Genomic DNA, 72,089 nt, shown 5'->3' on the forward strand with positions numbered 1-72,089 from the left:
ATTATCTGTTAGTCTTCCACTATGAACTAAACGTTCATAGTGGTTACGTGGATGAAAACTACTTTGTCCGGGAATCAGATGAAGCCGCCGGCTTCACCAGTCCAAGCCGCCGGCTTGACTGGAACAAAGCCGTCGGCTTCGTGCTTAATTCTGTGCAGTTTCTGGTTTTTCCAGATCTGTATAGATCAGGTTTCTGTGATGATTGTTTAAACTATTTTGAATGTGCTATGTTTTAATGCTTAATGATTAAATGCTTGATTTTAGGATTAATTAACACTTAATCCAACGATCTATTATTTGATTCATGCTACTTGTTTAGATCTAGTCAATCAAACTTGTTAAATTGGATTGCATGCAACTAAGTAAAACAACATGGTTAGTGATAAATCTGTTGAATTTGAGTTACTCTTATATAATAGAGTTTAATATTGTTAGGCTTAGTTGAAGATCCTCTGTTTGGATTTGTTTGATTAATGATTGCATAAGAACCAAGTAATAATTGACTTTCAGCTAGTAACTTGAGTTGATCTACTTGATGTTTAATAGCTTATATAATTTGTCATTCTATTTGCATGTTAATCCTCATCATAAGATTGATATGTATCATGTAGTTGAATTGAATAATAAGAATTGAGGTGTTAGCCATGCACATCACTTGTCTATCATATGCTTTAAGTCCTGGTTATTGAATGATATGCAACATTTATCTTAACCTGTTTAGGGATAATAATTGGTCTATGATTATTATTTTGATTTGTGTTAATATAAGTTATGAAACTTGCCTAACATGATTCCCTTAGAAGTTATTTGTTCATGTAACTGTTATTATTTATAATTATTTATTTTAATCTTATTACTTGCTATATATTTTGTTATTCAATTCATTAATAACGTACCTTTATTTACCTCTTTCCTAAGAGATAATATTTCAAATCTAAACAGCAACTGAAAACCTAAAAACTATACTTCTAGTTCTTTAATAAGAGCTTGACTACATAATAAACCAACTTTAAAACGTATCTACGATCTTTTGGGACAATAACCTAAAATACTACATCTGATCGGGTTTTGTTGCTCGTTAGGGTGTTAAAAGGTAGAATAAAGGTGTTATAAATTTAAAAGTTGAAGAGCAAAATAAGCACTACTGTACACACTTTTGACACATCAGTAGGCGTGTTCAAACGGTTTTCGGGAGTCGTTCCGTTTGATGAGCAATCGCGGGGCGTAGGGTGTTGATCCTGACTGTCTCATGTAGGGACACCTGGATGTTGTTGGTTGTGAGAGAGGGTACTCTAGTGTTATGAGAACTTGTACGTGTAAAATTTGATCAGACCATCCTTGATAGACGGTCAAAGAAAGGATTCACCAGTAATGGCGGACGATTTATGAGTTGAGCTAGATTGCGTGTCGGTTAGATTTACGGAAGAGCTTACAGAAAATTACATCACCGTGTGCGTGGTGTGGATGACCCAAATGGGGTGTCGGTTGACGATGGTACTCTAAATCATAAATTCTAAGTCGTAAATTAGAGTGTGCCTAGGGATCCGTGTAGGTACTGTTGAGTGATTTAGTTGAACTTGGCTTGTTGCGAGTAGAAGCTTAAGGGAAACTTGTAGGGTTACATGGTGCTTTCCGTGTTCCCTCAGCAGATGATTCAGTCGTTAGAAGTATGTGTGTTAGCCGTGGTAGCTAAAGACCTTAGTAAGTTCAAGCTCGAGAATAGTTGACGGTCACTAAGGGGTGGCCAGCTTGATGGGTGCTGTCGACTTCAGAATTTTTAGGAGTCATTGGTAGGATCGTTGAACATGATTCCGAGCTGCGGATAGCGAGTGTGCTAGCGTTTAATTGCGTGTATTTTATTGCGTGGTGTGGATCGCGAGGATGTGATCCAATTTAAGTGGGGGAGAGTTGTAAGACCCTAAGTTCAGTTTCAGTGTATCGGCGCGCCGCGCAAACACCTGCGCGCCGCACATAATTAGTTGGCAGTTTGGGGTCGTGATTATGGTGTTTTAAAAGGGGTATATCGGTCTTTTTACTAGAGTGGCGGGTTTTGAGGCCACAAAATTGATCCAACCTTATCCCTTATCTCATTTCTATCTTCACTTCACCATCCACGCATTACCATTTAGAGAGAGAGAGAGAGAGAGAGAGAGAGAGAGAGAGTTCTTAAGAGAGAAAGCTTGAAAGCTTGAAGAAGGAGCTTGATTCTCAACAAAGTCCAAGCATTAAAGTTGTTTATCTCGTTCATAACTACATTTTGATAGTGGTTGTAAGTCCTAACTCCGAATTTCATATAATTTACTGTTACGGTTTAAACTTGCATGTTCTTGAGAAAACTCATCTAGCTCACAAATGGGTGTTTGAAGCTAGTTGCTGGTGTTGTTGACCCTTGTTGGTGGGTTTTGGGTTGAAAAACGTTTTGGCCATGTTAGGGTTTGTAAGTTGGGTATAATCACTAGGATTAGTGATTATGTTGGTGTTGGAACTCATGTGGGGTGTTTAGAAGCCTAATTTTGAAACAGGTCAAATTAGGGTTTGTGAGTGGATTTGGGGAAGACAAGTACTTGGTGCTTGAAATTTGGCCTAAAGGGTGTTTTAGAACCATTTTCACTAGTGTTAGTGATTATTGGTGAGTTTGGGCATGGGTTGTGTTTGGAAGTGCAATTGGGTCATAATTGCACTAAGTGACAATTTGGATTGGTGGCAATCTGCCCAAATTGTGTTGTTTGTTTTTGTGATAAATGGAGTAGGTATATTTCATTGACGGATTACGGTTTTGGTATTGAATTCATCAAGGAATTAAGGTGAGTGTAAATGTATTATATGCATATTTATGCGTAGGGTGGGTGCGGGTGTGGTAGAGTGAGCCTCGTGCATTCGGGTTCACTTTACGCGTGGATGGGAGAGTGGACCCCGTGTGTTTCGGGTTCACTTTGCACGTGTGTGCGTTTTGGGTGACCACCCTTGGGGTAGTGAATCGCGTGCGTATTCGGATTCACAATCGCGCGTGAGTGTTCGGCCAACCTTGTGTTGTTGTGTTGACTGGGGAGTAAATCGCGTGAGTTTTCAGATTTACAATGACACGTGTGTTTTCGGTCATCCCCGTGGTTGTGTAGATTGGGGTAATGATTCGTGTGAGTATTCGGATTCACTGTTAGTGTTTGGCCAATCTCGTTATCGTTGCGATGGAGGTAGTGAATCGCGTGTGTTTTCGGATTCACTAGGGCGCCTGAGTATCCGGCCATCCTTCGTATTTTTAAGGTTAAGGGTTAACCTTGGTGTAATTGTGTATATACGTATATATATTGTTATGTTTGTAGCTAATCTTGTGGACTTGACTTGGTTGTATGTTGCGTATAGCTTGCTTAGTTATGCATGGGCATGGTATGTGTTTATTATTGTTGTTAGTGATACGTATTCATTCTATACATTTGTATGGATATAGTATGTTTACATTCACTAAGCTTTATAGCTTACCCTCTCGCTGTTTACATTTTTATAGATTCGCAAGGTGGCGGTGGCAAGGGTAAGTACGGGGACTAGTGCACCACCACGTGTTGCTTTAGAAGACATTGTTTTTGGATGTCGACCTAAGTTGGGTAGTTTAACCCCAAACACCATGCTCGGTCTTTTGTTGTAATTAAACTACAATGGGTCGAAATTATTGCATTCTTGTACTTATGGGCCGTTGGAGTCCCGAGGGTTGTAATACCCGTTTGGCTACTTAAAACTTATTTATTTAATGTTTGGAAAGTGTTAAACTTGGTTTTGGTTATTACCGGTTAACTCGGGGTCGAATTTGTGATGTTGTTGTGGAAATGATGGTTTTAATTTAAAAGCTGCTGATACTAGTTTATGAGTTGGAGCGCGCCGCGCAATGTTATGCGCGACGCGCAAACGCGCCAAAACTGGTCATCAGGTCTGGTAAACGCACTGTTTTGAAACATTAAATATAAATCCTAAATCTAAACCCGATTGGTTACTTCCTCAATTGGTGAACGCACTGTTTTGCTTCATCCTGCTTTCCCCCGATTGGTTACTTCCCCATTGATCCTGCCCATATATATATATATATATATATATATATATATATATATATATATATATATATATATATATATATATATATATATATATATATATATATATATATATATATATAATTAGGGGCAGGATCAATGGGGGAGTAACTAATCGGGGGGAAGCGAGGGGAAGCAAAATTTTTTTTTTTTCGTTTTTTTTTAATTTTTTTTTCCGGCATCAAGATCACACGAAAATATGAACATTTAGAAGAAATATACTTCGTAATGAATGTTATTATTTAGGCGAGAAAACGATCGACAAAAATAACATTCAAGATAATATTGTTCGTGAAGAATATGAACGTTTTTTTTCCATGTTTTGTGAAGTAAAATTTAGCCCGATTTAGAGTTTAGGGTTTGGTGTTTTGGGTTTATTCTATAAATCCAAAACACCAAACCTTAAACCCTAAACCCTAAACTCTAAACCGTTCGTGTTAAAAACTCAATCTAAATCCTAAATCTAAACCCTAAATCTAAACCCTAAACCCTAAATTTCTAAAGCCTAATATCTAAACCCTATAAACCCTAATATCTAAACCCCAATAGCTAAAACCTCAAAATACGCTCGAAAAACACGATAATTGTTATATATTACTTCTTCGAGCGTTTTTCCGCCAAAATAAAAACATTTATCACAAAGTATCTCTACTAAATGTTCATATTTTCATCTCATTTATAATGTTCGTGAACAAAGTTTTTTCAAAAAACGAAAAAAAAGTTTTTGCTTCCTCCCGCTTCCCCCCGAATGGTTACTTCCCTCTTGATCCTACTACTATATATATATATATATATATATATATATATATATATATATATATATATATATATATATATATATATATATATATATATATATATATATATATATATATATATATATATATATATATATATATAATGTCGTGTTCTAGTGAGAACATTCTTATTTAATAAAATGATGAGATGTAACACCCCGTTTTTCGTAGCGCAAATGTTCCGAGAGGTGTCTAAACGATGAAGTATATTATTTTATTAATAATATAATGTTTGAGGTGTCGGGTGTTGGAAACATGGAGAATGGAGCGTGTAAGGAGAGGTTATGCGCACTTTCACCAATTTGGTCATAACTTTCTCATACGAACTCGGATTGAGGTGAATCAAAAGCCCGGACGACCGTAATTCGAGCCCGGACGTTTTTAACTTCTAATGTTGAGCTAAAAGCTCTAGGAGCGCTGCTATTGGTCTAAGAGCACTGCTTTTGGTCCTGATTTGGTGCTGTTTGTAATTTTAAAGAGTTAAATGAAGGGCATTTGGGTCTTTTCACTTGGGGTCGGTTTTGAGCCATTAAAACTAATTCATTGATCATTATTATCCTCATTTCACCCACACAAACACTCTCTTCAAACCCTAGTGAGAGAAATCCATTTTAGAGAGAGAGAGAGAGCTCCATTTAAGGAAGAAGAAGAAGGGTGAATCGGGTCAAGTCTCAAGTATTAAAGTTGTTCTACTCGTCAACAGTATCATTTTTGTGGTATTGATAAGTCTCAACTCTGAATATCATCTTTATAGTTTGATATTCAAGTTAGGGTTTGGGTTCTAGTTGTTGAGAAAACACATCTAGACCTCAAATGGGTTATTTGTAGCAAGTTATTGTTGTTGTTGGTGGGTTTTATTTTGGTTGATGATTTAGCCATGATTAGGGCTTTAATTTGAGTGTAATCACTATGATTAGTGATTATGTTGTTGAAAGAACTCAAATGGGTGTTGTTGGAAACTTGATTTTGAATTGGGTCAAAATAAGAGTTGTAGGTTGATTTTGGTGAAGATAAGTGTTTAAAACTTGTGGTTTAGTTAAGTTGGCATTGTTGGAACCATTTTCACTAGTGTTAGTGGTTATGGAAGTGTTGAAATCATTTTTGGGTGTTTTGGTTGACTAATTTTGAAATGAGTCAAAATTAGGGTTTATGTGTCAATTTGGGCAAGACAGGTGTTTAACACTTATGATTGGTTTGAGTGTTGTATTAGGACCATTCTCACATGTGTTAGTGATATTTGGTTAGTTTGGGCGCGGTTTGTGCTTGGAAGTACATTTGGGTCGAAATTGCACTAAGTGTCAATATAGGTTGGTTTGTAATCCACCCTAATTGTGTTGTTTGTTATATGATAAATGGAATAGGTATGTTCCATTGGCTATTACGGATTTTGGTTTGTGCATCCATCAAGACTTCAAGGTGAGTGTAAATATATTATATGCGTAAGTATGCATAGGATGGGTGCGGGTTGGTAGAGTGATCCCTGCTCGGATTCACTCTACAAGTGTTGGGAGAATGGATTCTTGGAGTTTGAATCCATGTTGTATGCTTATGCATTTTGGGTTACCACCCTTGGGGTAGTGAATCTTTGGCGTATATGGATTCAAGTTGGCATGTCGGGCCAACCCCGTCGTTGTTGATGATGTTGAGGAGATGAATCTCGGGTAGTGCGGATTCATGATGACTCGGGTAGTTCAGTCATCTTAGTGATGAGGTGGTGAATCTCGGGTAGTGCAAATTCACTAACGCTCGGGTAGTTCGGCCAACCTCGGTTGTTGAAGCGGTGAAGGAAGTGAATCTCGGGTAGTGCGAATTCACTAAGGTCCGGGTAGTTCTGCCAACCTTCATATGTATGAGGTTAAGGGGTTAACCTTGGTGTCTTGGTTATCTATTGTATATGCATATATATACTTATTATATGTTGTAGCTAATCTTGCAGATTTGGCTCGGTGGTACGTTACGTATAGCTTTGCTTAGTTTTACTTGGATTGCGGTATGTGTTTACTAATTGTGTTGGTGTTACGTATTCATTTTATGCATATGTATGTATAAAGTATGTTTATCCCCACTAAGCGTTAGATTACCCTCTCGTTGTTTACATTTTTATAGATTCGCGTGGAAGTGGTGGCAAGGGTAAGTGCGGAGATTAGTGGACTATTGCGGGTTGCTCTAGAAGACTTTGCTTTTGGATTAGACTTAGTATTAGGTAGTGCAATCCCAATCGCCATGCTCGGTCTTTTGTTGTGTTTAAACGAAACGGGTCGTTTTGTTACAAACTAATGAATCGTTATGGTTATGGGGTACTTAAATTGTGAATGAGTGTATTTTGAGTCATATTAAACTTGTATTTAAGTCACTAAATTGTTAGACTTGGAATTGGGTTTAATGGGTTGGTTTAACACTTAGTAAAATTCGAGTTTGCATCAGTTCAGGTCCAAAAGCACCGCTCCTGAGGTCAAAAGTGCCGCTCTTGGACATCAGTTTGTAGTCTTTTTGATCAGACAGCAAAAGCGCCGCTTTTGCCTGTAGAAGCGCCGCTTTTGGGTAAAAATTTTTTTTATCGGTTTTTAATTAAACGGTTTGGAGTCGTTTCAAGTGGTATCAGAGCATGGTCTATGGGATTTAGGCGACTTGAGATAGGTGCCTAGACTTAAACTTTTGTGTGTGCTTATTTGTTGCGGGACTTGTAGGTGAACGGGTCGGACGGGGATTTTGGTTAGTGCCTTAGAGTGTAGGTGAACTAACTAGGATTGTGGCTTATATCGTGATATTATTTTGTGTGTGTCTATATCGCGTTGCGTTTGTGAATATCATTGAGCGAGATAGACGTTGTACTAATGAGTTGAGACGGCGTGTGCACGTAATAATGACTAGCTACCATTGTTACGAGTACAAATAGTGTCTAACAAGTGATGTACGACGAATATTGAGCAAGATGAGGCGGTGTTGTGCGTGTGGTTTTATACTTTCATGATCTAATCGCTTTGCATTCTTTAGAATGACGACGAGAAACGGGATCGAGACGAACAACGATGAGTTTAACAGTAGAGTTGCGGCCGCCGTGGCGGAGCAAATGGGTGCGTTACGAGAAGAAATGTATAGGAAGTATTCCGAATTTCGAAGTAGTAGTGAAATGGAGCGTTGTCTTAAGAGCTTCATGAGGACTAAACCCCTGATGTATGACGGGAAACCGGATCCTTTGATAAGCACAACATGGATCTCGGATGTCGAAGGGTGTTTTCGCACTATTGAATGCCCTCCCGAGAAGAGGACAAGACTCGCTACTAGCTTGTTGCGGGGTAGGGCGAAGGATTGGCTGGATGGTAAAATTGATATTGTTGGTGGTGAAGCATTTATGGGGTTATCATGGGACGATTTTAAGAAGGAATTCTTCGAGGAGTTCCGGACACAAGCCGATTTGTCGGATTTGCTTGATTAGTTGCGAAATTTGCGAAAAGGATCTATGGATTTGGATACTCTCAAGACGACCTTTATGGCGAAGGCTCGTTTTTGCCTGGAGTATATTGGGAATGATCATGCGTTGATGGGGGATTTCTATCGAACTTTGAATGATGACATGCCGAACAAAATTAGCAGGGGTCAAGTGAAGTCGTTTGTGGAATTATTCGCGATGGCTAGGAGTTTCGAATCGCATTCGCGATTGATGGTTAGTGAACCTTCAAGTAAGAGAAGGGTTTATTCGTATGGTGCCCCAAGTAAGAAAACTAAGGTGCAAGTGCGAGTACGGGTAATGTGGGGAAAGGCACGATGGATTCTCGTGCACCTAGATATTTTAATTGTGGTGTTAGGGGCAACAAGTTATGGGAGTGCACAATGCCGAGAAGTAATGACGGAATGTGCTACTATTGTCATAAAGAGGGACACCGCAAGCCGGATTATCCCGAGTTGGCGGCGGCGAATGCCGGGAGGAAACATTAAGGTACTTTTCGTTTTAATAAATATGTCCTTAATTATTTATTGTGTACCGAAGAGGGTTTGCTAAATGCCTTGTGTTGTGCATATTATTGTTGTGGGTGACATCTTTAATGGGATTACCCTACGGTGGCGTTTGGATTGACGGATGAAGGGCGTACGACTTGGTGCAACCAAGCATTCCTTAGTGTTTGGGAAATGTTTCTACCAAGCCATGGGTATGGGCTTTGGTGTTCGGTTGTTAAGCGCGCGTTCACTTTTGTGGTGAGGGTGGTGAACCATGAGGTTCATCGAATGGTTGGAGCCCGAGAGATCGACTATTTGATCTCGATGTATGTTGGTGAAGGATTCTACATGACGCGACGTTAGGTGCCTCTTTCATACCTACTAGCGTAGTATTCGACACCGATGGTGTTGCGGCTACCGGTGAGAAACCCTTAGGTGCTTCGGCAATGGTGTGAAAGTTACAAGTGGTAGCAACTCGGTGATTGTTGGAGTGATACTTGTACGGTTTGGTAAGTACTTCGGTTGAAGTAGCGAAAGGTAATCCGAAATCCTTCGTGTGCTCAAGGATAGAGCGAGGTATTGTGATGTGTATATTATGGAATACAAGACGGATGGATCTTGTCTTTCTTTAGCATGTTGGTTGTATGAGTCTCGGTGAGACGGAGACGGGCTCGACGGGTGACTAAGTCAACAATGAGTGGATAGTGGTTTCGCGGGATACTTTTATCTCAATGATGTTGCTACGAAACGGAGTTCTAAGTGGGGGAGTTTGTACTCTCGCACGAAGATGTTCTAGGGTGCTGATTGTAGTGACCTGACAAAATCGTCATTGACGGCGTCGTTAACTTAGGTCCTGTTGCGTGGTCATAGTACCTAAATGAGACGCGTTTGACCAAAATTATGTCGCATTCATTTGAAACGTACAAGACTTACAAAGTTTAGTTTACCAAACGAATCGATAACAAGTTTAAGTTTACAAAAGTTATAAAGTATAAATGAAATAACTTGCGACATAATTAGTTTAAAATCACGGTTTCTATAAATAGCGTAAGTATGTATGCTTAAGTTAAATCCAAAAGTGTTATCGCTAGCGTATGCATGTATGCTTGACTCCAAGCAAGTAATCAAAGTGTATGCATGTATGCTTGACCCCAAGCAAGTATAAGTGTACGCGGAAGCATGTATCAAATAGCCATTCATGAACCTGCGAAACATATAGAAAACTGTCAACGAAAAACGTTGGTGAAATCATAGGTGTATTTGTAAACGTTGTTTTTGAACCACAAGATTTAGTATTTCCATAACGTTGATTATCTAAATCGTTTGCATTCCAAAAGTATGTTCGCGAGCACCCAATTATCAAGACTTAACTGTTTTGTACCCTGTTACGTAGTGTTAGAACATACACTATACCCGAAAATATATTTCATCCGCTAACGGTAGCGAACCGTCCGTATGAGGCTCGTCAAGCCCATGTGATCACATAATATAAGTTCACGTTTACACCCTGCAAGTGTAACTAATGATAATTGAATTGAGGCTTTTTGTTCTAACTCGCTGTGGAATGTTTGTTTTCGTACTTGTGTTCAAAGCATAAAGTATGTAGTATAAAACTGTATATGTTTCTCATCCCATAATTTAAAAGTATAAAAGTTGTTAAAAGATAGGACTATGATCTCACCTCGGGTGCACGAGTATAAATGTACTTCACAAAGTAAACGTGTGCATGAAAGTTGTTTAGTCTTGACCTAAACAAGTAAGTTGTATCAATTAACCGATTACGACACAAGGTCGGGCGAAATGTGTTCAATTAGTCCTATGGCTCGTTACGACTTGATTAATATAGCATGTGAATCACGTTGTCAAGTTTCATGCAAGAATCAAGTATAAAAGAAGATTAGAACGATTGCATAAGTATTTGGTTAAGTTTAACTAAAAGTCAAACTTTGGTCAAAGTCAACAAAAAAGTCAACGTGTTCGGGTCGGGTCTCGGACAATATTTCTAAGCTTAGAAGTCATATATAAGCATGTTGGCCAAATTTCATGTCAATCGGAGTTGCGTAGCATAGTTAGAATTAAACGAAAATTTCACAAATTTGGACAGCCCGCTGCTCAAGCTTAATGCGCACCGCGCATAAATTTGCACACCGCGCATTTGTACACAAAAAATGCTGATTTCTGAAAAGTCAAGTGCACGAACCAAAACTCTTTTAATCACAACTTATGAACCGTAAACATTCAAAATAAGTATCTTATATCGTTGGAAAGGTAATTTAACGAGGAATACAACTAAACACATTTCATCAATCAAATTCATCATTAACAATAACGAAAACCTCGTCGAATGATCATTATTTAACATTGCAACTAAACACTCACCAATAACATCTCATAGCATTCAAGGCATCAAAAGTTCATTTTAAATCTATCAAACCCTAACCAAAATTCACAAAATCAACAATCATGTTAATGAAGTCTTTCTAAGTCAACATACACATCAAATTGAAGCTAATGATGCTAGCAACACATTTAATACATGAACTTTAACATTTAAACAACATTTAATCAACCAAAATCAAAGGTTAAGCACGCCCATTTCAAGTTCATGCTAGTTTATGCAAAACAACAAGATCGAGAAAATAAATCAGATATTCATGCCAGACTCGAGCCATAGACACTAACTAACACCATTTCAAGTCTATAAAACGAATTTGAGAAATCTAGAGTTTTTAGAAATCTTACCCCAAGTAGTGAAATTGGTACCAAAATGTAGAGGATGAACAGAGGATCACAAAAGTATAATTTGTTTTGATGTTTTCTTGCTTGAATTAAAATAGATGACGAATCTTTGAAGTTGGGTGAAAGGGTGTTCTTGGTGACTAGAGAGAAAAATAAGGAGGTAGGAGAAGAAGTGAAATGAATGGATGAGATGGTGGGTTGACTAGTTGACCTAGTCAACTAGTTTGCCTACTAGCCAACTTTGGTCCCTCGAGTTTAAAGCGGGTGCGTGAATTAACCAAACGAATTAATTTAAATACGCGAGAATAAACGAGAGATGTTATAATCGAATAACGGAATATTAAGAATGTTAGTTAACGAAAGATACGAATGTAGATAATGAAAGATATTATTTTTTTTAAAAAAAGACGGGCGTTAAAATGAATTTAACGAAAAAATGCGGGATGTTACATTACCTACACCTTAAAAGAAATTTCGTCCCGAAATTTAGTTGGAAGTAGTAGTTGTTGTTTCTTCCTCGAGATCATGCGTTGCCAATTCTACGAATAGGTGAAGGTACTTCCTTGGGCATTCCAACGAACTTTGACAGTCGGGATTTCACGTTGTTTTAAAGTTTCGTTTCACAATTCATAGTTTCAACCGGTTCTCCTAGGAAGTGGAGTTTGTCATCGATAGTAAGCTTATCGAAAGGAATAACAAGTTCTTGTTCGGCAAGACACTTCTTTAAGTTGATACATGGAATGTAGGATGAACGGAGACTCAAATGAGTCGGAAAATCTAAACAGCTAGCAACAGATCCAAAACGCCCCAAGATTTTAAAAGGATCAAAATATCGTGGATTTAGATTTCTACGTTTCCCGAAACGGATTGCACCTTTTCAAGGTGCGACTTTCAACATTACGCGGTTACCCACTTGGAATTCGAGAGGTTTACGTCTAACATCGGCATAGCTCTTTTGGTGACTACGAGTCATGTTGGGTCTTTCTTGAATATGGATAAATTTTTCTCGGTCGCTCATGAATGATCTCGGCCCGGTGAATTGATTATCATTTACTTGGTTAGACAAAAAGAGAACGACGTTTCTGGTCATATAAGATTTCAAAAGATGTGACGTTAAGACTCGAATGATAACTATTGTAGTAAGAGAATTTGGCTAAAGGCAAAGACTTTTCCCCAAGTAAATTTGAAATTCGATAACACAAATTCGTTTTATGGCTTCCGAGGTTTGAATCGTACATTTACTTGGTCCGTCAATTTATGGTTGATACGCCATACTCATGTCTAAACGTGGTCCCGAGGCTTTTTGTAAGTCTAGAAGTGAAACGAGCATCTCGATCCGGAACGAGGTACATCTCTTTAAGATATATTTTTGAACAAGTTTTTTTTTGTTTCTCAAGAAATTCGCGCCGCAGAAGATTTATCGGTTTCCTAAAACGTTCGTTAGGACTATTCACCCTCGTGGTGAATACAAGTATAACGTGAAGAGTCTCTCTCTCCATTGAGAATTTAGAATAAAGATTTCCTTATACGGAAGTACGAGTGTAATGCGAGAGAAGTTTTTGCCTCGATGTGAGAATGTCAAGCATATTTGTAGTTCATCGATAAAACTGTGCGAAAACGAGATAGTATACACGTGTAACATATGTTTGAAGTCGAAAGAATTTGTCATTCATTCGGAAGCATAGATATGGTTCAACAATAATAGAAAGTGTGTCCCTGATATGGTTGTTATCAATATTCTGGGAGTTTTCGGATATCCAACAAGAAAAATGAAGTCATGTACATGGCACATGGTGGTGATTAGGTTGATCGAGTCCAATCACCACCACGAGTCATTAGAACTTTGGTATGACTTACCATAATATAACCACGTTGATCGAGTGTCGTTATATTATGCTAACTCATACCTCCATTCCCACATCACTCTATAACATCAAGTTCATGTAATCGTGAAGATCTAAAATGAACAAAGTGAAACGACATCTCAAATGTGACTCGTATTGGATAGAAAGAATTTGTGCAACTCTGAAGATGCGTTTCCCGAGGGAAGTGTGTAAATGATTGTTCACGTCAATGCGGTTCAAGTCAAACAATAATGTCTTTAGGCACAAAAAGAGTAACGAATTATGATAACGATTAGTACGTAACCGTAGTGACAAGTAGTGATGACGATACTCACCTAGAGTAGTGGCGGTGGTAACAAGAAGTGGTAGATAGTAAGAAACACCGGTGTAACATCGGTAATGGTTAGTGATTGCCATAGTGGTGGAATCTTTACAGTACTTGTGGATAGTAAGCTGGGACAGTGATGAATAACAATCTGGGAGACAGAGTTCCCGAACTAGTGTGACTAATGAAGTCATCATCATCCTTGCGTGTATGAATCTTAAATTTACATGTGTTACCAGAAAGTGGCAGAATACGGATTCGTATGATGAAAGTTTGGTACCATTATGGAGTTCACCTAAGAAAGATTCTAGTATAAATGCACAAGTAGTCAAGTAAGTGCTATCTATAGCAAATGCAAGTCAGGATGCAATGATTAACTATCCGGTTGTAGTCTAGATTCACTAATACGTCCTAACGACTCTGTCAGGCACACTAATGCACATCCTAGATCCCTACAACCAACGCTCTGATACCATCTATAGTGACTCGACAAAATCGTCATTGACGGCGTCGTTAACTTAGGTCCCGTTGCGTGGTCATAGTACCTAAATGAGACACGTTTGACCAAAATTATGTCGCATTCATTTGAAACGTACAAGACTTACAAAGTTTAGTTTACCAAACGGATCGACAACAAGTTTAATTTTACAAAAGTTATAAAGTATAAATGAAATAACTTGCGACATAATTAGTTTAAAATCACGGTTGCTATAAATAGCGTAAGTATGTATGCTTAAGTTAAATCCAAAAGTGCTATCGCTAGCGTATGCATGTATGCTTGACTCCAAGCAAGTAATCAAAGTGTATGCATGTATGCTTGACCCCAAGTAAGTATAAGTGTACGCGAAAGCATGTATCAGATAGCCATTCATGAACCTGAGAAACATATAGAAAACTGTCAACGAAAAACGTTGGTGAAATCATAGGTGTATTTGTAAACATTGTTTTTGAACCACAAGTTTAAGTATTTCCATAACGTTGATTATCTAAATCGTTTACATTCCAAAAGTATGTTCGCGAGCACCCAATTATCAAGACTTAACTGTTTTGTACCCTGTTACGTAGTGTTAGAACATACACTATACCCAAAAATATATTTCATCCGCTAACGGTAGCGAACCGTCCGAATGAGGCTCGTCAAGCCCATGTGATCACATAATATAAGTTCACGTTTACACCCTACAAGTGTAACTAATGATAATTGAATTGAGACTTTTTGTTCTAACTCGCTGTGGAATGTTTGTTTCCGTACTTGTGTTCAAAGCATAAAGTATGTAGTATAAAACTGTATATGTTTCTCATCCCATAATTTAAAAGTATAAAAGTTGTTGATAGATGGGACTATGATCTCACCTCGGGTACACGAGTATAAATGTACTTCACAAAGTAAACGTGTGAATGAAAGTTGTTTAGTCTTGACTTAAACAAGTAAGTTGTATCAATTAACCGATTACGACACAAGGTCGGGTGAAATGTGTTCAATTAGTCCTATGGCTCGTTACGACTCGATTAATATAGCATGTGAATCACGTTGTCAAGTTTCATGCAAGACTCAAGTATAAAAGAAGATTAGAATGATTGCATAAGTATTTGGTTAAGTTTGACTAAAAGTCAAACTTTGGTCAAAGTCAACGAAAAAGTCAATGTGTTCGGGTCGGGTCTCGGACAATTTTTCTAAGCTTAGAAGTCATATATAAGCATGTTGGCCAAGTTTCATGTCAATCGGAGTTGCGCAGCATAGTTAGAATTAAACGAAAAATTGTAAATTGGGACAGCTCGCTGCTCAGGCTTAATGCGCACCGCGCATAAATATGCGTACCGCGCATTTGTACACAAAAAATGCTGATTTCTGAAAAGTCAAGTGCACGAACCAAAACTCTTTTAATCACAACTTATGAACCGTAAACATTCAAAATACGTATCTTATATCGTTGGAAAGGTAATTTAACGAGGAATACAACTAAACACATTTCATCAATCAAATTAATCATTAAAAATAACGAAAACCTCGTCGAATGATCATTATTTAGCATTTCAAGCTCAAAAATACAAATGGTGATTCGGGAATCCAATTTACACATATGATATGCCGTTTCGAAGGTAATTAAATGTACATTGCAACTAAAAACTCACCAATAACATCTCATAGCATTCAAGGCATCAAAAGTTCATTTTAAATCTATCAAACCCTAACCAAAATTCACAAAATCAACAATCATGTTAATGAAGTCTTTCCAAGTCAACATACACATCAAATTGAAGCTAATGATGCTAGCAACACATTTAATACATGAACTTTAACATTTAAACAACATTTAATCAACCAAAATCAAAGGTTAAGCACACCCATTTCAAGTTCATGCTAGTTTATGCAAAACAACAAGATCGAGCAAATAAATCACATATTCATGCTAGACTCGAGCCATAGACACTAACTAACACCATTTCAAGTGTATAAAACAAATTTGAGAAATCTAGAGTTTTTAGAAATCTTACCCCAAGTAGTGAAATTGGTACCAAAATGTAGAGGATGAAGAGAGGATCACAAAAGTACAATTTGTTTTGATGTTTGCTTGCTTGAATTGAAATAGATGATGAATCTTTGAAGTTGGGTGAAAGGGTGTTCTTGGTGACTAGAGAGAAAAAGAAGGAGGTAGGAGAAGAAGTGAAATGAATGGATGAGATGGTGGGTTGACTAGTTGACCTAGTTAACTAGTTTGCCCACTATCCAACTTTGGTCCCTCGAGTTTAAAGCGGGTGCGTGAATTAACCAAACGAATTAATTTAAATACGCTAGAATAAACGGGAGATGTTATAATCGAATAACGAAATATTAAGAACGTTAGTTAACGAAAGATACGAATTTAGATAATGAAAGATATTATTTTTTAAAAAAAAAGACGGGCGTTAAAACGAATTTAATGGAAAAATGCGGCATGTTACACTAATATTGGACGATGCTCGTATAGATTCAGGGCTAGCGTTGAGACCTACGTTGGTCGATTTTGGTAAAATTACGGTTTGGAATAAATTGTACTTATGATTTGGATTTAAATTACCACCGAGGTGGTAATGTGGTGAATCTCTTTGGGAGATAAATGAACGTGTTTGACGAGTAAGGTAAGATCCCTCGGTTAAGGGATGTGCGTGTCGGATTCTCTTCTAGAGAATTATTGTTGTGCCTATGTGTGATATAGGTGGTTCTTGGTTCGATTGTGATAGCGATGTTCGCGGGTACGAATAATTTGGGTGCGGAAATTTCCGGGCGGTGTGGAATGATTTTAAGTATGCGTATATACTTTTGATTGTGGTGAATGGTTAGTGTTATCCGTCAGGATTCACTATGGTGTGTAGTGTGCGATACCACACTACTCATTGATTGAGGCCAAAAGGGCGTGTGTGATTGGTGGGTTATGGCCATTGATTCGGTCCGTTAACTTCACCTTGGGAGTAATGTTAAATCGGCATGGTATAACGTTATCGGGAAATGCGAGTACCGGTAGGGAATAGGAGTACCATTCTTTGCGTTATGATTTGGGACGTGAATACCGGGTTGTTCGTATTCACAATATTTCGGGTAGTACGATTGTCCCTGTTGGTCGGACTCATAGTTTGAGGTAGTGAATGTCGGGTGGTTCGGATTCACTAAGGCTCGGTTTGCACGGCCATCATCGGTTATACTATGTGGTGGAGGTGGTGAATATCACTTTGCGCGTATTCACAATGACTCGGGTTGTGCGGTCATTTCGTTGTAGAAAATATGGATCCGGTTGTTGAATTTCGAGTTGTTGTAAATTCACTAAGGTTCGGGTTGTTTCGACCATCCTCCATATATGTTTAGGCTCGGGTTGTTTCGGCCATTTTGGTGTGGAATTGTGATGCAGTAGTCTTGTTTTGCTCACGTATTTGCGGTAGTTGCACATTAGCCATGTTTGCGCACTACAAGGGATGGTAAGTGGTAAGTGTTATCCGTAAGGATTTGCTTTTATTCGGCCTTCATCGGTTTGGTTGATGACAATATGTGGATACTTTAGCAATGTACTTGGTATGGGTACGCTAAGGAGATAATATCTCGATACGAGATTGGTTGAGTTTTTCCGACGTGAGGGATTGAGCAAGTTCTTGTGCTCGGAATTGCGGATTCGATGAATCATGGGTGATGATTTAGTTGTTGAAGGTGACTCGTTGAGAAGAATTTCATAGAAGAGTTAGAAGAATTCATGGTGGTTCCGCGTATTCTAAGTGGTCGTTGTAGACTTCGGTTGTTGTGTGCATTGCATGCCTCGAAACGCGTGCAAGTGTGTATTTGGTAAATGAAATAATCTTCAGGTTAATGAGAAATGTGGTGGAAGTCGGATTGGAATGATTGCCAAAGGACCGTAGAGTGAAGGTCCGGATTTGGTTAAGTGACTAGGATCGCGAGGACGCGATCCAGTTTAAGTGGGGGAGAGTTGTAACACCCCATTTTTCGTAGCGTAAATGTTCCAAGAGGTATCTAAATGATGAAGTATATTATTTTATTAATAATATAATGTTTGAGGTTTCGGGTGTTGGAAACATGGAGAATGGAGCGTGTAAGGAGAGGTTATGCGTACTTTCACCAATTTGGTCATAACTTTCTCATACAAACTCGGATTGAGGCGAATCAAAATCCTGGATGATCGTAATTCGAGCCCGAACGTTTTGTATTTCTAATATTGAGCTGAAAGGCTCTAGGAGCGCCGCTCTTGGTCTAAGAGCACCGCTTTTGGTCCTGATTTGGTGCTATTTATAATTTTGAAGAGTTAAATGAAGGGCATTTGGGTCTTTTCACTTGGGGTCGATTTTGAGCCATTAAAACTGATCTATTGATCATTCTTATCCTCATTTCACCCACACAAACACTCTCATTAAATCCTAGTGAGAGAAACCCTTTTTAGTTTTAGAGAGAGCTCCATTTAAGGAAGAAGAAGGGTGAATAGGGTCATGTCTTAAGTATTAAAGTTGTTCTACTCGTTAACGACATCATTTTGGTGGTATTGGTAAGCCTCAACTTCGAATTTCATCTTTATGGTTTGATATTCAAGTTAGGGTTTGGGTTCTAATTGTTGAGAAAACCTATCTAGACGTCAAATGGGTTATTTGTAGCAAGTTATTGTTGTTGTTTGTGGGTTTTGGGTTGGTTGATGATTTTGCCATGATTAGGGCTTTAGTTTGAGTGTAATCACTATGATTAGTGATTATGTTGTTGAAAGAACCCAAATGTAACGACCCGTCCTAATCCATCTAGACGAATACATTACATTTTGTTACATCGCGAGGTACTTGACCTCTATATGATACATTTTACAAACCTTGCATTCGTTTTTAAAAGACAAAATTTCATCACATCGTAAGTTGACGGCATGCATACCATTTCATAATACCTCCAACTATAATTGACTTAATATTAATCTTAATGAACTCAACGACTCGAATGCAACGTCTTTTGAAATATGCCATGAATGACTCCAAGTATTATCTCTAAAATGAGTAAATGCATAGCGGAAGATTTCTTTCATACCTGAGAATAAACATGCTTTAAAGTGTCAACCAAAAGGTTGGTGAGTTCATTAGTTTATCATAATCGATCATTTTCATCATTTTAAGAGACCACAAGATTTTCATTTCCATTTCTCATAAATATACTTCCCATGCATAGAGACAAAAATCATTCATATGGATTGAACACCTGATAATCGACATTAATAAGATGCATATAAGAATATCCCCATCATTCCGGGACATCCATCGGACATGATATAAAAACTCGAAGTACTAAAGCATCCGCTACAACGGATGGGGTTTGTTGGGCTCAATAGATCTATCTTTAGGATTCGCGTCAATTAGGGGTGCACTAATTCTCAAAATTAGTGATGTTCCTTAATTCTTAGATTACCAGGCTAAAAGGGGCATATTCGGCTTCGATCCATTCAATATATAATGTAGTTTCGATTACTTGTGTCTATTTCGTAAAACATTTATAAAAGCGCATGTATTCTCAGCCCAAAAATATATATTACAAAAGCATTTAAAAAGGGAGTAATGAAACTTACGATACTGTATTTTGTAGTAAAAATACATATGACGGCATTGAACAACTGAACAATGCAGGGTTGGCCTCGGATTCACGAACCTATATCAATGGTATATATATTAAAACATATAATAGTATCTGAACGAATTTATTTATTATATATTTAATTTATATATTATGTATGTTTAATTTGTGTATATATTCATAATGGTTAATATTTATATAGTTATATTAATATATCCATATTTCTATACATAATTTTTTAATGTTATATTTAAAAATCGATAGTTTGTTATTTGTATGTATTTATATAAATAATATTAATAGGTTTGATATATATAGTTATATGAAATTTTAATATAATTATAGTATATATAATAAGTATATTTTATGTACAAAATATTTATTTTTTTAAAAATGATAGTTTTGATAATAATGATTCACTAGTAATAATAATAACTTTATTAATAACGATAATAATAATAATAATAGTAACAATAATAATAATAACGATATTGTTAATAATGATATTCATGTTAATGATAATAATACTAATAATTATAAAAATGGTACAAATACTAATATTAATAATAGTTCGTATTATTTTCATTATAACAATTATAATAATAACCTTAATTTTAATAATACTTCTATTGTTATGAGTAATACTAATCATAATATTAATAATGATGTTACATAATAGTAAAGTGATAGTAATAATAACCATAATATTACTAATACCTAATAATAATAATAATTGTTAATTACTACTTATATTAGTAATATTAATAACAATAATAACTATAATACTAATATTAATAACAATAGCAATAATAATCATAACAATAATACTCATATTAATAATAATAATAATAATAATTAAGTACTAATAATAATACTTAAAGACTACCTCAAAGGAAGGATTTTCCAAAAAAATTAGCCCATGCCCGGGCTCGAACCCTCAAGCTCTCGTTAGCCCAATACTCCTCTAAACCATTCGACCAAAGTCGATTTTCTGATTTGTTTTAGACCCAAAATATATTTAACCCTCTTCTATCCGTTCTAATTTATTCTTCTTCAATTCAACTAGAGAATTCATAAAAATGCATTTTATAGGTTTAATTAAGGCTTGGGTTCAAAACAGAATAATTTGTTTGTAGGATAACACGTTTCACCGAACACCAGAAGATCAAACAGCTTAAACAATTTTTAAATAAAAGTAAATAAAAAAATTAAAAAAAATAAAGAAGATGAACTCAAAATTCGATTTTAAATTTAAGATCGTTTTTGATTGTCATTACAACACGAATTGTGTTGTAAACTCGATACATAAACATCATGTGATTATTATTTGTATTAATAGAAAACAAAATAAATAAAAAAATTTTTAAACAGACAACAAAACACGTTTAAGAACTCAAACCTTGATTACGAATTAAAGACCGTTTTAGATCCTAAATTGTTCCTAGAAACTCTATGACTCATCAATTAATCAAAAATATTTAAAACGAATTCGAATTTTACATAATTAAAACTGTTTGACTTTTGAAGATAATAGTTTGACCTCAAAATTCTTAATCGATATAAGGAATTGGAATTTAAGATTTTGCAGAAAGATTTCTTGATGAATTCCCAACAAAACAGCATTTACACATTTTGAAATTTGTTACAAAATCTTTCTAATTGAAAAATGAAGAAGAACAGGGCAGGTCGTCTGGGTGTTCTTCGAGTTTTGGTTTAATTTGATCAAATTAGACTCTGTAAAAAGGTATTTGTGGTTGTTAATTGATAATGTAGTCGATTGGTGTTAATTATCACTGAATTTAGTCAGGTTGTATAGCAATTAACTCCGACAGAATAAATCAACTACAGAGAAATAAAATAAAAAAATGAACCAGATATCAATTTATAACAGAATTTGTTTGTTAGTATGACTTAATTGCGATTACTTGTACCAGAGAACAGACAGGAACAAAAAAAATCGAATAGTATGATTGTGATACCAAATAGAATTTGATTCTGTATAAAATTTTATTTATAATTAATATTAATATTAGTAATTAATAAATATAAATATATAATAATAATAATAATAATAATAATAATACTTCTAATAATAAATAATAATAATACATTTAATAATAAAAGAAAAAGAAAGTAAAAAAAATACAATATTAATAATATCATAAATAATAATAATACTATTAGTCATCAAAATATCACTTAATAAAACAATGTTAGGATTAATAATGATATTAATAATAATATCGAAATAATACAAATAATAATAAAATTAATGATAAAAGTAATAATGATAATAATTTTAAATGGAAATGGTTATAATAATATATCAATTTAACTGTATCAAATTTTATATATATATATATATATATATATATATATATCTTATATATCTCTTATATAATGATATTCATAATACTGGTATTAGTATTAATATTTATTTTAATAATAACTATTCTAATATAGTAACTATATTTTATCTTAAAATAATATATTAATAATACCACTTGTGATTACATTTAATAATAATTATATCATATATTATATGAATACATCTATTGAATATTTAATAGTTATGTATTTTATAAATGTTATAATATAATAATTATTATTAGAAATCTTTTATAAATATACACACACACACACACACACACACACACACATATATATATATATATATATATATATATATATATATATATATATATATATATATATATAGATTTTTAACAATATCATATATCTATTTATATATATTCATCCTAATGGTAACTTATTGGACTTGGTATTTTACATTTTTAATTCTAATTGATTAAAGTATACATTATTAATATTAAATATACACTTATATTTATATTTATATATATATGCTTACATATTTATTTACAAATAATTGTTTATGAATCGTTGGGAATGGTCGAAGGTCAATTAAATATATGAAACAGTTTAAAAAATTTGTGAAACAACCCAACCCGTATTCCATACGATAATTTTTTTTTTATAATACACATTTATGCGCCAATTAAATATGTAAACCATTCCATAAATTCCATTTAAACGTACATCAATTTAAATGTTTACAAAAGGCACGAAAGCCATTAATTAAGTTTAATACAAGTTTGACCCACTACAAGGATAGTTTATAATCCAAACGACCTCGAGCATGGTTTGGGGCTAAACTACCCAAAACGTTAGGCCAACTTCAAAAGCTAACACCAAAAGCACCCCCGACAACATAAGCGGGAGACCACTAGTCCAAACGTATGCCCTTACCCTTGTCCAAGCCGGAACCTATAAAATGGTAAATAACGAGAGGGTAAGCAAGGCTTAGTGAGTGCAACAATTATACATACATATATATAACCTACTTACTTGCAAACACTTACCAAATCTGCATACATACTAGTTACCTAATTAGCATACCTTTCACATGTATAACGCTAAGTATCGCGATAACAAGGCTAGTATAACAATAGCTTATACCACAACAATACAATATGCTAAAACACAAGTATAACGATGATGTTCACAACATCCGTAGTACTCACAATCTCAAGGCTAGCCCAACGAATGGTATCATCAACATCGAACTTAAATCCCATTCGCCTATATTAATGTGGTATCGTCAACACCGAACTTTAAACCCACATATGAGGCATCGTCAACAACGAACTTTAAACCCTCATTAACGTCACTACAATAATCGTATGGCATCGTCAACATCGAACTTTAATTCCATACGTATGAGGTATCGTCAACAACGAACTTTAAACCCTCATCAACAACACAAATATACACTAGGGTATGGTATCGTCAACATCGAACTTTAACCCATACCCCACAAGAAAATAAATCATATACATGCATATATAATTATTCCACTCACCTTAGCACTTCGGTGGTGATTTAAATGATTTCGTATACCTCGACCAAAGTACCTAATACATAGGTACACATTTAATACACAACTAATGGCATTTACCACATTACTTACACTTTGAGCATTTAATGACCCAAATCGCATTAAATGACTCAACCACACCCAAAAACGTCCTTAAATGCCAAGACTCATATTGAATCGCTAAAGCTAGTGATTTAAAGTCTACTTACATTAACTAGCACAACCTAGGGTAATTCATACCCATCTCACCCAAACTAGGTCAACATTACCCATTTTGACACATTTTAACACTTTAACTCAAAAACTAGTCATACTTAGTTCATTAACTATTTTCATCATCATTAACAAGTGTATTAGTGACAAAGAACCCATTTAACACTTTCAACTTCAAATCTTAAGTCCAAACCCTAGATTATAGTTACTTAGGGTTTCCTTTCATTAACACAACCCAAGTTCACCCATTTTAACCCCAAGTGGGTCACATAAGTTTCAAATGAACCAAAACCCTAGCATAACTAATTAAAACTCGAAACATAGAGTTAGAACTTACCGAGACTACCAACACATAGCTAGAGAAGCAAGGAACAACTTTAATTCTTGCGCCAAAGATCAACCCTCAATCCTTCACTCTCAAATCTCACTTTTAATCCAAATGGGTTTTAAGTTTTGGGAGAGAAAATGGAGAGAAAAGAGATAAAGAAAATGAATTAAATGAATATGTGGTGGAGAGTTAATGCTCCCATCAGATCCACATGTCAATTTACCATTTTACCCCTTAAAATCCCTTAAATTGAGCTAAGTCCGACACCAGTTCAGCAGAACTGTTGCGGCGCGGACTTAATCGTCGCGGCGCGACACATAAAGGGAAAATAGACCCTACTTAATCCATTCCCTGATCCAAGTTTGCTTTATATGCCGCGACGCTGACCCATTTGCCGCGGCGCGGCTTAAGGCTGCATCTGAACAGCTTGACCATCTTAAACAATTTTTGATGTTATTTAATTTGTACAATCCAAACCCGCTTCCTATATTCACCTAGCCTTCCACAATAGTCTCACAAGACTTAATGCAAACAAAACCCATGTTTAAACTTATATATATATATGCACACATTATCAAGTATACATATATATATATATATATATATATATATATATATATATATATATATATATATATATATATATATATATATATATATATATATATATATATATATATATATTCGTACATTTACGCATAAGCTAACGAGTTATGGACGTACAATTGATTAAGTAGGTACCTTTCGATACGTACGTGAAAACGGGGTGTTACAACTCTCTCCCACTTGAATTGGAGCGCGTCCTCGCGATCCAAGCCGCATGACAAGAAGGAATATAAACCAACACAAACTCTTCGGGCTCCCAAGTAAACTCGGAACCCTTACTACGACGCCATTGAACTTTAAAAGTCCTAACCTCTTTATGTCTCAACCTTTTGACCTTCTCATCAAGTATGGCAATCGGTTCCTCGATATACTCTAACTTATTATTTAGCTCAATCTCGTCTAATGGCACCCAAGATGATTCATCCGCAAGACACTTACGGAGGTGGGAAACATGAAATGTATTATGGATCCCCGCAAGCTCTTCGGGCAATTCCAAACGATACGCGACTTCACCAACACGTGCTAAAACCTTAAACGGCCCAATAAACCGAGGAGCTAACTTTCCTCGTTTCCGGAATCGAATAATACCTTTCCATGGCGAAACCTTAAGCATCACCATGTCACCTTCTTGAAATTCGATCGTTCGTCTACGTTTATCGGCATAAGATTTTTGCCTATCTTGAGCCTTTTTCAAATGCTCTCGAATCACATCAATCTTGCTATTCGTCTCTAAAACCAAATCGATACTCCCGATTTCCTTTTGTCCCACTTCACCCCAACAAATCGGGGTTCGACACCTACGTCCATAAAGCATCTCATAAGGTGGCATCCCAATACTAGTATGATAACTATTATTGTACGAGAATTCCACCAAAGGTAAGTGCTCATCCCAACTACCACCAAAATCGATAATGCACGCACGTAACATATCTTCCAAAGTTTGATTCGTACGTTCGGTTTAACCGTCTGTTTGAGGATGGTACGCCGTGCTTAATTTTAACTGTGTACCCATATCCTCATGAAACTTTTCCCAAAATCGAGATGTAAAACGAGTATCTCGATCCGAAACAATCGATATAGGAACGCCGGGTCGAGAGATGACTTCCTTGATAAACAACTTAGCCAAAGTCTCTGACGATATCGCTTCCTTAATGGGAAGAAACAAAGCACTCTTCGTCAATCGATCAATTATAACCCATATCGAATCAAATTGGGTTCTCGCCGTTTTAGGTAACTTCGTGATGAAATCCATGGTAATGTGCTCCCATTTCCATTTCGGGATTTCTAACGGTTGTAACTTACCATACAGCTTTTGGTGCTCGGCTTAACTTGCAAACAGGTGACGCATTGCTCAACATACTTCAAAACATCACGTTTCATGCCCGGCCACCAATAATCTTTCCTTAAATCAAGATACATTTTCGTCACACCCGGATGAATGGAATATTTTGACTTATGTGCTTCATCGATTAGCACTTGTCGGTAATCACCCATCTTAGGCACCCACACTCTTCCTCGAAAAGACAACAAACCACGCGAGCCCATAGTAATGAACTTCGATTGTCCCACAATTCGTTCCGCATGCTTGTTGAAAACATAAGCCTCTATTTGAATCACACCGAGTTTTTCAAGAAAATCGTTAGTAATAATCATACGTAACAATCCCAATCGTAACGTCGGGTGATGACTCTTTCAACTTAACGCATCCGCGACCACATCCGCCTTGCCAGGATGATAAAGTATTTCACAATCATAATCTTTCACCACATCCATCCACCTACGTTGACGATAATTCAAATCTCGTTGATTAAAGAGGTGTTTCAAACTCTTATGATCCGAATAAATCGTACACTTGACACCATACAAGTAATGGCGCCAAATTTTCAACTCATGCACAACCGCCGCCAACTCGAGATCATGAGTCGGATATCTCGTCTCGTGTTCCTTTAATTGCCGAGAGGCATAAGCAATGACTTTACCTCTTTGCATTAGAACACACCCAAGTCCATTTAACGAAGCATCACAATAAACCGTCATGTCTTCCACTCCTTCCAGCAATACTAACACCGGAGCTTGACATAACTTCTCCTTTAACAATTGAAAGGCAACTTATTGCTCGTTCTCCCAAACAAACCTCGCGTTCTTCCTTGTTAATTTTGTCAACGAAGAAGCGATCTTAGAAAAGTCTCGGATAAACCGACGATAATAACCGGCCAATCCGAGAAAACTTCGGACCTCCGTAGACGTAGTCGGTTGTCTCCAACTCTACACCGTCTCTATCTTCCTCGGACCCACTTGAATACCCTCCTTGTTCACAATATGACCAAGGAATTGAACTTCCCTTAGCCAAAATTCACATTTGGAGAACTTAACATACAACTTCTCCTTTCGTAATGTCTTCAATACTTCACGCAAATGACATTCATGTTCGTTCATACTCTTTGAATAAACAAGTATGTCGTCAATGAACACAATTACCGACTTGTCCAATAAAGGTTGGCACACTCGGTTCATAAGATCCATGAATGCCGCCGGTGCATTCGTAAGACCAAAAGGCATTACTACAAACTCAAAATTCCCATAACGAGTTCGAAAAGCCATTTTCTCAATATCTTCCTCACGGACCCGCATTTGGTGATAGCCGGACCGTAGGTCGATCTTAGAGAAATACGTCGCACCTTGGAGTTGATCAAACAAATCGTCGATCCTAGGCAGTGGATAACGATTCTTGATTGTCACTTTATTCAACTCCCTGTAGTCGATGCACATCCGCATACTACCATCCTTCTTTTTCACGAATAAAATCGGAGCGCCCCACGGCGAAGCACTCAGTCGAATAAAACCCTTCTCGAGCAACTCTTGGGTTTGATTTAACAACTCTTGCATTTCTGTTGGTGATAAACGATAAGGAGTTTTAGCAATGGGAGTAGCTCCCGTAACCAACTCAATGCGAAATTCAACTTGTCTTTCCGCCGGAACACCCGGTAACTCGTCCAGAAAAACGTCTTCGAATTCCCTAACCACCGGAATTTCATGAATAGGTGGTGGCGCATCACGAGTATCAACAACATGGGCAAGAAAAGCCAAGCCACCACTAACAAGAAAAAGACGTGCCTGTGCAAAAGAACATATCGGCACAAGTCTTCTTTGTCTATCGCCATGAATAATCAACTCTCCCCCACTTGGGATCTTCACACGTATAAACTTTTCATGGCATGAAATATTAGCTCTATTTCGATCGAGCCAATCCATACCAACAACGATATCAAAATCGCCCAAAGTCATAGGGATGAGATCAATTTTAAAGTTTTTGGCACCAAAACCGACATCACAATTCTTACACACATTAACCACTAGCACCGTCTTACCATCCGCTATTTCGACTTCTACTGGATGACTTAACTTAGCTAACGGTCTATCAAGTTTAGGCACAAATTTTTGAGACACAAATGACAAATTTGCACCACTGTCAAAAAGAATCCTTGCCGGATTAGAATTAACCAAGAAGGTACCTGAGACAACTTCGTTGGATTGCTTGGCTTCGTCGTTAGTCATCAAATAGTTTCGACCTCGAGCCGTACCCGCCGCCTTCTCTATCCTTTTAACATTATCGTTGTTTAAATCGGGACACTCTGACTTTCGGTGTCCTTCTTTGTTGCAATTAAAACAAGTGAGCTTGTTTGTTGAATTTGGCTTCGGACAATCTCGAGCCATATGTCCACGTACCCCACAATTGTAGCAAGTAGGGACAAAGTTCCCAAAACCACCGGTAGCGCCCATCTTCACACTATTGACACTTTCGGAACCCTTTTTGTTCTTGTTCTTTTTATTTGAAAAATTCGAATAACTCGAACCTTCAAACTTTATTTTTGAAAAAGTGAAATCACTCTTCCTCGTAACCTCCGGTTCAAAACCCCAAGCCAACTCGAATAGCTCTTCAAAAGTCTTAGACATTCCCCGAATAATCTTACCCTTTAACTCATCGTTCAAGGTACGGTAGAAATCTTTCATTAGCTTGTGATCGTCACCAACATATTCCGGGCAAAAGCGAGTCTTTGCCAAAAAGGTAGACTTGAGAGTAACCAAGTCCATCGAACCTTGTTGCAAATGATGCAACTCGTCCCGGATTCTATCAAGGTCGGAAGAAGTTCGGTATTCTTGGAAGAATTCCTTCTTAAACTCCTCCCATGTCAAGCTCATGCATTGCTCTTCACCATATAAATTTATTTTGTCGTCCCACCACAACTTGCCTTCTTCACGTAGCATGCTAGACTCATATCTCGTCTTCTTCTCGGGAGGACATTCCGCGGTATGGAAAGCTCCCTCGATATCGGAAATCCAACAAGTGCTTTTCAATGGATCCCTCACCCCATTAAACATCGGAGGTTGAGTATCCTTGAAATTTTTGTAGTGGAAGTCCCGCCTTCCACCCCCACCATTACCTTCACCCCCTTCGCCTCGAGGATAAATGCTTCTAGCCTCTAAAGCTTCCTCTATTGCGGCTTTCATTCGATCGTTGACCATTTCGGTCACTTGTCCATCGACCGACTCTTGGAAGACCTTTCGGACATCGTCAAGAAAATCCTTCTTTAACTTTTTAAAGATGGCCTCAAACTTGGCCGTGAGTTCAACATCCTCACTCGTACCACAGTTATCATTATCGTGTCCGTTTCTCGTCTTCATTCTATAAAATGGAAAAGATTAAACAAAGAACAAAAAGACATAACATGTAAGTATATACATGTACACCACACTACTCCATCTCGCTCGACAATCGGTTTGACACGATTTGCACCCGTAACAACGGTAGCTAATCGTTGTTACGCGAGCATGTCGCATTAACTTGCTAGTACAACGTCCGTCTTGCTTGATGACTGCTAAACACAATACAAAACAATTAGCACAAGGTTAGTTCACATAAACCAAAGCAGTAACAATTCCCGATTAGACCCAAAGTCCTACAAGTCCCGCATAAAGCGCTCACACAATAAAGCCCAAGTCTAGGCACCTATCTCAAATCGCCTAAATCCCTTAGACCATGCTCTGATACCACTTGAAACAACCCAACCCGTATTCCATATGATAATTTTTTTTATAATACACATTTATGCGCCAATTAAATATGTAAACCATTCCATAAGTTCCATTTAAACGTACATCAATTTAAATGTTTACAAAAGGCACGAAAGCCATTAATTAAGTTTAATACAAGTTTGACCCACTACAAGGATAGTTTATAATCTAAACGACCTCGAGCATAGTTTGGGGCTAAACTACCCAAAACGTTAGGCTAACTTCAAAAGCTAACACCAAAAGCACCCCCGACAACATAAGCGGGAGACCACTAGTCCAAACGTATGCCCTTACCCTTGTCCAAGCCGGAACCTATAAAATGGTAAACAACGAGAGGGTAAGCAAGGCTTAGTGAGTGCAACAATTATACATACATATATATATAACCTACTTACTTGCAAACACTTACCAAATCCGCATACATACTAGTTACCTAATTAGCATACCTTTCACATGTATAACGCTAAGTATCGTGATAACAAGGCTAGTATAACAATAGCTTATAACACAACAATACAATATGCTAAAACACAAGTATAACGATGATGTTCACAACATCCGTAGTACTCAAGATCTCAAGGCTAGCCCAACGAATGGTATCGTCAATTTCGAACTTAAATCCCATTCGCCTATATTAATGTGGTATCGTCAACACCGAACTTTAAACCCACATATGAGGTATCGTCAACAACGAACTTTAAACCCTCATCAACGTCACTACAATAACCATATGGCATCGTCAACATCGAACTTTAATTCCATACGTATGAGGTATCGTCAACAACGAACTTTAAACCCTCATCAACAACACAAATATACACTAGGGTATGGTATCGTCAACATCGAACTTTAACCCATACCCCACAAGCAAATAAATCATATACATGCATATATAATTATTCCACTCACCTTAGCACTTCAGTGGTGATTTAAATGCTTCCGTATACCTCGAGCAAAGTACCTAATGCTTCCGTATACACAACTAATGGCATTTACCACATTACTTACACTTTGAGCATTTAATGACCCAAATCGCATTAAATGACTCAACCACACCCAAAAACGTCCTTAAATGCCAAGACTCATATTGAATCGCTAAAGCTAGTGATTTAAAGTATACTAACATTAACTAGCACAACCTAGGGTAATTCATACCCATCTCACCCAAACTAGGTCAACATTACCCATTTTGACTCATTTTAACACTTTGACTCACAAACTAGTCATACTTAGTTCATTAACTATTTTCATCATCATTAACAAGTGTATTAGTGACAAAGAACCCATTTAACACTTTCAACTTCAAATCTTAAGTCCAAACCCTAGATTATAGTTACTTAGGGTTTCCTTTCATCAACACAACCCAAGTTCACCCATTTTAATCCCAAGTAGGTCACATAAGTTTCAAATGAACCAAAACCCTAACATAACTAATTAAAACTCGAAACATAGAGTTAGAATTTACCGAGACTACCAACGCGTAGCTAGAGACGCAAGGAACAACTTTAATTCTTGCTCCAAAGATCAACCCTCAATCCTTCACTCTCAAATCTCACTTTTAATCCAAATGGGTTTTAAGTTTTGGGAGAGAAAATGGAGAGAAAAGAGATAAAGAAAATGAATTAAATGAATATGTGGTGGAGAGTTAATGCTCCCATCAGATCCACATGTCAATTTACCATTTTGCCCCTTAAAATCCCTTAACTTGAGCTAAGTCCGACACCAGTTCAGCAGAACTGTCGAGGAGCGGACTTAATCATCGCGGCGCGACACATAAAGGGAAAATAGACCCTCCTTAATCCATTCCCTGATCCAGGTTTGCTTTATATGCCGCGGCGCGGACCCATTTGCCGCGGCGCGGCTTAAGGCTGCATCTGAACAGCTTGACCATCTTAAACAATTTTCGATGTTATTTAATTTGTACAATCCAAACCCGCTTCCTATATTCACCTAGCCTTCCACAATAGTCTCACAAGACTTAATGCTAACAAAACCCATGTTTAAACTTATATATATATATATATATATATATATATATATATATATATATATATATATATATATATATATATATATATATATATTCATACATTTACACATAAGCTAACGAGTTATGGACGTACAATTGATTAAGTAGGTACCTTTCGATACGTACGAGAAAACGGGCTGTTACAATTTGAGACTCAGTTTAATGGACTTTGCTTATCGTGTCGAAATCATATAAGAATAAAGTTTAAATTTTGTCAGAAATTTCCGGGTCATCACAGTACCTACCCGTTAAAGAAATTTGGTCCCAAAATTTGATCGAGATCGTCATTGCTAACAATAAAAACATTTTCATGACGAATATGAGTTGATAAATAGAGTTTTATCATCATTGAGTAATATGGATGAAATGAATTGATTACTCAAAGCGTACGAGTGAAGCTATCACAAAAGAGTGAAATGTGGAAATATAGATTTGCCATAACTTTTGACGTAGTCAAGATTGAATTCCGAAATTCAAGGAATTTAAAGAAAATCTTCGAAATCTAAAAGATTTGATTCTTCGTGAATTAAGATCTCTATAATTAAATTCAGTGATCTGCCTCGATTACTCTGTCTGATATTTCCATTATAAATTAAAATTTTTTCGTTCCATTATTTTCACCATTCCTATACTCTCTTTCTTAGTTCATACATCCAAAAGATTGTGAAAGTGCTTAATCCCGTTCTAATCCTTGATATTTTCCTAATTATCATTTCTGTCATCCTTCTTTTCAATCTTCCACCAGAAAAATCTGTTTACTTCTACTATTACCTTGGGGTGATACTATTCTTAATTCTACCGTGTCTTTATATTGCTATTCATATCAATATCCACGGTTTGTAACCTCCGTGTTGTTATTGGACTTTATATTTTCTCCTATATTTTGGAGCTCTTTGCCTTTTTATTCTCTTCTCGACCTCTAGTAAAGCGAATAATGGTCCAGAATTCGTAAGTATGGAGTTTTGAATGAACATCATGTTCTAAACAAGAAAGAACGTATTAGTACGATTTGATTTGTCAAATTACCAGAATATTCGGAAAAGACCAAATCATCAAAAAAATATTTTCTTGATATTTTTGAGGTTAAATAGAATTAAAGAGTCGTGTAACATGGCACATGATGACGGTATGATCTGTGAATCATCACGTTCCATTAGAAACTCAGCATGACTTACTGTAATATAATCACGTTGATCAAGTGTCATGATATTATACTAATTCATACATCAATTTCTTTACATTTCTCCAGAATTCATTCATAAATTAAACTTAAATTTTACAGAAGTTTTCAATATAATGAAACACAGGAAACACGAAGAGGTATATAATTTCGAACAAGAATATTTAAGAAAATATCCTTAGAAATATCGAAGATATTTATGATGATATTTTGGAATTTCCAAGTTCGAAGGTTGATGAAGAAAATTTTTTTCGCAAGATTTTAACATGACTTCGGAGCAACATATTCTCTAAAGATTTCAACGGATCCAGAATTTCCTGGATTCTTTGAATATAGGGTATGGTCCTTGTATTTGTCCTTGGTCTCCTTCGTGGTTAGCTCAATCCGTTTTCCAGTTCCAACTTTTCTGAGCTTTTCCAACATACTATTCTTTATCATCAAACTTCCGACGATTAAGGTCGTTTACGGTTGCCTATAGTTTCTGCTGCTTCATTCAGCTTTTTCAAAGTTCAATGTATTGATTCGTAGGCTGGGTGCTTTTTAAAAATTTTAGAATTGAAGATCGTAATTCTAGGAGATAATTGTTATATGTATACATATAACTATTGATGTAGAAATGCTACGAGATTCGAAATACTGATTACTGATTCTCTGTAATTGGTATGGCAATTATTGTTACAGGGTATAGATGAATACACGATGGGGTTTCAATGAATATAATGATTTTTCGAAAAGTCCAAATTCATTGAAGTTGCTGGTAAGTTTACTGCTAATGTGGCAGAATATAAACGGTTCCCCGGTAATGATGACTACAGGAAAACTTATATATCAAGGTTATAATAAGGTTAATTCGAATGGAAGTCGAAGTTGATTTGCTGAAGCTGTGACAAAATTGGCTAATTTGAAAAAAAAAATTGTAATGTTATTTTCGGTAATAACAATGCCAAAGGAGCTAGAACATACACGTGTTAAGCATTTACTCAGGTTCCGAGTGTTTTCAGGTGCATAACTGTATGCATCAATCTCTTCTTCCGTAGATGAAGTGCGGTTGGTTCATCCTATCGATTGAAGTGTTTTCAAGAATTATGAAATGTTTGAATCGCAGATTGAAATCGTCAAGATACAAATGAGGTTTAAGATGAAATCAAGTGGCAAACTTGAAGAATTGTTTAGTTTCATATGTTATAATCAATATTTTAATTCATTTTAATTGTCCAATGTGGGCAGTCCACAGTTAGCAGTCCACAATTAGTAATCCAATAATTCATATATAGCTTAATATATAATATTCAAATTAATTAATACGTATTCGTGACCCATTTTATACATGTCTCAGACTATATCACAACTCAAAGTATATATATTATTGTAGAATCAACCTCAACCCTGTATAGCTAACTCGAACATTACTGCATATAGAGTGTCTATGGTTATTCCAAATAATATATATAGATGCGTCGATATGATATGTCAAAACCTGGTATACGAGTCCCGATATTAAAAGTGCATAAAATAAATAACAGAAATTAAATGACAATAAATAAAATTGCGAGAATTTAAATTGCGATAAATAAATTGCGATAATTAAATGTAATAAGGAATTAACAGTTAGCCAGGAACAGTTAGCTAGGACTTTGTTAGCGTGGATTCTTAACAGAATTTCTCATAGTTAATTTGTTTGTTTCTAACAAATTTTATTTTGTCCAATGTTATCTTCATTATGCCACTTGTTGGATTCTGATAAGTCAAAATCCAAATATGAAATTGAATGAAAATGGTTATTCTGTGGTGGACGAATACGTATATCGGTGGATGTAAGTAGGATAGTAAATGACTGTTGAATCAGATTCGAAGAATGTACAATGTAACTTATTAATGTGAAATCTAAATATTCCTCAGGTATTACCTACCCGTTAAAATATTTTCACCATTAACAGTTTGTACAAAAGAATTTTTTTTATTACAATCCTTATGAAAACATATATACATGTATATTTTCTTTAGATGTAATCATGGATTTATGAGTTAATATGATATTAATCTCATTTGCTTTTTGGTTTGAGCTAAAATAAATAATCTCTAAGACTTCAGAGATTACATAATCGCCGCCTAATAGTTCTCAAATGAAGTTATGAATCAATACTTCATCGTTGATTCTTATTAGTACTCCTTGGTATCTATGGTAAGTACGATGTTAATGCTCGAGGTACAGATTGTGATGTCGAGGTGTGGGATGCGGATGTTGCTGTTGGTGGTGGTGATGGTGGTACTGTTGCTGCCTGTGTTGCCTCTGGTTCTTGTAATCTTTGCACCATATTCTCCAGAGTCACTACCTGAGCGCGAAGCTCATTGACTTCTTCTATTACACCGGGATGATTGTCGGTTCGGACGAGTGGATGAATAATATCTAGAATATGAGATAGTATATAATCGTGACGGGATACTCTGGAAATGAGAGAGAAAATGGTATTACGAACAGGTTCGCCGATAAGTGCTTCAGGTTCATTGCCTAGTGGGCAATATGGTGGATGGAAGGGATCACCTTCTTCTTGTCTCCAATGATTAAGTAGGCTACGAACCCATCAGATGAATTAGGGATGGCTGATTGGTTGATTCATTCTGGTGACGCTGCTTCCGGAGCTTAGGTGAACATCCATGTCGGAATAGCTGTAGGATTCCGAAGAACTTGAACTAGCGGCGAGTTCCATTTCATACAATTGAGTAAAGGTTTTTCGGTATAAAATGATTTTCGGCTATCGGGTGGTATTCTAATTACATAGAATATCTATATATATATATAGAACAAACGATTTCGTAGAATACGGAGGAATTTACGGAATATGTCAGGAAAAGTTTAAAGTAACAGATACGCTAAGATATGAATTTTGTCTATACACTATTCATGCAATCAATGCATTAAGATGTGTCTAGACTAAGAATGATAAGCAAATGATTCCCTAAGAATGATAATCAGGTAATTTTCGACACAAAATGATAAGCAAAACTTTCGACATGCAGACACGGTCGAAGTCCAGACTCACTAATGGATCTAAACAACTATTAGTTAGACACACTAATGCAAGACCTGGTTTACTAAGACCACCGCTCTGATACCACCTGTAATGACCCGTCCTAATCCATCTGGACGAATACATTACATTTGGTTACATCGCGAGGTACTTGACCTCTATATGATACATTTTACAAACATTGCATTCATTTTTAAAAGACAAACTTTCATCACATTGTAAGTTGACGGCATTCATACCATTTCATAATACATCCAACTATAATTGACTTAATAATAATCTTGATGAACTCAACGACTCGAATGCAACGTCTTTTGAAATATGCCATGAATGACTCCAAGTAATATCTCTAAAATGAGCAAATGCATAGCGGAAGATTTCTTTCATACCTGAGAATAAACATGCTTTGAAGTGTCAACCAAAAGGTTGGTGAGTTCATTAGTTTATCATAATCGATCATTTTCATCATTTTAATAGACCACAAGATTTTCATTTCCATTTCTCATAAATATACGTCCCATGCATAGAGACAAAAATCATTCATATGGATTGAACACCTGATAATCGACATTAACAAGATGCATATAAGAATATCCCCATCATTCTGGGACATCCATCGGACATGATACAAAAACTCGAAGTACTAAAGCATCCGCTACAACGGATGGGGTTTGTTGGACCCAATAGATCTATCTTTAGGATTCGCGTCAATTAGGGGTGCACTAATTCTCAAAATTAGTGATGTTCCCTAATTCTTAGATTACCAGGCTAAAAGGGGCATATTCGGCTTCGATCCATTCAACCATATAATGTAGTTTCGATTACTTGTGTCTATTTCGTAAAACATTTATAAAAGCGCATGTATTCTCAGTCCCAAAAATATATGTTGCAAAAGCATTTAAAAAGGGAGTAATGAAACTCACGATACTGTATTTTGTAGTAAAAATACATATGACGACATTGAACAACTGAACAATGCAAGGTTGGGCTCGGATTCACGAAACTATATCAATGGTATATATATTAAAACATATAATCGTATCTGAACGAATTTATTTATTATATGTTTAATTTATATATTATGTATGTTTAATTTGTGTATATATTCATAATGGTTAATATTTATATAGTATTATTAATATATCCATATTTCTATACATAATTGTTTAATGTTATATTTAAAAATCGATAGTTTGTTATTTGTATGTATTTATATAAATAATATTACTAGGTTTGATATATATAGTTATATGAAATTTTAATATAATTATAGTATATGTAATAAGTATATTTTATGTACAAAATATTTATTTGCTTAAAAATGATAGTTTTGATAATAATGATTCACTAGTAATAATAACTTTATTAATAACGATAATACTAATAATAATAATAATAACGATATTGTTAATAATGATATTCATGTTAATGATAATAATACTAATAATTATAAAAATAGTTCGTATTATTTTCATTATAACAATTATAATAATAACCTTAATTTTAATAATACTTCTATTGTTATTAATAATACTAATCGTAATATTAATAATGATGTTACATAATAGTAAAGTGATAGTAATAATAATAATAATATTACTAATACCTAATAATAATTATTATTAATTACTACTTATATTAGTAATGTTAATAACAATAATAACTATAATACTAATATTAATAACAATAGCAATAATAATCATAACAATAATACTCATATTAATAATAATAATAATAATAATAATAATAATAATAAAAATAAAAATAAAAATAATAATAATAATAATAATAATAATAATAATAATAATAATAATAATAATAATAATAATAATAATAATAATAATAATAATAATAATTAAGTATCAATAATAATACTTAAAGACTACCTCAAAGGAAGGATTTTCCAAAACAATTAGCCCATGACCGGGCTCGAACCCTCAACCTCTCGTTAACCCAACACTCCTCTTAACCATTCGACCAAAGTCGATTTTCTGATTTGTTTTACACCTGAAATATATTTAACCCTCTTCTATACGTCCTAATTTCTTCTTCTTCAATTCAACCAGAGAATTCATAAAAATGCATTTTATAGGTTTAATTAAGGCTTGGGTTCAAAACAGAATAATTTGTTTGTCGGATAACACGTTTCACCGAACACCAGAAGATCAAACAGCTTAAACAGTTTTTAAATAAAAGTAAATAAAAAAAGTAAAAAAAAATAAAGAAGATGAACTCAAAATTCGATTTTAATTTTAAGATCATTTTTGATTGTCATTACAACACGAATTGTGTTGTAAACTTGATACATAAACATCCTGTGATTATTATTTGTATTAATAGAAAGCAAAATAAATAAAACAAAATTATAAACATACATGAAAACACGTTTAAGAACTCAAACCTTGATTACGAATTAAAGACCGTTTTAGGTTATACTTTCAACATGAAATAGATCCTAAATTGTTCCTAGAAACTCTATGACTCATCAATTGATCAAAAATATTTGAAATGAATTCTAATTTTACATAATTAAAACTGTTTGACTTTTGAAGATAATAGTTTGACCTTAAAATTCTTACTCGATCTAAGGAATTGGAATTTAAGATTTTGCAGAAAGATTTCTTGATGAATTCCTAACAAAACAGCATTTACACATTTTGAAATTTATTACAAAATCTTTCTAATTGAAAAATGAAGAAGAACAGGGCAGGTCGTCTGGGTGTTCTTCGTGTTTTGGTTTAATTTGATCAAATTAGACTCTGTAAAAAGGTATTTGTGGTTATTAATTGATAATGTAGTCGATTGGTGTTTATTATCACTGAATTTAGTCAGGTTGTATAGCAATTAACTCTGACAGAATCAATCAACTAAAGAGAAATAAAATAAAAAAATGAACCAGATATCGATTTATAATAGAAATTGTTTGTTATTATAACTTAATTGTGATTACTTGTACCAGAGAACAGACAAGAACAAAAAAAATCGAATAGTATGATCGTGATGCCAAATAGAATTTGATTCTGTATAAAATTTTATTTATAATTAATATTAATATTAGTAACTAATAAATATAAATATATAATAATAATAATAATTCTAATAATAAATAATAATAATACATTTACTAATAAAAGAAAAAGAAAGTAAAAAAAAAATACAATATTAATAATATCATAAATAATAATAATACTATTAGTAATCAAAATATCACTTAATAAAACAATGTTAGGATTAATAACGATATTAATAATAATATCAAAATAATACAAATAATAATAAAATTAATGATAAAAGTAATATTGATAATAATTTTAAATGGAAATGGTTTTAATAATATATCAATTTAATTGTATCAAATTATATATATACATATATATATATATATATATATATATATATATATATATATATATATATATATATATATATATATATATATATATATATATATATATATATATATATATATATATATTTTTAACAATATCATATATCTATTTATATATATTCATCCTAATGTTAACTTATTTGACTTGTTATTTTACATTTTTAATTCTAATTGATTAATGTATACATTATTAATATTAAATATACACTTATATATATATATATATATATATATATATATATATATATATATATATATATATATATGCTTACATATTTATTTACACACAATTGTTCATGAATCGTCAGGAATGGTCGAAGGTCAGTTAAATATATGAAACAGTTCAAAAATTTCGAGACTCAGTTTAATAGACTTTGCTTATCGTGTCGAAATCATATAAGAATAAAGTTTAAATTTTGTCAGAAATTTCCGGGTCATCACACCAAATGGGTGTTGTTGGAAACTTGATTTTGAATTAGGTCAAAATAAGAGTTGTACGTTGATTTTGATGAAGACAAGTGTTTAAAACTTCTGGTTTAGTTAAGTTGGCGTTATTGGAACCATTTTCACTAGTGTTAGCGGTTATGGAAGCGTTGGAACCATTTTGGGTGTTTTGGTTAACTAATTTTGAAATGGGTCAAAATTAGGGTTTATGTGTCAATTTGGGCAAGATAGGTGTTTAACACTTATGATTGGGGTTGAGTGGTGTATTACGACCATTCTCACTTGTGTTAGTGATATTTGGTTAGTTTGGGCGCGGTTTGTGCTTGGAAGTGCATTTGGGTCGAAATTGCACTAAGTATCAATATAGGTTGGTTTGTAATCCACCCTAATTGTGTTGTTTGTTATATGATAAATGGAATAGGTACGTTCCATTGGCGATTACAGATTTTGGTTTGTGCATCCATCAAGACTTCAATGTGAGTGTAAATATATTATATTCGCATGTATGCATAGGATGGGTGCGGGTTGGTAGAGTGATCCTTGCTCGAATTCACTCTACATTTGTTGGGAGAATGGATTCTTGTAGTTTGAGTCCATGTTGTACGCTTATGCATTATGGGTTACCACCCTTTGGGTAGTGAATCTTTGGCGTATATGGATTCACGTTGGCATGTCGGGCCAACCCCGTCGTTGTTGATGATGTTGAGGAGATGAATCTCGGGTAGTGCGGATTCATGATGACTCGGGTAGTTCGGTCATCTTAGTGATGAGGTGGTGAATCTCGGGTAGTGCAAATTCACTAAGGCTCGGGTAGTTCGGCCAACCTCGGTTGTTGAAGCGGTGAAGGAAGTGAATCTCGGGTGGTACGAATTCACTAAGGTCCGGGTAGTTCGGCCAACCTTCATATGTATGAAGTTAAGGGGTTAACCTTGGTGTCTTGGTTATCTATTGTATATGCTATATATACTTATTATATGTTGTAGCTAATCTTGCAAATTTGGCTCAGTGGTACGTTACGTATAGCTTTGCTTAGTTATACTTGGATTGCGGTATGTGTTTACTAATTGTGTTGATGTTACGTATTCATTTTATATATATAGTAAGTATATAGTATGTTTATCCTCACTAACCGTTAGCTTACACTCTCGTTGTTTACATTTTTATAGATTAACGTGGAAGTGCTGGCAAGGGTAAGTGCGGGGATTAGTGCACTATTGCGGGTTGCTCTAGAAGACTTTGCTTTTGGATTAGACTTAGTATTGGGTAGTGCAATCCCAATTGCCATGCTCGATCTTTTGTTGTGTTTAAACGAAACGGGTCGTTTTGTTACAAACTAATGAATCGTTATGGTTATAGGGTACTTAAATTGTGAATGAGTGTATTTTGAGTCATATTAAACTTGTATTTGAGTCACTAAATTGTTAGACTTGGAATTGGGTTTAATGGGTTGGTTTAACACTTAGTAAAATTCGAGTTTGCATCAGTTCAGGTCCAAAAGCGCCGATCCTGAGGTCAAAAGAGCCGCTCTTGGACGTCAGTTTGTAGTCTTTTTGATCATACAGCAAAAGCGCCGCTTTTGCCTGTAGAAGCGCCGCTTTTGGGTAACAAAAGCGCCGCTTTTGGGTAAAAAAAAAAATTATCGGTTTTTAATTAAACGGTTTGGAGTCGTTTCATGAGAACACTTTCTTTTTTTTTTTTTGGCAAAAATATTAATATGTATATATATAATTGTTGGAGGAGAATGTGGGTTAACACGAGATTATGCTTAATGACTATACTAATCTTAACTCATAACAATAAGTGTTTTGATGATGACATATGCACATAACTAAAGGTAATGGTAGACATCTTGACATAAATATACAAGTTCACTAAACCACCATTACTCAAGCAAAAGACCAAAACCAAATAAAGCTAAAAAAAGAAAACATAAACTACACGGTTAGGTACACGGTCGACCGCAGGTCAGACCGTGGAACGTTGCACCCTGATTTGTGAAATCAGGGATGCACGGTGGACCTCACGGTCAACTGTGGGTCGATCGTATAAGCTTTTGTCCCAAATTCCATCGATTTTAGTTCTACCACTTCGGCGCATATATAATTTATGAAACCTATTCAAAAGGAGTTTTGGTCACTAGAACACTAATCTTGGTTAATCACGCTTAATGACACCTTAATGACGATTAAACCTTGATTAAGGATAACACATAAGTGTTATAGGAAAACATGTACATTTAAAATGTATCTAGACATAGTTAGGATGGTCACCAAGTCCCAACCAAGAGTTGCTCCTTGCTTGTACATGTGTTGAGCATTAATGTATACTTATACATTAATCTTGCAAATACTATTTTGCAAGTAAAATTTACATAGCCTTGGTTCAATGCTATGTAATCACTATGTGTTAAATTCTAGATTAATTAGTGTTCTCTTGTCGTCATTACATGAATATTACCTGACTACTTGCTTATAATACATGTGTATTATTTGACTATGTGCTATGTACGAAATGATAAGTAGTTATTTAATATATATATGTATGAACCTTGTCTTGCTATGTGTTACAAGTTGGGATTACACTAACTAGTATTTGGACTATTTCAATATATGCTACTTGGATAATGCTTAATGTCATAATCTAGTGATCTTAAAAGACAATGAATCATTAACACACATAGGTTTTTTTAAGTCTAAAACTAAGTATAAATAGTTTAAACTTTATTTAACTTAATGTCTTGCAACATGCTTAATTGATATTACTTACTTAATTTGTCAAGACATCATTAACACACTTAATTAATCAAATAAGTTCAAATTTGGATACTAGCATGCTTTGTAATTAAAGTGGGTTGTTGTCATCAATGACATGTTGACCAACCAATGGGGATTTAGTAAATGTGTTAATTACAAATAAAGGATTATGATAAATCTGAGATTGCCTCAAATGAATATCATGACTTGTATCCAAGAATGTTAGACTTTCCACTTTGAGAATGACAAGTCACTATCAAGGCAATACATCCAAGGTAAATGGACATATAATGCATTTTGTACTTGTATAGGATGTTGGGTATCTTTTTCATGTGAATATTATGAAAACCAATAATAATCTAAAGTGCAAACGCATTGTCACCAAAAGAGGGTGAGAATGTGAAGAATGTTAACATCAAAACACTAGGTATTGATGATAACCATGTTTGCAAGTCATTGTCACGTATGAATGTTGTGGAAATATGCACTCATACATTTGCAAACACATTCTAGTCAAAAGAGGATGAGAATGTGAAGAAAGTTAACACTTGAACACACTTGTGCTTATGTTAGCTAAGTTTGCAAAACATTGATTACACAATTGAGTCATGTGTACGTTCACTTTAATTTAAATTGAAGTGTTATTGTACAGGAAATGGCAAGGACCAAAGATGTCGAATCAAGAGATCAAGGGATCTATAAGCCACCTAAAGATGTAAAAGCAAAAATTACTTACAACAAGAAATGAATTAACAAAAGAAAAATCATAGAAGGAAGAGGGGTCCACTGCAAAGCATTTCCTGATGCTGTTGACAACTTTTCGCATCTGGCACTAACAACATTTCTTGTTCTCGAAGGAATGGTCTATCCAGAACTTGTAAAAGAATTCTACGCCAACTTCAGTTTTGAAGATGGTATAGTAAAATTTCATCAAGGAAATTGTTGGTATGAACTCACTTTGGAGCAATTTGGTACAATCTTGAATGTTCCTACTATGAGACTCTGCTTTTATAGTTGGAGACACAAGATGGAAAATCTACCTGAATACATCCAGGCAACTGACTTTCTGAAACACTTCTGCAACCCCAACGCCGACCACTCCGAAATTCTTGCTCGTGGTTTGATGGCAAAGGATCTATTAACCAGGTACAACATATGGAATAAGATAATAGATCACAACATCTACTGTAGAGGAGAAAATCATTCAAATGTTTATGCCACGCAAATTTTTGTCATGTAGGCTCTTGAGTTTGATCAATCCATCAATGCTGCTTTCCTTATGGCCACAAGAATGAACAAGGTACTCACTGAGACAACCAGATGACTCCCCTATGGTCTACATCTCAGCACGTTGTTCGTACATCTGAAGGTCACTCATCATCTCTCTCATGACCCGTCTCTTGAGCCAATCAACAAACTCACTCTCGTCAGAAGCTGTCAATAAACCATAACATCTCGCAAGAGACGTGTAAGCTCCGATAGTGACTCAGAGGACATCAACAAATACAACCCCGGTAAGGCACCATGTAACGACCCTGGATTTTCCAACGTTTATTTATTAATAATGTTTATTATTAATACTTGTGATTAAACAAATGTATGTTATTACATTTACATGTTGCCATGATTGCCCGTACTTGACTTTAAATGCCCGAAACGTCTTTGTGACATACGTACATTACACGAATAATATTTTTGAGTATTATTTACATTCATGATTAATTTTTATTAATCATTTTGATTAACTAAAGTTATTAGTTAATTACTTGAGCTTTTGTTGGATTAACTTGTTAATTACTTGAACTTGGGCCTTTATTAGTGTTAATGGACCTATGAAGCCCACCCTACTTCTTTAGTGGACTTATTAGCCCATACTTACATGTAAGTAACCCATTTAAGTGTAACTAGTTAGTTTATGTCACTTGGAATCTAGTTACAACTCATTCCCATAACAATACACCAAATAACCAACTTTATGAACCTTTACTTGCATGAGACTAGTGTGTAAACTCCTTCCCCTTGACCCATGCTTGGCCGTCGGTTTTGTAGGCTACAAGGGAAGGTTACTTCATTTTTTTTGTATCATTTCTCACTTGCATTCTTTCATTTCAAAACACACTTCAAACTTACTTTCATTTTCCTCTCATCTTTTCTCTCTAATTATTGTAAGTAACCAAGATTTTCTCTCCTTTTTCCTCCCTCAAAACCGTGACCCTTGATGCACATATCATCATCATTTGATTGTTGTTTACTTGTTCTTTGTTGTTTAATTACTCACTAGTTGTTAATGTTGTTGTTACTTTGTTACTTGTTATTATTTACTTACTAGTTTTCAAGAACCAAACTTGTTAGTTTGTTTTTCATTTATCTTGTATTTACAAGAACACTCAAGAACATAAACTTACTAGTTTATGTTCTACCTTTAAAGTTTTAAAGATTGTAAGTTCATGGTTGTAAAAATCATACTTGTGAATCACGTTTGTAAACTTAAAAGTTTACTTTCTTAAAGATCAAACTTTGGTTTGAATCTTTAAAGTATGAACAACCCATGAACTAGTTACTTGTTTACTTAGTTTATTACTTCATATTATGCACTTTAAATTCATGTTTGTTGGTTAAAATTGGTCAAGTGTTACTAGTTAACTTTGATCTCATTTATCTTGAACAAAAGTTAACTTTAAAAGTTCAAGAACATGTAAGTAAGCTTTCTTTAATTATAACTTTGTACACTTATGTTAGATCTAGACTTTTGAGTCTTGGATCTTCAAGATCAAACTAAGAACTATGTTCTACGTCTTAAGATCTTGATTTTAAAAGTTTATCTTCAAGTTGTAACTTAATATTAGTTTTAAAGTTCATGTATGTGTTAGATCTAAGACTTTGATGTAACTTTGGTTCATCAAAACACTTGCAACACTTAAGTGAGTTGTGCTTCATGTCTTAGACTTACACTTGTGTTATGATGGTCAAACCTTGGTGAAAATGATTCAAACACATCAACGAGTTGTACAATTGAAGCTATATGCATCATGGATGAGAACCATGATAAGCATCGAGCACCAAGAACCACCGGAACTTACTGACCCTACTGTTTTACTTTTTGTGTGTCTGACCTGTAATACCTGGGCTACTATAAAGATGATTTTCAGATATCTCTGTTCGAGTAGATAACTTTTCATTTAGGACTCATCTTAATCCGAGTTACGGTTTAGGATTTATGGCCCTCCGATCGTCCCTATGTCCTTTTAACGTTGTGCTGAAAATTCTGACCTACTCGCACTTAGACCATCGCCACGGTCAAACAAAGACGAGTTTGCTTCTGTAATTTTTACCACAACTAAAGGAATCATATAAGGAGCCATGGCCACTGGTCTCACCTTATTTCAGTAGGTATTGAGGCCGCGGTGACTGACCGAAGTCAGCCTTTGTTTTAAACTTCTTTCATGAACGAAACTTACTTTATACCTTTTATTTGATGATGAATGATGATGACCCTTAAGACCTTATTTACATACATTTAAACATTTTGGGACGATTTAATTACCTAGTGATATTTTACTTAGGTTGAGGCCCCCTTTTGGACAACCTACATACTTGCTTACTTCCCGACTCGACTTTACCACTACTTTACCACTGTGAGTTATAGCATTCCCTTTTTACTTTAACTATTTTGGGAACTGAGAATACATGCGCATTTTATGTTTTACATACTAGGCACGAGTACTTAAACTTATATATGTGTGGGTTATACAACGGTATAAACATTCCCTTTAGCTCGGTAATGTTTAGTCATTGGTTTTTAAACCGGTGAACGCGAATCTTAGATATGGATCCATAGGGTTTGACATCCCCACTCGGGCTTGTAGCACTGTCATTTAAAGGGTGTTTAATACTTCGTAAACATACGTACTTGCCAAGTGTACTTTCAGGGGGTATAAACGTTAAGTTAGTTACCAAGTGCCCACGGTTAACATATACTTTATCATACTATTTTGAAACGCTCTTTGTAGGACTGAAATCTCGTGGCCTACCTTACATACTGTTATACTTAAACTATAGCTCACCAACCTTTATGTTGACGTTTTTAAGCATGTTTTTCTCAGGTGCTTAAGGTTAGATGCTTCCGCTGTGTACTAGTCTTGCCGTAGACACCCGCTGCTCTAGTGTTATCACCGCATGAACTACTTTATCTTGCATTCAAACTTTAATACATTTGAAACTATGATTTGTAACGACCTAAGGGCCACGTACTATTGTGTTTGCTTCTATTCATTGAAGCATACTTTTGATGTAAAACATTTGACGTTAGTTATGACGTCACTTTTTTTTTTATCATGAATGCAACTTGTTTTGAAAACGCATATAGTGTTTGACCTTGTAATGATCCTGTTGTTGATGGTCCGTACATGATGATTTGGTACGGGGCGTCACATTTGGTACCAGAGCATTGGTTGTAGGGAATTAGGTTGTATTAATGAGTCTAAGACCGACCCGAGTAGGATTCACTAATAGGACTAATCTACAACTTGCTAGTTTACTTGTTTTCGCTGAACTTACTGCATGTTGTTGCTTACTTTTACTGCTATATGCCATATGCTATTACAGGATTTCACTACTGCATGCTATTATCAGCTTTCAATTGCATGATACTTGTCATTATTGCCATGCTACTTACTGTTATACATGATTTAGACTGTTGGCCTAATATGTGCTTGCTTTATGACTTACTGACATGGAAAATTTATTTTTCCTTGTTCAGATGTCGGATATTCCACCTGCTATCATTTTGGGCAGTTCAGACTCGTCAGCCACCCCACCTACTGCTGCTGCCGACACACCGATCACGTTGCCTACTAGTAACCACGGCGCTTCATCTTCCGGAGCTAGCAGTCATGCGCCTGCCCTAGTGGCTACTTCTGACAGAGCCCAGGACCCTCCAGAGATTCCAGCTCCATCTGCCCCCGGACCCTCGGTGTCACAGCCCCGCTCCGGTGAGATTGTGATTCCCGCGGAATTCGGGGAAGGTCCATTCCGTAACCGGTATCGCCATTGGTGCCGATTCCCCTGACGGATGTCTCATTCCTATCGGACCTGCCCGTTACCGATAGATGATAGCCGCCCAAGGAGGGCCACCCATGCAGTCACCATCACATGATTCGGACGACCCATCATCCGCTGATTCTTCATCCGATGACTCATCCACAGACGACTCGAGTGACGATGACTCCGACGAGGAGGACCCTGATGCACCTGTACAGCCACCCTCCACCCTGTCGAAGAAGCGGTATCGCTTCGACGGTACTATTATTCCGGGGATCAACGGAGGACGAGCATTCACTGATGCATTTGGACGGCGTCGTAGGGTTACAGCCCGTAAGCGTCTTGTGCCGTACCCTGCGGATCCCTTCATCCGTAAGCCTTACCGCATTGCAGCCTCTACATCTAAAACTGGACCCTCTGCACCACCGGCACCACCTGCACCACCTGCACCACCAGCACCACCCGCCCCACCAGCTCCCACTGTCGAGGAATTGACAAGGGAGGTGGAAACCCTCCGTACTCGGGTAGCTGAGCTAGAGGACCAGATGTCCCATGTTATGGACATCCTACACCCACCTTCACCGTAAGGCTTTTGTATTTAGATTTCATTATGTAATGTAGTTGTAGTTTTATGTTTCACATATGTATTGTACGGACTTATTCAGATGTATGAAACTTATTATTTTTAATGAATGGAACTTTGCGTTCTCTAATTCTTGCACGATGTTCTATTTACAATACTGTACGATGATTCTATGGTATTGGTACCTAGATGCGTTATTTAATAAACATGTGATGTGTTGATTCCATGTTGGTTACCTTATACTGTATTATTACTATTTGAATGCTGGATTTTGACTTGAGTCAAAATTTTTGTTTAGAACACCATGGCCAACGGACGATCAACACCTACCACCACCCAAATCGAAGAGATGATTGCCGAAAGGGTTGCCGCAGCCATTGCGGAAATGCAACCCCAAGCTCCACCGCCACCGCCACCGCCACCGCCACCACCACCGGTTATTCAGCCCATTCGTAATGGGTGTACGTACAAGGAGTTTCAGAGCTGCAAACCTCATAACTTCAATGGAACAGAGGGACCGGTTGGTCACACTAGATGGTTTGAGAAACTTGAATCAGTATTCCGAGTTAGCAACTGTTCGGAGAACAGCAAAACCAAATTTGCTTCCTGCACGCTGTCTGACGGCGCGCTCACGTGGTGGAACACAGTGGCACAGGCACAAGGCATTGATGAGGCGTATGCTACGCCATGGGAAGAATTTAAGTGTGCCATGATTGAGGAGTATTGTCCGAGAACCGAGATACAAAAGATGGAAATGGAATTCATGCAGTTAAGGGCCGTTGGGAACGACCTTGATGGTTACAACAGGAGATTTTTGGAACTAGCCCTGATGTGTCTGACAATGGTCACCCCAGAATTCAAGCGAATGGAAAGGTACTTCTGGGGACTTCCTAAGAGCATTAAGGGAAACGTCACCTCGTCCAAGCCACCAAGTGTCCCGGAAGCGATGCGCATGGCGCATACTTTAATAAATCAAATTATCATCGATGAACCGGAGAAGGGTAAGTCTGAAGCGGGCAGTAGCGAGAAGCGCAAATGGGATAACAACAGGGGAAGGACTTATGATCAAAACCCGGCGAAACGATATGAGGGTTTCAGGGGAAACAACAACGGTGGAAACCCCAATCCGAACACCAACTCAAACCCGAACTACAAAGGAACCTTACCACAATGCAAGCGGTGCTACAAGCATCATACTGGGTATTGTAATGTTGTTTGCGAAAAGTACCAACGGACTAGGCATATCGGGAAAGACTGCAAGGTCACCACTTTGAATGGGAAGCCGAACACCAATGGACCTAAAAAGTGCTACGAATGCGGACAAACGGGCCATTTTAGAAATGTGTGCCCCAACAAAATAAAAGACGGTGGATCACCCTGTGGTAGAGCTTTCAACGTTAATGCAAGGGATGCACGCGAGAATCCCGACTTGGTGACAGGTATATTCACTATCAACAATCTTTTAGCTTCTGTCCTATTTAATACTGGTGCCGATAAAAGTTATGTATGTAGACATTTTTGCGATAAGATTAATTGGTCGTTAGTCCCTTTAAAAGAGAGTATGCTTGTCGAGGTCGCTAATGGAAAACTTGAGAAAGTTGACCATATTAGTCGAGGAGCTATTATCAACATAGCTGGTACAGATTGGTTTGATACCCATCAAATTGGGAAGTTTTGATGTGATCGTCGGTATGGATTGGTTGAGCAAGATAAGGGCCGACATTATCTGTGGAGATAAAGCACTTCGTATACCACACGGAGACGGTGAGCCACTAATCATCTACGGAGAGAGATGTACCTCGAAGCTGAACCTTATTAGTTGCGTGAAAGCGCAAAGGATTATGAAGAAGGGACATCTTGCTGTCCTAGCGCATGTGAAAATGGTGGAAACTGAGTTGAAGAATGTGAACGACGTTCGAATTATGAACAAATTTTCCGATGTCTTCCCTGAAGAATTGCCTGGAATACCGCCGGCGAGAGCAGTAGAGTTTCAGATCGACTTAGTGCCAGGAGCTGCACCTGTAGCTCGCGCACCTTATAGAATCGCACCTTCCGAGATGCAAGAATTACAGAGTCAACTACAAGAGCTGTTAGACCGTGGATTTATCCAACCAAGTTTCTCGCCTTGGGGCGCACCTGTATTGTTTGTGAAGAAGAAGGATGGATCCTTCTGCATGTGTATCGACTACCGTGAACTTAACAAATTGACAATCAAGAATCGATATCATCTTCCCTGCATTGACGATATTTTTGATCAACTACAAGGATCGAGCGTTTACTCAAAGATCGATTTGCAATCCGGTTATCACCAGTTGAGGGTGAAGGAAAGTGATGTGATGAAAACTGCATTCAGAACCCGTTATGTTCATTATGAGTTTCTCGTGATGCCATTCGGATTGACCAATGCACCTGCCGTGTTCATGGATCTTATGAATCGTGTCTGCAAGCCGTACCTGGATAAGTTTGTTATCGTCTTCATAGATGATATCCTCATCTACTCCAAGAGTGAAGAAGAGCATGAGCAACACCTCCACCTAGTACTTGAACTCTTGAGACAAGAGCAACTTTACGCCAAATTCTCCAAGTGTGAATTTTGGTTGAAGGAAGTTCAATTTCTGGGTCATGTTGTGAGCGACCAGGGTATCAAAGTTGATCCCGCCAAGATTGAAGCTATCAGCAAGTGGGGACTCCCACTACTCCAACTCACATCCGCCAATTTCTGGGTCTCGCTGGTTACTACCTAAGGTTTATTGAATGTTTCTCTTTGATTGCGCGTCCTTTGACCGCGCTGACTCACAAGGGTAAGAAGTTCATTTGGGAACCCGCACACGAATCAACATTTCAAACTTTGAAGAAGAAGTTAACCACCTCACCTATCCTATCTCTCCCTGAAGGCAGTGACGATTTCGTTGTTTATTGTGATGCATCGAAAAGTGGTTTTGGTTGTGTATTGATGCAAAGATCAAAGGTTATCGCCTATGCTTCTCGTCAACTGAAGATTCACGAACGAAACTACACTACTCATGATCTTGAACTTGGAGCCGTTGTCTTTGCGCTCAAATTGTGGAGACATTATTTGTATGGAACTAAGAGCACTATTTTCACCGATCACAAGAGTCTCCAGCACATCTTTGATCAGAAGCAATTGAATATGAGACAGTGTCGATGGATTAAAACGCTAAACGACTATGATTGTGGACTCCGTTATCACCCTGGCAAGGCCAATGTTGTAGCTGACGCTTTGAGCCGAAAGGAGAAGACGGCACCTCTTCGTGTTAGGGCACTGAACATCACCATTCATTCGAATCTCAATAGTCAGATTCATGTAGCCCAAGGTGAGGCTCTCAAGGAGGAGAATATAACTCATGAACATTTGAACATACTTGTCTCTCGATTCGAGGTTAGGGAGTCTGGACTCCGATGTTATGCCGGAAGAATTTGGGTACCTTATTATGGAGATCTACGGAACTTTATACTTGATGAAGCACACAAGTCGAGATATTCGATTCACCCTGGAGCGGGAAAGATGTACCACGACATTAAAGAACAGTATTGGTGGCCGAATCTTAAAAAAGACGTTGCGACTTATGTTGGTAAGTGTTTGACTTGCCCGAAGGTTAAAGCCGAGCATCAGAGACCTTCTGGGTTACTCCAACAACCGGAAATCCCACAATGGAAGTGGTAAAGGTTAACGATGGATTTCATCACCAAGCTACTAAAGATGGTGGGCAGATGCGATACCATCTGGGTTATCGTTGACCGTCTTACCAAATCTGCACACTTTTTAGCCATGAAAGAAACGGATACGATGGAGAGACTTGCTCAATTATACATCAAAGAGGTTGTATCTCGTCATGGTGTACCGTTATCGATCATCTCAGATCGCGATCCCTGTTTTGCTTCCAGATTTTGGCGTTCCTTACAAGAAGCCATGGGAACCCGTCTCGACATGAGTACTGCTTATCACCCACAGACCGATGGACAAAGTGAACAAACGATTCAGACATTGGAAAACATGTTACGTGCATGTGTCATTGATTTCGGAAAGGCCTGGGAAAGGCATTTGCCACTCGCCGAATTTTTTTACAACAACAGTTATCACTCTAGCATTAATGTCACACCTTTTGAAGCGTTGTATGGCCACAAGTGCCTATCTCCTATTTGTTAGGCCGAAGTAGGCGAAAAGCAAATCATCGAACCCAAAGTAGTCCACGAAACGACGGAGAAGATTGCTCAGATTCAAGCTAGACTTAAGACTGCCTGCGATCGTCAAAAGAGTTATGCAGACCTCAAACGTAAAGACTTTAAATTCAATGTCGGTGACCGTGTAATGTTGAAGGTTGCACCTTGGAAAGGTGTGATTCGTTTTGGAAGACGTGGAAAGTTGAACCCACGATACATTGGTCCTTTTGAAATCTTGGAATGTGTTAAACCCATTGCTTACCCTTTGGATCTACCAGCACAATTGAGTTCAGTTCATCCTACCTTCCATGTGTCAAACTTGAAGAAGTGTCTTGCTGCACCCGAACTTATCATACCACTTGAGGAACTTACGATTGATGACAAGCTCCACTTTGTGGAAGAACCAGTTGAGATTATGGACCGTGAGGTCAAGACTTTGAAATGCAACAAGATTCTGATCGTCCGAGTACGATGGAATGCCAAACGAGGACCTGAGTTTACCTAGGAGCGAGAGGATCAAATGATGCGGAAGTATCCTCACCTTTTCCCGACTCCTCCATCTACCTCAGCTTAAAATTTCGGGACAAAATTTTCTTTAACAGGTGGGTAATGTAACGACCCTGGATTTTCCAACGTTTATTTATTATTAATACTTGTGATTAAACAAATGTATGTTATTACATTTACATGTTGCCATGATTGCCCGTACTTGACTTTAAATGCCCGAAACCTCTTTGTGACATACGTACATTACACGAATAATATTTTTGAGTATTATTTACATTCATGATTAGGTTTTATTAATCATTTTGATTAACTAAAGTTATTAGTTAATTACTTGGGCTTTTGTTGGATTAACTTGTTAATTACTTGAACTTGGGCCTTTATTAGTGTTAATGGACCTATGAAGCCCACCCTACTTCTTTAGTGGACTTATTAGCCCATACTTACATGTAAGTAACCCATTTAAGTGTAACTAGTTAGTTTATGTCACTTGGAATCTAGTTACAACTCATTCCCATAACAATACACCAAATAACCAACTTTATGAACCTTTACTTGCATGAGACTAGTGTGTAAACTCCTTCTCCTTGACCCATGCTTGGCCGTCGGTTTTGTAGGCTACAAGGGAAGGTTACTTCATTTTTTTTGTATCATTTCTCACTTGCATTCTTTCATTTCAAAACACACTTCAAACTTACTTTCATTTTCCTCTCATCTTTTCTCTCTAATTATTGTAAGTAACCAAGATTTTCTCTCCTTTTTCCTCCCTCAAAACCGTGACCCTTGATGCACATATCATCATCATTTAATTGTTGTTTACTTGTTCTTTGTTGTTTAATTACTCACTAGTTGTTAATGTTGTAGTTACTTTGTTACTTGTTATTATTTACTTACTAGTTTTCAAGAACCAAACTTGTTAGTTTGTTCTTCATTTATCTTGTATTTACAAGAACACTCAAGAACATAAACTTACTAGTTTATGTTCTACCTTTAAAGTTTTAAAGATTGTAAGTTCATGGTTGTAAAAATCATACTTGTGATTCATGTTTGTAAACTTAAAAGTTTACTTTCTTAAAGATCAAACTTTGGTTTGAATCTTTAAAGTATGAACAACCCATGAACTAGTTACTTGTTTACTTAGTTTATTACTTCATATTATGCACTTTAAATTCATGTTTGTTGGTTAAAATTGGTCAAGTGTTACTAGTTAACTTTGATCTCATTTATCTTGAACAAAAGTTAACTTTAAAAGTTCAAGAACTTGTAAGTAAACTTTCTTTAATTATAACTTTGTACACTTATGTTAGATCTAGACTTTTGAGTCTTGGATCTTCAAGATCAAACTAAGAACTATGTTCTACATCTTAAGATCTTGATTTTATAAGTTTATTTTCAAGTTGTAACTTAATATTAGTTTTAAAGTTCATGTATGTGTTAGATCTAAGACTTTGATGTAACTTTGGTTCATCAAAACACTTGCAACACTTAAGTGAGTTGTGCTTCATGTCTTAGACTTACACTTGTGTTATGATGGTCAAACCTTGGTGAAAATGATGTAAACACATCAACGAGTTGTACACTTGAAGCTATATGTGTAGTGACCCGAACTTTTCCATGTTTATATATATTAATTGAGATTTATATTTACATGATTAAATGTTTCCAACATGTTAAGCAATCAAACTTGTTAAGACTTGATTAATTGAAATATGTTTCATATAGACAATTGACCACCTAAGTTGACCGGTGATTCACGAACGTTAAAACTTGTAAAAACTATATGATGACATATATATGGATATATATATAGTTAACATGATACTATGATAAGTAAACATATCATTAAGTATATTAACAATGAACTACATATGTAAAAACAAGACTACTAACTTAATGATTTTTAAACGAGACATATATGTAACGATTATCATTGTAAAGACATTTAATGTATATATATCATATTAAGAGATATTCATACATGATAATATCATGATAATATAATAATTTAAAATCTCATTTGATATTATAAACATTGGGTTAACAACATTTAACAAGATCGTTAACCTAAAGGTTTCAAAACAACACTTACATGTAACGACCAACGATGACTTAACGACTCAGTTAAAATGTATATACATGTAGTGTTTTAATATGTATTTATACACTTTTGAAAGACTTCAATACACTTATCAAAATACTTCTACTTAACAAAAATGCTTACAATTACATCCTCGTTCAGTTTCATCAACAATTCTACTCGTATGCACCCGTATTCGTACTCGTACAATACACAGCTTTTTGATGTATGTACTATTGGTATATACACTCCAATGATCAGCTCTTAGCAGCCCATGTGAGTCACCTAACACATGTGGGAACCATCATTTGGCAACTAGCATGAAATATCTCATAAGATTACAAAAATATGAGTAATCATTCATGACTTATTTACGTGAAAACAAAATTACATATCCTTTATATCTAATCCATACACCAACGACCAAAAACACCTACAAACACTTTCATTCTTCAATTTTCTTCATCTAATTGATCTCTCTCAAGTTCTATCTTCAAGTTCTAAGTGTTCTTCATAAATTCTACAAGTTCTAGTTACATAAAATCAAGAATACTTTCAAGTTTGCTAGCTCACTTCCAATCTTGTAAGGTGATCATCCAACCTCAAGAAATCTTTGTTTCTTACAGTAGGTTATCATTCTAATACAAGGTAATAATCATATTCAAACTTTGGTTCAATTTCTATAACTATAACAATCTTATTTCAAGTGATGATCTTACTTGAACTTGTTTTCGTGTCATGATTCTGCTTCAAGAACTTCAAGCCATCCAAGGATCCGTTGAAGCTAGATCTATTTTTCTCTTTTCCAGTAGGTTTATCCAAGGAACTTAAGGTAGTAATGATGTTCATAACATCATTCGATTCATACATATAAAGCTATCTTATTCGAAGGTTTAAACTTGTAATCACTAGAACATAGTTTAGTTAATTCTAAACTTGTTCGCAAACAAAAGTTAATCCTTCTAACTTGACTTTTAAAATCAACTAAACACATGTTCTATATCTATATGATATGCTAACTTAATGATTTAAAACCTGGAAACACGAAAAACACCGTAAAACCGGATTTACGCCGTCGTAGTAACATCGCGGGCTGTTTTGGGTTAGTTAATTAAAAACTATGATAAACTTTGATTTAAAAGTTGTTATTCTGAGAAAATGATTTTTATTATGAACATGAAACTATATCCAAAAATTATGGTTAAACTCAAAGTGGAAGTATGTTTTCTAAAATGGTCATCTAGACGTCGTTCTTTCGACTGAAATGACTACCTTTACAAAAACGACTTGTAACTTATTTTTCCGACTATAAACCTATACTTTTCTATTTAGATTCATAAAATAGAGTTCAATATGAAACCATAGCAATTTGATTCACTCAAAACGGATTTAAAATGAAGAAGTTATGGGTAAAACAAGATTGGATAATTTTTCTCATTTTAGCTACGTGAAAATTGGTAACAAATCTATTCCAACCATAACTTAATCAACTTGTATTGTATATTATGTAATCTTGAGATACCATAGACACGTATACAATGTTTTGACCTATCATGTCGACACGTCTATATATATTTCGGAACAACCATAGACACTCTATATGTGAATGTTGGAGTTAGCTATACAGGGTTGAGGTTGATTCCAAAATATATATAGTTTGAGTTGTGATCAATACTGAGATACGTATACACTGGGTCGTGGATTGATTCAAGATAATATTTATCGATTTATTTCTGTACATCTAACTGTGGACAACTAGTTGTAGGTTACTAACGAGGACAGCTGACTTAATAAACTTAAAACATCAAAATATATTAAAAGTGTTGTAAATATATTTTGAACATACTTTGATATATATGTATATATTGTTATAGGTTCGTGAATCAACCAGTGGCCAAGTCTTACTTCCCGACGAAGTAAAAATCTGTGAAAGTGAGTTATAGTCCCACTTTTAAAATCTAATATTTTTGGGATGAGAATACATGCAGGTTTTATAAATGATTTACAAAATAGACACAAGTACGTGAAACTACATTCTATGGTTGAATTATCGAAATCGAATATGCCCCTTTTTATATAGTCTGGTAATCTAAGAATTAGGGAACAGACACCCTAATTAACGCGAATCCTAAAGATAGATCTATTGGGCCTAACAAACCCCATCCAAAGTACCGGATGCTTTAGTACTTCAAAATTTATATCATATCCGAAGGGTGTCCCGGAATGATGGGGATATTCTTATATATGCATCTTGTTAATGTCGGTTACCAGGTGTTCACCATATGAATGATTTTTATCTCTATGTATGGGATGTGTATTGAAATATGAAATCTTGTGGTCTATTATTATGATTTGATATATATAGGTTAAACCTATAACTCACCAACATTTTTGTTGACGTTTTAAGCATGTTTATTCTCAGGTGATTATTAAGAGCTTCCGCTGTCGCATACTTAAATAAGGACGAGATTTGGAGTCCATGCTTGTATGATATTCTGTAAAAACTGCATTCAAGAAACTTATTTTGTTGTAACATATTTGTATTGTAAACCATTATGTAATGGTCGTGTGTAAACAGGATATTTTAGATTATCATTATTTGATAATCTACGTAAAGCTTTTTAAACCTTTATTGATGAAATAAAGGTTATGGTTTGTTTTAAAATGAATGCAGTCTTTGAAAAACGTCTCATATAGAGGTCAAAACCTCGCAACGAAATCAATTAATATGGAACGTTTTTAATCAATAAGAACGGGACATTTCAATATGCATCAAGGATGAGAACCATGATAAGCATCGAGCACCAAGAACCACCGGAACCTACTGACCCTACCGTTTTACTGTTTCTGTGTCTGACCCGTAAGACTTGGGCTACTGTAAATATGATTTTCAGATATCTCTGTTCGAGTAGATAACTTTTCATTTAGGAATCATCTTAATCCAAGTTACGGTTTAGGATTTATGGCCCTCCGATCGTCCCTATGTCCTTTTCACGTTGTGCTGAAAATTCTGACCTACTCGCACTTAGACCGTCGCCACGGTCAAATGAAGACGAGTTTGCTTCTGTAATATTTACCACAACTAAAGGACTCATATACGGAGCCATGGCCACTGGTCTCACCTTATTTCAGTAGGTATTGAGGCCGTGGTGACTGACCGAAGTCAGCCTTTGTTTTAAACTTCTTTCATGAACGAAACTTACTTTATACCTTTTGTTTGATGATGAATGATGATGATGACATTATTTACATACATTTAAACCTTTTGGAACGATTTACTGACCTAGTGATATTTTACTTAGGTTGAGGACCCGTTTGGACAACCTACATACTTGCTTACTTCCCGACTCGACTTTACCACTACTTTACCACTGTGAGTTATAGCATTCCCTTTTTACTTTAACTATTTTGGGAACTGCGAATACATGCACATTTTACATTTTACATACTAGGCACGAGTACCTAAACTTATATATGTGTGTGTTATACAACGGCATAAACATTCCCTTTAGCTCGGTAACGTTTAGTCATTGGTTTTTGAACCGGTGAACGCGAATCTTAGATATGGATCCATAGGGTTTGACATCCCCACTCAGTCTAGTAGCGCAAGCATTTAACGGGTGTTTAATACTTCGTAAACATACGCACTTGACAAGTGTACTTTCAGGGGGTATAAACGTTAAGTTAGTTACCAAGTTCCCACGGTTAACATATACTTTATCATACTGTTTTGAAACGATCTTTGTAGCACTGAAATCTCGTGGCCTACCTTACATACTGTTATAATTAAACTATACTCACCAACCTTTGTGTTGACGTTTTTAAGCATGTTTTTCTCAGGTGCTTAAGGTTAGCTGCTTCCGCTGTGTACTAGTCTTGCCGTAGACACCCGCTGCTGTAGTGTTATCACCGCATGAACTACTTTATCTTGCATTCAAACTTTAATACATTTGAAACTATGATTTGTAACGACCTAAGGGCCACGTACTATTATGTTTGCTTCTGTTCATTGAAGCATACTTTTGATGTAAAACATTCGACGTTAGTTATGACGTCACTTTTTTTTATCATGAATGCAACTTGTTTTGAAAACGCATATAGTGTTTGACCTTGTAATGATCCTGTTGTTGATGGTCCGTACATGATGATTTGGTACGGGGCGTCACACACCAAGAATGAAGGAAATCTCCTCTGAAAGCGTGGAAGAAAGCATGGAGGGAAACTATGAAGAATTTTTGAACCTGAACTGAAGCGCAAGGGTTGACAAGATCCTTGAGAACGAAGTAAAGCTCAGAAAGAACAACTCCAAACTCATGAAGGCTATAAAATACATGGCAAAGGCACTTTCATGCAAGAGAGTGTAGAATGAATAATTAAGAAGTGTGAAACTTGTGAAGTCTTTGAATAAATGTATTGTATGACTACTATGTTTCTTAGGAAATATGTGTTTGTCTGATTATTATGTGCAATAATTTTATGATTGTAGTAACCTATGACGCTTGAAAAGGATCAAACTTGCATGAAAAATCAATCCAGCCTATGCATGGCTGACCCTACGGTCGACCGACCGTGAATTGTCTACCAACTTTTGTCTTGTTCCTTAAAGTTGATTTGAATGCACAACAACCTCTCAATTGAGAACTAAAACAAAAATATTGATGTTTACTTAATTTAACTAAGAATAAAGGATGGTATTATCCACAATTCTGTATAAGAATCACACACTCAAGTAAACTTGCTCATCACCATTCAAACTCAATCCAAAAAGATGAGACTCATTGTTGAGGGAAGAGAAGTGCTTACCCATCACTTGTCTACCTACTCTCTTGATAATCTATCTTAAATTAATAGGATGCCTTCCTCCATCTAAGAGGACCACTTTATCCTCTACACATCAAAGAATTCTATGAAAATATCATTTCACTTTTATGGTAAAGGCTATTCTTTGACACTTGAATAGTTTGGAAACATCATGGATGGTCTGAATGAAGGACGAACATTCTTCTTAAACATAAATTCCTTTAATTAATTTCCTGAGTGGGTAAAGAGAGATAGTGTTCTTGAAAAATTATGTAATGGAACACCCAAAACCGATTCCATCAGTGAGGATGTATTACTTTGTCATCATCTCTCTCCAACGTATGATCTTTGGCAATAGATCATTACCTCAAATGTATATGAAAAGGGTGAACAACTTCGGCGACTCGATGCAAATCAGATCACTCTCCTATGGTGTCTCTTGAACTCATTCAAAGTAAATGTCGCATTTCTTATGGCGTCAAGGATGCAACATGCAGCTCAAAACCTTCATATGTCCCTTTCGTATGATCTACATCTGACCAAACTATTCACATATGTTAGAATGACATTTCCCTTTCACCACGCTATTCAAGTCTCTTTATACCCAATATGTAGAGCTTCAACCAAACAGGTTCATGAACCTTCGCTAGAAAACCCTCCTAACTTTTGTTCCCCCTCTCCTCATGGTCAAAATAGTGTGGTTCATGGAAACATCCTGAAAATTGGTCAGCGTTTATCCCGCCTTGAGGACAACCATCACTCCTTCTATCACCTGAGATATTAAGTACATATATGGTTATCTTATGATGCAATATTTCTAGGAATGAATAAATTGTATGTACTTTGTGTGTGGTTTATGCTTTTGCTTTCAATCTTTATTTTCCACCGTGTACAATTCAAGGGGAGCATTTGTCTTAGGGCGAGCTTAGTTCTAGGGGTAGGTAACCTTTTTTCTTCGAAAAAAGGAGGAGAAAGTTGGATAAGTGATGTTCACACTTGTTCGTATTTATAGATAAATTCTACCATCACTCATGTGTTTGTCATCATCAAAAAGGGGGAGATTGTTGGGGGAGAATGTGGGTTAACATGGGATTATGCTTAATGACTATGCTAATCTTAACCCATAACAATAGGTATTTTGATGATGACATATGCACATAACTAAAGGTGATGGTAGACATCTTGACATAAATATACAAGTTCAGTAATCCACCATTACTCTAGCAAAAGACCAAAACCAAATAAAGCTAAAAAAGAAAACATAAACTGCACGGTTAGGTACACAGTAGACCGCGTGTCAGACCGTGGAGCCTTGCACCCTGATTTGTGAAATCAGGGATGCACGGCCGACCTCACGGTCAACTGTGAGTCGACCGTATAAGCTTCTGTACCAAATTCCATCGATTTTAGTTCTACCACTTCAGTGCATCCATAATTTATGAAACCTGTTCAAACATGCTTATAATAGTTGCCTCCTTCACACCCAAAGGAGTTTTGGTCACTATAACACTAATCTTGGTTAATCACACTTAATGACACCTTAATGACGATTAAACCTTGATTAAGGATAACATATAAGTGTTATAGGAAAACATGTACATTTCAAATGTATCTAGACATAGTTAGGATGGTTACCAAGTCCCAACCAAGAGTTGCTCCTTCCTTGTACAGGTGTTGAACATTAATGTATACTTATACATTAATCTTGCAAATGTCATTTTGCAAGTAAAACTTACATAGCCTTGGTTCAATGCTATGTAATCACTATGTGTTTAATTCTAAATTAATTAGTGATCTCTTGTCATCATTACATGAATATTACTTGACTACTTGTTTATAATACATGTGTATTATTTGACTATGTGCTAAGGGAGAAATGCTAAGTAGTTATTTAATATGTATATGTATGAACCTTGTCTTGCTATGTGTTACAAGTTGGGATTACACCAACTAGTATTTGGACTATTTCAATATATGCTACTTGGATACTGTTTAATGTCATAATCTAGTGATATTAAAAGACAATGAATCATTAACACACATATGTTTGCTTAAGTATAAAATTAAGTTTATAAATGGTTTAAACTTGATTTAACTTAATGTTTTGCAACATGCTTAATTGATATTACTTGCTTAATTTGTCAAGACATCATTAACACACTTAATTAATTACAAACAAGTTCAAATTTAAATACTAGCATGCTTTGTGATTAAAGTGGGTTATTGTCATCAATGACATGTTGACCAACCAACAGGGATTTAGCAATTGTGTTAGTTACAAATAAAGAATTATGACAAAACTGAGATTGCCTTAAATGATTATCATGACTTGTATCCAAGAATGTTAGACATTTAATGCATATCAATATCATGACTTCCAGTTTGAGCATGACAAGTCACTATCAAGGCAATACATCCAAGGTAAATGGACATTTAATGCATATAGTACTTGTATAGGATGTTGGTTATCTTTTGCATGTGTTAAATGAAGTAAATACTCCAAAGATTAATGTTCAAAACTGATTTAAACGACTATACAACAGATAGGAGTTTTGGATTGGATCGCGTACGGTCGACCCATGGTCGACCGTGGTCCAAGTGAAACGATCCCAAAACGATCCCAAAACGATTTAACAATTAACTTGTAAAAATATGATACACCTTTGTTTTTTTTTTTACATTGGTATTAACCACAATAACACAAGATTAGGTACATTACTTGCTCAAATGTTAACGTAAGTTTCAAAATACAACAAGTTATGAGTTTACATCATTGGGAACTCAAGTCCCATAAGTTTAACCAATTGTTTAACCAAAATGACCCAATAGTGAGCATGACCATCGGGACCATTACCAAAAAGCGCCTATTAACTACCCACCGCATGCAAGCTAGGACAATCCCTTACCCTTGTCCTTCGATGTGCCACAATTTATAAAAAGGTAAACAACGAAGGAGTAAGCTACAATGCTTAGTGAGTGCAATACTTATATGCATACATATATAAACCACTTACTTGCGCAACTTACACATAACCGTATACAAGATAGTATCACTAACGCATATAACACAACCGAGTACAAGCTAGCATGTTATTTGCATAAACAACAATATAACATGCTACACTACCAATATACAACATATGAACGCAATATGGTTAACCATTCCCAAATGTGCTAGTCATCAAATGAATAGCACCAACAACCCTGTACATGGCCAACAAAAGCGCCTCCTGAATGGCATTACCATGTACACCCAGATGTGGCCAACAAAAAGTGAACTCTTATACGTGACACTTACCACATCCTCACAAGTGTCTAACAAAGAGAGGACTTCTATGTAGTCACACTCACAACTTTTCCCAAACGCAAGGTGGTCAACAAATAGCGAGCCATTAAGACTTCACTCACCACTTTCCCCAAACGCAATGTGGCCGAAAAAGAGCGAGTCCTTCATTAGAGACATCACTCATCACTATGCACCAAGTGGCCAACAAAGAGTAAATCCTTTACAACTGGATAGTACTCGCCACTAAACCCGCAAGCAAACAATTTATATACACACGCATATAAATATTCCACTCACCTCAAATAATTAGATGAGTCACAATCTCTCTAGGACTTCAAGCTTGATCCAAGAGCAAGTCACCTAACATAAATCACAACATCAAGCTATAAATAGTAGTAGCTTGATCCAAAATCCTCAAGTGCTAATTTAACCCAAATTGCACCCATACCACCAACTAGGTCAAACAAGACCTAAATACCCCAAATCACTAATAGCTAGTGATTTGGATCCAAACTTACCGAACACAACTTATGGTCAAGTGCTAGGAGCACTTCATGATCCAATTCAACTAAATGACTCATTTTGACCCAAATTGGGTTTACACCCAAAATCAAATTCCAAAGACACCCATTTAGGTTCCATTCATCAATCTAATAACTAATACTAGTGATTATGGCCAAATTGCAAGTCTATACATGACCAAAACATTTTCCAACCCAAAACCCACCAACAAGGTCAACAACACCCACAACTAGCTTCAAACACCTATTTGTGAGCTAGATGAGTTTTATCAAGAACATGCAAGTTCAAACCCTAACATCAAATTAAATGAATATTGGAGTTAGGACTTACCACTAGTATCACAAGGTAGCTAGAAACAAGATAAACAAGGTTAACTCTTGCACTTTGGTGAGATTCAACCTTCTTCTTCCTCAAATCAAGCTTTCTCTCTCAAGAAGTGGGTTTCTCACTTAATAAGGTTTGAGAGGGTTTGGTTGTGTGGAAGATGAAATTAGAATGGAAATAAAACAGATCCACCAGCAATATGGTCCATATGTGAAAAGATAAATTTACCCCCACTTAAACCCATTTAAAAATCAAATTTCAGCATTCTGCCCCGCAGTGAGGCGCATCGCGACTGCCAAGCCCGCGGCGCAGCTCGTAGTATAATTCGGTAATAGAAGGTATCACAAAATAATCCTTCAGCTCAAGGCAAAAGGCACGGCGAGGCCCAAAACCCCCGCGGCGCGGCTCGAAGGACATTTTGACATCAGAAACTTTCCAACAAAATCACCATAAGGTTTAGTGTACAGCCACGGCGCGGCTCCTTGGCCCGTGGCGTGGCTCCCCCTAACATTGAAATTCGGGGAGTTACAACTCTCCCCCACTTGGACGCGATCGCGTCCCCGTGATCCATGCATCATGTAACGAGGGTAAATGTTCCAACACAAATTCCTCGAATTCGCAAGTACACCCGGACCCTTTTCGGTGACGCCATTGCACCTTATAAGTTCGAATTCTCTTATTCCGAATCTCTTTAACCTTTTCATCAAGAATAGCAATTGGCTCCTCCACATACTCTAGTTTATTATTTAGAGTAATCTAGTTCAGTGGTACCCATATCGAGTCATCCGCAAGACACTTGCGAAGATAGGAAACATGGAATGTGTTATGGATTCTCGCAAGCTCTTCGGGTAACTCCAAACGATAATCAACTTCACCAACAAGTTCCAACACTTTAAAAGGTCCAATAAATCGAGGAGCAAGTTTTCCCCACTATCAGAACCTAATTACACCCTTCCATGGCGACACCTTAAGCATCACCATATCACCTTCATTAAATTCAATCAGTCGCCTACGCTTATCCGCATACGACTTTCGGACTTCTTAGGTGTAGTCGGTTGATAGTGCTCCAAATGAACATATATTTAGTCGCAATATCATCTCAATATGTAAAGTTTTTAGTTGTAATTATTCTATTTTTAAGTTGTAATCGTTTAAATAAATAAATGTGAAGACGAAGCACGAAGATTAAAGAATTGAAGAAAAAGTGCCACTAAAGTTTGAAAAGTTCCACTAAAGCCAAGTACACTCAAAAGTGCCACTAAAAGTGAATTAAAGACTTGCGCGGATTTTGGGAGTTAAGGAAAATATTTTTTGTGCAAATTACAAGTTGCGAAACATAAAGTACAAGATATTAAAGCGTACGAGAACACGTTCGAAAATCCGGAACCGAGACATAAACCGAGCATCAACGCGCGAGTCAACGGAGCTAAAATTACAAGTCAACTATGCACAAGAATATAATATAATATATATATAATTATATAAAATTATATATATTATATTATATATTAAAATAAAACGTCTGCAAGCTGGTGTACAAAACTGATGGCTGCTGGACAGGCTTGCCAAGCGATCGCATGGCCAGGAGGAACAAATATCATGCGATCGCATGACCCCATAAACTTGGCCAAGTCCTATAAAAGGCAACGAATTCGTTCGAATGAATTACACCTTCATACTTCACACTCTTTCTTTCTCTCTATATGTAATATATATTTATATTTATAATTTTAATTTTAATTTAAGTTTAATAATAATTGGGTTATTGTAAGAAATGTTTTACTGGTTTTAAAATCGAAACTCTGTCCGTGTAACGCTACGCTATTAATAATTACTGTAAGCTATGTTCTTCCTTTTTAAATTAATGTCTCGTAACTAAGTTATTATTATTCTTATTTAAGCCGAAGTAATCGTGATGTTGGGCTAAATATTAAGATGGGGTTATTGGATTTTGTACCATAATTCGGGTTTGAACAAAAGACCGACACTTGTGGACATTGGACTATGGACTATTAATAGACGGGGGGTATTGTTTAATTGAATGATAACTCATTAGAATCTGTCGAACCTATCTTCAAATTAGTTAATCTAATAATTATTAAATGATTATGAATGTCCTATTTAGTGACGTTTATACGACATCCTTTACAATCATTTAATTAATTATTCGAGTTGGGTAATTGATTATTCAAACTGATCAATTGGGTAAATTAACATTCATATCTCATTAAAACAGGGGTGGATTACATACAAGGATAATTGGTGTAATTGTTAACAAAGTATTAAAACCTTGGATTACACGCAGTCGATAACCTGGTGTAATTATTAACAAAATATTAAAACCTTGTTACAGTTTAAATCCCTAATTAGTTGGAATATTTGACTTCGGGAATAAGGTTAATTTGACGAGCATTTTATAATTATGACCGATGGACTATTATGGGCAAAAACCAGATAGGTTTCAAATAATCCAGGACAAAGGACAATTAAACCAGAATAATGAATTAAAATCAAAACGTCAAACATCATGATTACGAAAGTTTAAATAAGCATAATACTTTTATTTCATATTTCATTGTACTTTTATTTTCTGTCATTTTATTTACTATCATTTTATTTAACGCACTTTTAATTATCGCAAATTTAATTATTTCAACTTTAATTATTGTCATTTATCTTTACGCTTAAAATATAAAATCGACAATCCGGTCATTAAACGGTGAACCCCCCTTTTATAATAATAATATTACTATATATAATTATATATATTTTATATAAATTTAGTTATTAAAAATATAGTACGTAATCACTAGCTCCTTGTGGAACGAACCGGACTTACTAAAAACTACACTACTCTATGATTAGGTACACTGCCTATAAGTGTTGTAGCAAAGTTTAGGTATATTCCGTAAATAAATAATTAAAACTTGTGTAATTTTTATCGTATTTTGTAATAAAAATAATAATATTTCGTACCCCTCCGCTGCATCACCAAGTTTTTAAGCGAAACGCTATAAAAAATATATATAAGTTTTAATCTATTTTTGTAAAAATATAATTTTTTATAAGTTTCAAATATATAAAATAGAAAATATATATATATATATATATATATATATATATGTATATATGTATATATATATATATGTATATGTGTATATATGTATATATGTATATATATATATATGTATATGTGTATATATATATATAAGTTATATTATTAATATTTAGTTTATAAAATTATTTTTATTTTTAAGATTTTAAAATATAAGTTTATTATATTATATATTAATATTTTCTATAAATTAAAATCAGAAAATTAAAATCAATATAAAAAAATATAATAAAAATTGGGCCGAAGCCTGTCGAAGCCCAAAAACGGTTCTGGAAAATTGGGCCATGTGATCGTATGACCCTTATACAACTCACACAAATGATGCTCATGCTCTTTCATACTCTTTGAATAAATGAGTATGTCGTCAATGAACACAATTACCGACTTGTACAACATAGGTTGGCACACTCGGTTCATAAGGTCCATGAATGTTGCGGGCGCATTTGTAAGACCAAAAGGCATCACAACAAACTCAAAATGCCCATAACGCATCCGAAACGCCGTCTTCTCAATATCTTCCTCACAAATCCGCATTTGATGATATCCGGATCGCAAGTCGATCTTAGAGAAATAGCACGCATCCTGAAGTTGATCAAATAAATCGCCGATCCTAGGTAACGGATAAGGATTCTTGATCGTCACCTTATTAAGCTCACGGTAATCATACACATACGCATACTTCCATCCTTCTTCTTTACGAACAAGACCGGAGCACCCCATGTCGAGCTACTCGGTCGGATAAAACCCTTTTCTAGCAACTCTTGGGTTTGATTCAATAACTCGTGCATTTCGGTTGGTGCCAAATGATAGGGAGTTTTTGTAATGGGATTCGCCCCCGGAACCAACTCGATGCGAAACTCCACTTGTCTTACCGGCGGAACACCCGATAATTCATTGGGGAAAATGAAATGTCCCGTTCATATTGATTATAAATGTTCCATATTAATTGATTTCGTCGCGAGGTTTTGACCTCTATATGAGACATTTTTCAAAGACTGCATTCATTTTTAAAACAACCATAACCTTTATTTTATCTATAAATGTTTAAAAAGCATTACATAGATTATTAAATAATGATAATCTAAAATATACCGTTTACACACGACCATTACATAATGGTTTACAATAAGAATATATTACATCAAAAATAAGTTTCTTGAATGCAGTTTTTACATAATATCATACAAGCATGGACTCCAAATCTTGTCCTTATTTTAGTATGCAACAGCGGAAGCTCTTAATAATCACCTGAGAATAAACATGCTTAAAACATCAACAAAAATGTTGGTGAGTTATAGGTTTAACCTATATATTATCAAATCATAATAATAGACCACAAGATTTCATATTTCAACATATATCCCATACATAGAGATAAAAATCATTCATATGGTGAACACCTGGTAACCGACATTAACAAGATGCATATAAGAATATCCACTATCATTCCGGGAAATCCTTCGGACATGATAAAAACGAATTCGAAGTACTAAAGCATCCGGTACTTTGGATGGGGTTCGTTAGGCCCAATAGATCTATCTTTAGGATTCACGTCAATTAGTAGATCGGTTTACTAATTCTTAGGCTACCAAGCAAAAGGGGCATATTCGGCTTCGATCATTCACCCATATAATGTATTTTCATTTACTTGTGTCTATTTCTTAAACATTTATAAAACTGCATGTATTCTCATCACAAAATATTAAATTTTAAAAGTAGGACTATAACTCACTTTCACAGATTTTTACTTCGTCGGGAGTAAGACTTGGCCACTAGTCGATTCACGAACCTATAACAAATATATACATATATATATCAAAGTATGTTCAAAATATATTTACAACATTTTTAATACATTTTGATGTTTTAAGTTTATTAAGTCAGCTGTCCTCGTTAGTAACCTACAACTAGTTGTCCGTAGTTAGATGTACAGAAATAAATTGATATATATTATCTTCAATCAATCCACGACCCAGTGTATACACGTCTCAGGCTAGATCACAACTCAAAGTATATATATTTTTAAGAATCAACCTCAACCCTGTATAGCTAACTAAAACATTACTGCATATAGAGTGTCTATGGTTGTTCCAAATAATATATATACATGGGTCGATATGATATGTCAAAACATTTGCATACATTTCTATGGTATCCCAAGATTACATAATATATTAGAGTACATGTATAATACAATATAAGTTAGCTAGGATATGATTTGTATAGAATTGTTACAATATTTCCCGTAGCTACAACAATCAAAAAATATCCAATCTTGTTTTACCCATAACTTCTTCGTTTTAAATCCGTTTTGAGTGAAACAAATTGCTATGGTTTCATATTGAACTCTATTTTATGAATCTAAATAGAAAAAGTATAGGTTTATAAACAGAAATATAAGTTACAAGTCATTTTTGTAAGAGGTAGTCATTTCAGTCGAAAGAACGACGTCTTGATGACCATTTTGAAAAACATACTTCCACTTTGAGTTTAACCATGATTTTTTTGATATAGTTTCATGTTCATAATAAAAATCATTTTCCCAGAAGAACAACTTTTAAATCAAAGTTTATCATAGTTTTTAATTATCAAACCCAAAACAGCCTGCGGTGTTACTACGACGGCGTATGTCCGGTTTTACGGAATTTTTCGTGTTTTCAGGTTTTAAATCATTAAGTTAGCATATAATATAGATATATAACATGTCTTTAGTTGATTTTAAAAGTCAAGTTAGAAGGATTAACTTTTGTTTGCGAACAAGTTTAGAATTAACTAAACTATGTTATAGTGATTTCTAGTTTAAACCTTCGAATAAGGTAGTTTTATATATATGAATCGAATGATGTTATGAACATCATTACTACCTCAGGTTTAATGGATAAACCTACTGGAAATGAGAAAAATAGATCTAGCTTCAAAGGATCCTTGGATGGCTTGAAAGTTCTTGAAGCAGAATCATGACACGAAAACAAGTTCAAGTAAGATTTCCACTCGAAATAAGATTGTTATAGTTATTGAAATTGAATCAAAGTTTGAATATGAGTATTACCTTGTATTAGAAAGATATGTTACTGTAAATAAGAAAGATTTCTTAAGGTTGGATGATCACTTTACAAGATTGGAAGTAAGCTAGCAAACTTGGAAGTATTCTTGATTTTATGAAACTAGAACTTATAGAATTTATGAAGAACACTTACAACTTGAAGATAGAACTTGACAGAGATCAATTAGATGAATAAAATTGAAGAATGAAAGTATTTGTAGGTGTTTTTGGTCGTTGGTATATGGATTAGATATAAAGGATGTGTAATTTTGTTTACATGTAAATAAGTCATGAATGATTGCTAATATTTTTGTAATTTTATGAGATATTTCATGCTAGTTGCCAAATGATGGTTCCCACATGTGTTAGGTGACTCACATGGGCTGCTAAGAGCTGATCATTGGAGTGTATATACCAATAGTACATACATCTAAAAGCTGTGTATTGTACGAGTACGAATACGGGTGCATACGAGTAGAATTGTTGATGAAACTGAACGAGGATGTAATTGTAAGCATTTTTGTTAAGTAGAAGTATTTAGATAAGTGTCTTGAAGTCTTTCAAAAATGTATGAATACATATTAGAACACTACATGTATATACATTTTAACTGAGTCGTTAAGTCATCGTTAGTCGTTACATGTAAATGTTGTTTTGAAACCTTTAGGTTAACGATCTTGTTAAATGTTGTTAATCCATTGTTTATTATATCTAAAGAGATGTTAAATTATTACATTATCATGATATTATGATATATTAATATATCTTAGTATGATATATACACAGTTAAATGTTGTTACAACGATAATCGTTACATATATGTCTCGTTTCGAAATCATTAAGTTAGTAGTCTTGTTTTTACATATGTAGTTAATTGTTAATACACTTAATGATATGTTTACTTATCATTTATCATGATTAAACATAGTGTATCAATATCTTAATATGATTCATATGTATTTAGTAAGACGTTGTTATAACGATAATCGTTATATATATCGTTTCGAGTTTCTTAATTCAATAAACTCAATTTTATGTATATAAATCATTGTTAAAATACCTAATGAGATACTTAATTATCATAATATCATTTTAACTATATATATAATCATATATATGTCATCATATAGTTTTTACAAGTTTTAACGTTCGTGAATCACCGGTCAACTTGGGTGGTCAATTATCTATTTAAATCCTATTTCAATTAATCAAGTCTTAAAAAGTTTGATTTCTTAACATGTTGGAAACACTTAATCAAGTAAATAAAAATTTCATTTAATATACATAAACATGGAAAAGTTCGGGTCACTACAGTACCTACCCGTTAAATAAATTTCGTCCCGAAATTTTAAGCAGTTGGATGTGTTGACGTATCTTTTGGAAATAAGTGCGGGTATTTCTACTTCATCCGATCTTCTCGTTCCCAAGTGAAATCGGGTCCTCTACGAGCATTCCATCGAACTTTACAAATTGGTATCTTGTTTTGATTAAGTCTTTTAACCTCACGATCCATTATTTCGACGGGTTCTTCGACGAATTGAAGTTTTTCGTTGATTTGGATTTCGTCTAACGGAATAGTGAGATCTTCTTTAGCAAAAAATTTCTTCAAATTTGAGACGTGGAAATTGTTATGTACAGCCGCGAGTTGTTGTGGTAATTCAATCCGGTAAGCTACTGGTCCGACACGATCAATAATCTTGAATGGTCCTATATACCTTGAATTTAATTTCCCTCGTTTACCAAATTGAACAACGCATTTCCAAGGTGCAACCTTAAGCATGACCATATCTCCAATTTCAAATTCTATATCTTTTCTTTTAATGTCGGCGTAGCTCTTTTGTCGACTTTGGGCGGTTTTCAACCGTTGTTGAAT

This window comes from Rutidosis leptorrhynchoides, chromosome 1 (assembly GCF_046630445.1).
Source record: "Rutidosis leptorrhynchoides isolate AG116_Rl617_1_P2 chromosome 1, CSIRO_AGI_Rlap_v1, whole genome shotgun sequence".
In the NCBI taxonomy this organism is placed as follows: Eukaryota; Viridiplantae; Streptophyta; class Magnoliopsida; order Asterales; family Asteraceae; genus Rutidosis; species Rutidosis leptorrhynchoides.